At 32.5% G+C, this 71,809-nt stretch overlaps 6 protein-coding genes and 1 long non-coding RNA gene across 12 annotated transcripts in view; 5 read left to right on the plus strand and 2 right to left on the minus strand.

The window, feature by feature from the left end:
• LOC114721450 (uncharacterized) overlaps positions 1–2,719 on the plus strand; it is a 3,088-nt gene extending 369 nt beyond the window's left edge. The window contains exons 1-7 of the mRNA XM_028907267.1: positions 1–286; positions 510–659; positions 769–873; positions 1,043–1,099; positions 1,299–1,714; positions 2,108–2,159; positions 2,289–2,719. The exon at positions 1–286 is cut by the window's left edge and continues 369 nt beyond it. Of these exons, the coding sequence (XP_028763100.1) occupies positions 1–286; positions 510–659; positions 769–873; positions 1,043–1,099; positions 1,299–1,714; positions 2,108–2,159; positions 2,289–2,719 (1,497 nt within the window). The remainder of the gene's footprint in view (positions 287–509; positions 660–768; positions 874–1,042; positions 1,100–1,298; positions 1,715–2,107; positions 2,160–2,288) is intronic.
• Positions 2,720–10,747: 8,028 nt separating this feature from the next.
• Positions 10,748–13,896, plus strand: LOC114721461 (uncharacterized). Its single transcript, XM_028907276.1, has 7 exons — positions 10,748–11,402; positions 11,625–11,774; positions 11,887–11,991; positions 12,152–12,208; positions 12,434–12,849; positions 13,231–13,333; positions 13,625–13,896. Exons 1-7 carry the CDS (start codon positions 10,748–10,750, stop codon positions 13,894–13,896), a joined length of 1,758 nt encoding a protein of 585 aa, XP_028763109.1.
• A 6,110-nt stretch (positions 13,897–20,006) lies between these two features.
• Positions 20,007–24,002, plus strand: LOC114721471 (uncharacterized). Its single transcript, XM_028907285.1, has 6 exons — positions 20,007–20,118; positions 21,275–21,748; positions 21,888–22,040; positions 22,202–22,276; positions 22,551–22,993; positions 23,391–24,002. Exons 1-6 carry the CDS (start codon positions 20,007–20,009, stop codon positions 24,000–24,002), a joined length of 1,869 nt encoding a protein of 622 aa, XP_028763118.1.
• Positions 24,003–28,100: 4,098 nt separating this feature from the next.
• LOC114721481 (uncharacterized) lies at positions 28,101–29,086 on the plus strand. The gene is made up of 3 exons (XM_028907295.1): positions 28,101–28,313; positions 28,569–28,649; positions 28,737–29,086. Exons 1-3 carry the CDS (start codon positions 28,101–28,103, stop codon positions 28,872–28,874), a joined length of 432 nt encoding a protein of 143 aa, XP_028763128.1. The 3' UTR covers positions 28,875–29,086.
• Positions 29,087–30,871: 1,785 nt separating this feature from the next.
• Positions 30,872–56,762, minus strand: LOC114721655 (alcohol dehydrogenase class-3). 6 transcript variants are annotated; one of them, XM_028907536.1, is made up of 9 exons: positions 56,755–56,762; positions 43,729–43,737; positions 33,722–33,747; positions 32,516–32,658; positions 32,277–32,314; positions 31,770–32,172; positions 31,422–31,661; positions 31,095–31,253; positions 30,872–30,982 (listed from the first exon to the last, which is right to left on the minus strand). In XM_028907536.1, exons 4-9 carry the CDS (start codon positions 32,570–32,572, stop codon positions 30,872–30,874), a joined length of 1,008 nt encoding a protein of 335 aa, XP_028763369.1. In that variant the 5' UTR covers positions 32,573–32,658; positions 33,722–33,747; positions 43,729–43,737; positions 56,755–56,762. The 6 variants fall into 6 exon arrangements, with proteins under 6 accessions (XP_028763369.1, XP_028763344.1, XP_028763352.1 ...); XM_028907511.1 differs by lacking the exons at positions 43,729–43,737; positions 56,755–56,762 and having other exon boundaries at positions 33,722–33,804; XM_028907519.1 differs by lacking the exons at positions 43,729–43,737; positions 56,755–56,762 and having other exon boundaries at positions 32,849–33,782.
• LOC114721703 (uncharacterized) lies at positions 33,435–33,915 on the plus strand. Its single transcript, XR_003738111.1, has 2 exons — positions 33,435–33,511; positions 33,782–33,915. It is a non-coding gene; the product is annotated as an uncharacterized LOC114721703 (long non-coding RNA).
• LOC114721694 (alcohol dehydrogenase class-P-like) lies at positions 42,558–45,064 on the minus strand. The gene is made up of 7 exons (XM_028907547.1): positions 44,999–45,064; positions 44,648–44,790; positions 44,499–44,536; positions 43,995–44,397; positions 43,335–43,574; positions 42,819–42,977; positions 42,558–42,685 (listed from the first exon to the last, which is right to left on the minus strand). The coding sequence occupies exons 1-7, from the start codon at positions 45,030–45,032 to the stop codon at positions 42,575–42,577; spliced, it is 1,128 nt and encodes a 375-aa protein (XP_028763380.1). The 5' UTR covers positions 45,033–45,064; the 3' UTR covers positions 42,558–42,574.
• Positions 56,763–71,809: the final 15,047 nt, after the last annotated feature.

Here is a 71,809-nt window from a genome sequence, read left to right on the forward strand (position 1 = left end):
TTCCTAGAAACTATTGATCATTGTGGCTATACGCCACTCTTAGCTGCCACCGTCACTGGAAGCATTGAAGTTGCCAAATGTCTAGTGGACAAGAATTCCTACCCACCTTGCATTCCGTACTACCCAAGATCCGAACTTCCTGTTACGTCGGCTTTTGTCAGTGGTCATCATGAAATGGGACATTATCTTTATTCTCAAACTCGATTGGAATACCTCCAACCCCGCCATCTCGGTCATCCTCTTGGTCCTACTCTTCTTCGTTGTTGTTTGCAGACACAACGTTTCGGTACGTAATATCTATAATATAATAACTACCTATTAATAACTTTATATTAAATAAAAGGAATTTAGCTAAAACTAGTTAATACTTTTAAATTTTCTAAATTATCTCAATTAGAGTGGGTTGTTTAGTTGATCAAAACAAAAGGGTCTTACACTAATAGAAGGTTGTTATAATTATTGTTTCCGCATTCAGTATATATTATTTATTGTGTGAATGTTATACTCAGATATCGCTCACCACTTGCTTACTCAATGCCAAGAATTGCTTTTTGCTTCTGATGAGAAGGATTGGAAGCCAATTCACGGCATCATATCCATGACTTCTAAAATTCCTAGCCCAACTGAACTTGTCTTTTGGAAACGATGGATCTATGACGGTTAATATCTCTTCTTAAATATTTCTAATAACTTCATTTTCTTTCTTATCATACTATTATATTTACTCCTTTTTTTTATTGGTTTGTATTATATGCTCTCCTTTGTTAGATATGGATACAAATTCAACTCCAAGTTTCCAAAGTGCTTCTTTACCCACCCAAAATGAAGACGAAGACACAAGGGAAAGAAAACAGGGGAAACTAACAGGGCCAGGTAGCAAAATATGTCTTCTTTTTTTTTCCCCCTTCTTTGGATGATCAACTTCATCTTTAATTAAAATTCTTATAGAAAAAGACGTGAAACAAAACATTGTTTGAACCTTTCCTTTATATAAGCCGAGCTTTCCTTTAATTGCTTCCTTTTTCCGTTTTTCCTTTTGAAGTTGCAGCAGGACATCGTCTGCTTCGATGGCTCATCTTCTCTGCTTATAATTTTAGAGGTAGGCGTATCTTCTAACTAGCATATCATGCTTCCAAAATTACATACTATTCTTAAGTTTTTATTATTAGATAGTATAACTTGTTATAAATTTTATATTTGATATTGGCGATTATTATTGAATTTATTGATATATTGATGTACACTGATATCGATTCTCATCAACTCAGCTAACAAAAGAAGATTACGTACCATTGTAGGAATCAAGAAGATAAAAGAGATGAAGTTACAGCAAGCAAAAGCAAATAAACTTGTTGATCTAGTTTGTAGGAATGCAAGCAATAGATATGAAGTGCAAACTATTGCAGATGCGTTATTTCTGGCAGCGAAAGAAGGGAATGTTGAGTTTGTGGTTAAAATATCAAAGGCAAATCCTGGAATCTTGCTCAGAGGGGATGACTCATTTCGAAACATTTTCCACCATGCCATTCAGCATCGACAAGCTGGGGTTTTCAACCTTATCCATGGGCTTCGCTTCAAGGATGTCTTTGCTACAAGCAAAGATAAAGATGGAAATACTTTGCTGCATGCGGCAGCTGCAAAAGCTCCTGGCACCATTCTTAACCGCATCTATGGACCAGCGTTACAAATGCAAAGAGAGCTACAATGGTTCAAGGTTAGTTTTGAAATTCTCATGAGAGATAGCTTATTAGTCATATGAAATTCCACATCAGTGCTTTTTTAATATCGAACTGGTAATTAAATCAGTGACATTATTGATTAGTTTAAGGTTCACTGAAACAAAAACACATGCATTGATTTTCCTTTTTCTTTAATTTCTGTTGTCCTCTAAAACATTAAATTGATTATATATATACTCATCCAATTCTAAATGTAAGACCTATTTTGTAGTGCAAATTGCACTTCAAAATATGTCCTATATTAAGGACTGGAGGAAAATATATATATATATATATATATATATAGTGTCTGATTTTGTTTAGAATGTGAAATACAATGCCTTTGTTGGCATTTAAATATAAATTAACACCATTTGAAATAAATGCAGGAGGTTGAGGGGATAACGCCTCCAAACTTTAGGGTACTTCAAAACAGTAGAGGTATGACAGCTGAAGAAACATTTAGAGAACATCACGGAGGACTAATGAAGCAAGGAGAAAAATGGATAAAAGCTACAGCCTCTTCATGCTCAGTTGTCGGAGCTTTAATTGTTACAATTATGTTTGCAGGAGCTTTTACTGTGGCTGGAGGAAATGATGAAAATATTGGATACCCATTATTCATCAAACAACCATTTTTTAAGGTCTTCATCTTCTCAACCATATTATCACTTCTCTCCTCTTCAACTTCTGTTTTAATGTTTTCGGCAATCCTAACCTCTAAATACTCAGAGGAAAAGTTCCTCAAGTCCTTGCCTACAAAGTTGATTTTGGGTCTGTTTGTTCTTTTCATCTCCATTGTAAGCATGATAGTAGCCTTTCTGTCTACCATTCGTCTTATGCTAAAACACACAAACTACTCATGGGGTCTCCTTCCAATTATTATCTTTGCAAGTGTCCCCATCTTCCTCTTTGTGCTGTCACAATTCCCTCTTCTTCTTCACACTTTTGTTTCTACGTATGGGACTATCTTTGACAGGAAAGTCAAGCCTTGGCCTTGAGATGGATTTGTAATTGACGTACCGCTTTGTTCTTCTATTATTGGAATAATTACGATTTGATATTTCTTATCGATCAATTACGTTGACACGATCTTTAATAAGAAAAGAAGCTGTGGCTGTTGCAAATGTTATTATGACATGCAATATTATTGATACTCTTAGAACGGTTCAAAGCTTCATTTATCAAATAGTATGTGCCTAGAGAATTTCTTCTGATAAGAAGAAAATGGATGTACAGAGATTTCATTTCGGCTTTGCCGGAAGCCGAAGATAACCAACCCTTTAATGCTGTAACAGCATCAGTTCAACTTTCGATATTGATGGCCTAAACCTGTAGTTTCAATATAAGCCCGACGGCCTGAACAAAATGGAATATAATTAAGGACCAAGTTTTGCCAAATTGCTTGGGAGGGTAGAGGTGTAAAGTGTCTATTATATGACAACAACATAAAATTCATTAACTAACTTTCTCTTGTTTTATTTTTTATCATCCTTCACTTAACGAAAGAAAATCACACTCCAGCATAATTATGAAGAGTCCAACATAACATCAAATTTAAGTAAGCTTTAATAGGATATTTAGTGTTAATGCACCTATATATCTCTCTCTTGTTTAACCTATGCAAAGTGTCTTAAAGCAAGTGTTAATAAATAAGAAAGTTGAATCTTCTATAGTGATGTACTACGGGAGAAGGGAGTGAGAAATTAAAAAGAAATAATTTTTTAAAATTAATTAATATCTCAAATTTTCAATCTATATCTTTTTTTAGTACTCCCTAATTGTTGAGCTGATTTTGGTCTTAAATGTAAAACCTATTTTTGATATTTATCAATATTTATCATTTTTCTAAATTATTCCTACACATACTCCCTCAGCTATAATCAAGTACGAGAAGGAGGGAAGATGTCAAGAAAGATAATTATGGTACTATAGGAAAAACATGTTATATTTTTTATAATTAACTAACTTACCTGACTTTTTTAATCTAGTTAAATTAGTTAAATAAGTCTTATATTAATGACCAGATCATTATTATCGATCTTCTTCCCTAGGCTGAGGCTTAAGGGTAAAGCTATACTACTTCCGGTCCTAATTATAAGAGCCAGTTGACTAATTTGAGGAGATTAAGAAAGTAAGTTGAGTTAGTTATTTGTCCCAAAATAAATGTTGTCTTTCCTAAAATATCCTTACTAATCAAGTGTATTGACTAGAACTATCATTATTAGAAGGTTTATTTTGGAAAAAAATGTATAAATATGAGAGACAAAGTGGATTGAGATCTTATATTTAGGACCAAAATAAAGTTAAACAGGGTATTATATTAAAGACCGGAGGTAGTATATATTAGGTGCCGACTGAGCTTGAAGCCTTGAACCCCTGACTATTTCTCTTTGAGTTCTCTCTTTATCTATCATGACTTCTCTCTCTCTATTTCTCATTTGCCGTTCCCCTGCTTTGTGCATTTTTTGGACAATGAATCGACAAATTAAATTTAGGTCAAAGTTCAAATTTGTACGAATAAAAATTTTTTTGTATATGTCACAGAAACGTCAATGTTACGTCACATAATTGCTTAGAAAAACAAGTTATATTAAATGTCAAAATACAGATTCGTACCACTGAACACAAAATAAAAATTATGTCCCCAGAACACAAGATATCCACGGCCAAGCCAATTATTACTTTCTATGCTTAATATAAGATCCAATTGACTGATTTGAAGAGATTAAGAAAGTTACTAAATTACTTCATTATAGTATAGATCTTTCTAGAATATTTATATAGATCATTAGATTATATCAATTTATATGTGAGACAAACTAGTTTGGAGAAAAAGGATAAATATAAATAGTTTAAAGTAATTTAGCAATTTTCTTGATTTTCAAATTAATCAATTGAATCTTATATTAATGAACAGAGGTAGTATACGAAATTTGTTTTGTTAATGAAAGTACAGCATTTCGTTAGATCTCAGAGATAATATAAAGAGACAACAAGCGTCATCTTCCCTCTTCGAACTCCCACCTCTTGTCTAATAAGTAGAGGGTGACTCGAGATATGGAAATTAGTCTCCATGCTGTGGGATGACTTTTCTAGAAACTTAGCCAAAAGCACAAAAAAATCAAAGTTGTATATGAGTATGGTCAATGATCACAGCCTCTCAATCCTATAAATAAGAACCTAGTATTATGAATAACATAATATCCTTGTAAGCATGATTAAGTACTATCACACCCTCTAGTTATCAAATTAATGGCTTCTATATGATTTTTTTTTTTTAAAAAAAAAAGAGGCCTATATTTCTATACTCTCTAGACCAGCACAGGTTAAGCCCATGCATAATTTTGATCCTCTCTGAAATTGCTGGAAGAACTACTGTAAGTTTGCAACTGTAGCCACAAATTCATCTTCCCCCACTATGCCTGATACCAAGGACAGACTCAAAGTTATACTGGAGCAGAATGCATGACTCTCGATTAGGTCCTTGTCCAAACCAGCCCTTAGCGTTATGATAATCCTCGTTCAGGGTTGCGTCACAGAGCTAACCACACCTAGACACCCAAAAAGTATCACCGCCGAATCTTCTCAGTGTAACTCTGACCCACTTGATTTCCTGTAAAGATGACAACGAAGGCCACATAGCCGGAGATAATGGAGTTTTTTTTCAAAAAAGAAAATAATAGTTTCGGCCACAGGAGAAAAGTCGAATAAGATGCCTTTTTATTCGAATTTGAAAGTAGTTTAACGTTATAAAGTATATTCCGATTTTTAAATAATGTTTAATTAAAAAAAACAGCCCTTTACTTTTTAAAAAATGTTATGATAAATAATAATTAAGTATTAATTAAATTATTTTACTTGAATGCATTATAGTTATCGATTGATTATTTTAATCAATTAATGAGCTAAATAGTTTCTTTCACACTAGTTAAAAAAAGGGACAATGACCAAAAAAAGAAGCTGAAATTTTGTAAATACCAAATAAAGAATGTCAACAAAAATTTGTAGTCACTTGCAAATTCAGACTTGTTAATCAAAGAAATTTGTGTTACTAAACCTGATTTGGAATTTGTAATTTTCAGCTTCTTTTTCTGTTATTCTCCTTAAAAAAATCATGTGAATGAAGTCATCTTAAGAAGTTTTAAATATTCTTATTATGAGTACATTCACTAATTTTGTAGTTGACTTTATGACATAAACAGGTGAATAGCACTGGTTAATATTTTTTGGTTAAAATTTTTCTTCCTTATAAAAATAATCTTAGTATAAATATATGCACTGATTATTCAAAAAATGATTGATATTGTCCTAAATAATTAATTTTATTTTATGTGCATAACGGGTTCATATTTCATAATAACCAAATGAGACAGCTTGCTCCAATGACAATAACAAAATCCAAAGTGAAAGCTAGAACAACTTCAAGTGGAATATATATTTGGAATTTTGTCCTTTTTATCTCTTTTTTTTTAGTGTATTTTTTCTTTTTTTTTTTTTCTTTTTTTTTTTTTCCTTTTCTTCTTTCCTTTTCCTTTTTTAAGAAATGTTGGTGACGAGCCCTCCCTCGAATGATCGATACTGATATTCAGATATACTATGAAATCTATAATTAATTTACATTGTTTTAGGCAATGACAATGTGATTTCCAGCAACATATCGAAAAAGTTCCCATATAACACTCCCCCCCATACAGATGACATGATCCTGTAAACTATATTTCTCATCGTGAAATTTTCTGCCTGTTTCTTGTAAATTCTCTCTCTCTCTCTCTCACACACATTGGCACACGAAATTTTGTGTGGCATCTTCTGCTATTTTCTCTTATTTTACTTTTCTTTAATTTCTAATTATTTGATACTTTTTTAATTCCTCTTATCTTTCACGCAATTCCGAGAGAAAATAAAATGATAGATGATTCCTTGGAAACAAACGCCAGCAAGCTTATTTTGTGTGTGTGTTCCATCACTGCAATATTATATTGCTGGTGAGATGGGCTTTTGTGGAGGTCGAAGCAAGGAAAGCCTTGGTAAGTGCATCGTTTTTTCACACACACACACACAATAAAAGGAATTTATTTAAACTTAGTTGATACTTTTAAATTTTCTAAATTATCTCAATTAGAGTGGGTTGTTTAGTTGATCAAAACAAAAACGTCTTTCACTAATAAAAGAATGTTATAATTATTGTTCCCATTCAGTATATATTATTTATTGTATGAATATGATACTCATATATCGATCACTACTTGCTTTCTGAGGTTTGGTGGCTGGCTCACAGCCACCCAATCGTCATGAGGGTCTTTTCTCAATGCTACCATGAGTGGGGGATCTCTTGTGGTATGCATTTGGAGTATAGGTCTCTCCCTGTTTGTTTCTAGGATCAAGCACTGTGACTTGTTTTTGTACTTTTTCTTTTTGTGGTTGTCATGTTTGATCTGTCTTCACCTTTTCTTGTGGGTTATTTTTGTTTGTTCTGGATGCTGGTTTGCTTCTGCCATGATCACTCTTTCTTTGCTATTTGGTATCAAATTTCAAAGGTCTCTTCACCCCTCTGTCATAGAGGGGTTTGTTGAAGCTGCTTTCGTCTTTGCAGCACTGGCATCAAAGAAGGTGGGCCCGGGAGAGCATGTCTTTGGACTTTGGACAACCACTCTCTATTGTTGTTTCTTTTGATTATGGTGGAATAAAAACTGGCCTCCTCACTTTCAATCTGCAAGTTTAGGCTAGTTGTCATTATTCGGTTTGTCTCTGTAGCTCTGCGGTGTCGTTTGGCTGTTGGTCTTCGTTTCTTTTCTCTTTTCTGCATAAGTGTATCTGTTACGTTTTTCTTTTAATGATATTAAGCTTTTGCGGTGAAAAAGAAAAAAGGTTCATGCGCGGAACTTTTTATACATATATATATATATATATATTTTATCAAGTCATTTAAATTTATTCCGTTAATTAGCTAGTACCTAATGTTTAAAACCGTTTAACAAGGGCTAATGCCTAATGGTGTTATGAAATCTGTGAAACTATGCTGATGTGACGGACAAGACAAATATTTATAAATGAATATGATTGAGCATCCACAAGTCAGAAAGAATAACAGAGCAAGAAGATTCATTGACTAATTGTTAATTGCATAGAATGGCTTAGGGCAGAGACAGAGGCAAGGGAACAAATTCAAGACTGACTAAGGCATAAGAATTAATTGCTCTCCATTTGAATAATTTTACAATTTTTTTTTAGATTGCAATTTGTTTACTCTATTTTCAAGTCAATGTATCGGGCTAAAATGGATAAAAGCCCAAATTCAACAAACGGATTCGTGTACACTGCCCGTCTTCTTCCATCAACATGAATATGGTTATGTTTTTCAACGATTAAATGTTTGAGATAGTCAAGCTGAACAGAATAATATAAGAAACATGGTGCAAACTGATTTTCCCCCCTCAGATGAAATAAACACTAATCACTAATGAAATGGAGAGGGGGGAAAAAAAAGGGCTCTGTGCCATGCATCCTGTGTCGGTTTAGGCCCATATGAAGTTGAAGATTTGCGAGCATTGCGCTTAATTAGGGAGGTTTTTCTCAATCCATCTTCCTGCTTCAAAGTTTCATTGGATAAATAGATAGATAAGGTGCGTGTATTGTACAGGGTTTGAGTCCAGACATGCTGGTCATGTGTGTTATGGAAATGCAGCTAATATATATATTGTTCATTGTATATTGCGAATCTAGGCTGGTTTGAAATATAGTATTGGAGCGTGCTATACTTTGAATCTTACTTTATCAATGTTCTGATAATATTTTAAAGTTACTTAATAACTTTTTTTTTTTGGAAAAAAATTAAGTGATTGATGATTCCTTGGAAACTAACGCAAGCAAACATTTGTTCCATTCATGCAATATATATTTCTGGTGAGACGGACTCAATTCTTTTTTTTTTTTTTTGGTATACTAAAGTTTACTACAATTTAGGTTAGTTGGGTCCTAGGGACTCACCAGGGCTAGGGCATGCCTCCAGACTGAGAGAACGCTTACAGAGGTACTTACAGATCACCCACCAATATAATCCTCACATCAGCAGCGGGATTTAAACTCACGATCTTATGGGTTATGAGCCGACCTCTTACTAACTGGACGAACTCTTGTTGGTATATGGACTCAATTCTACGTGCAAATATTGCTTCTGTGGAGGCCGAATCAAAGAACGAGTGATAAGTGCATTTCATTCTTGTTACTGTTTTCATATATGTAAGGATGAATACAAACTAAATATTCAACTGACAATGTTTAAATTAAAAAATAAAAAGTTACTTTTTTGAAAAAATAACAGTACAAAAATCCCTAAAATTTGGCTATACCTCACCCTCTTACTATATGTCACTATGCAGTAATTCTATTTATTCCGCAGTTCATAGGTGTTTCATAAGTCATACATTATCCAACTCTCAACTTAGTGGAAAGAAGCAGCTATTGAGGAAATAATAACTCTTAGGTGAGGAGTAGCCGCTTTCGAGATCTGAAAGGTCTCTCCCTCTCAAATATATATATATATATATATATATATAAATTAGAAAGGAGGCCTGAGTAATTAGCAAACAAGAAAGATATATAATTTGGGTTTGTTTTTTTTTTTACTCAAATTGGCGTTAATAAAGCGATTGCTTGTAGTTGGAGGAAAGGATACAGTTAGAAGAATTTTACAGTTAACTCAGGCTTTTTTGCGGGCGCGCACACGCGTGTGTGTGTGTGTGTATATATGTTGGCGGTGTGGTGATGAACTCAGATGTACGCACGGTTTTTGTGAAGATTAATCGCTGAAGCAGACCAAAGGTCGAGTTGGTAAGTGCATTTGATTCTTAGTCATATCTTAATTAATGCAATATATATGGAGTAATCTTTTTTGGAGTATATATAGTGATATTTGTGCGACTCATTTAATTTTTTCCAATTTTGGTTTGATGGTTACAAAATAATAATGCAGCGATTGAGTTCACCATATATAGCCACTAGCCAAAATGCTTGCATTCGCTCCTCCTCGGTCGTCTCGTCAACTAAAAGGTAAGGTCACTCTATACGAAACCCAATCTTTATATTATTGAACCTTTCATTTTTCAGCAGCGAATGGCCTATACAAATAATTAATTAATTTGATCATAGTATATGTTTAGTCTTATCGCTGAGTCATGTCAAGAGATTACAACTAGCAATTTAGAAAATCTTTCTTCTTCTTATTTATTTATTTTATTTTTTCAACGGAGGGACACATAATATTCTTTTATCAAGTTATTTTAGAATATTCTAAATATAGAAAGATTGCTCGCTTGTTTTATTACTCAATTATATGTTTAGGGCTTGTTTGTTTAATCTCGCTTTTTAAAAAAAAACGTTTTTTTCCTCCCAAAAGGATGCTTTTGAAAAATATTATGATCTGATTTTCAAATTAATTAAAAGAGTAATGGGTGCTTAGCTCAACCATTTTCTTTTGAGTTATGGTTAATAAGAAAGCACTATTTTAAATAGAAAAAGAAAAAGAAAAAAATTTTTTTAAAAAAAATTTGGATAAACATATTCTAAACTCTCAAAAATAATTAAAACGTAAAAAAATTACTAATTATTTTAAGTAGTTTATGAAAATAGCCAAATATAATAGTTGTCATAAAAATAAAGAAATACCCAAATATATTATTAAATTTAAAAATAAATAAGTAATATATTATTTTTTTGACTTTAACCAAATGCAAAATTATTTCTACATTTTATAAAATCAGTAGAATAGTATATTATTTTCCATAAAATTTCTAAATTAGACAAAAACCACTTTTTTATTTTTATTTTTTTAAAAAACATAAACAAACCATCGCGTGTCTTCGGCTATACAATTAATAGATGGATCCTCTCGTATCACCCTAGAAACAGGGAAAGAGGACCAGGATACATCTAACACGTAAGCAGCCAATATCTCTGTGTTTCTTTTCCCCCTCACTAGACCCTCCATAAATATTGCAGAGATTCAAATTAACGTAGAAGCAGATAAGATGGCACGGTCACTCGGCATAAGGCGAGATAGAGAATACTGGCTAAATCAAATACAGAGGGAAATATTTTATAGAGGAGTGAGTGATTTGGGAGAGATAAGGGAAGATATACAAGGACGAATTGGGGATCAAAGAAGCACGGCGACCGAGGATGAAGAAAGAAACACAGAGGAGGTTGCAGAGGAGGATCGATTGTGTAAAGCTATATGTGATAACAAATGGGAAATTGCAAAAGCATTCTTAGAGGAAAAGCCATATGCCTTGACCTCAAAAATTACTGCTTCAGGCAAAACACCATTTCATGTGGCTGCCTTGTTTGGGCATGTCCACATAATGGAGGAGTTGCTGAAACTGTTAGAGAATCCAGAATTCCTAGAAACTGTTGATGATTTTGGCAATACGCCACTCTTAATTGCCACCGTCAATGGAAGCATTGAAGTTGCCAAATGTCTAGTGGACAAGAATTCCTACCTACTTTGCATTCCAAACTACTCAACATATGAACTTCCTGTTACATCGGCTTTTGTCAGTGGTCATCATGAAATGGGACGTTATCTTTATTCTCAAACTCCATTGGAATACCTCCAACCCCGCTATCTTGGTCGTCCTCTTGGTCCTACTCTGCTTCGTCGTTGTTTGCAAACACAATGTTTCGGTACGTACTATCATAATATAATAACTACCTATTAATAACTTCATATTAAATAAAAGGAATTTAGCTAAAACTAGTTAATACTTTTAAATTTTCTAAATTATCTCAATTAGAGTGCGTTGTTTAGTTGATCAAATCAAAAGGGTCTTACACTAATAAGAGGGTGTTATAATTATTGTTTCCGCATTCAGTGTATATTATTTATTGTGTGAATATGATACTCAGATATCGCTCACCACTTGCTTAGCCAATGCCAGGAATTGCTTTTTGCGTATGATAATGAGGGTCGGATGCCAATTCACAGCATCGCATCCATGACTTCTACAATTCCTAGCCCAACTGAACTTGTCTTCTGGAAACGATGGATCTATGACTGTCAGTATCTGTTCTTAAATATTTCTAGTAACTTCATTTTCTTTCTTATCATACTATTATATTTACTCTCTCTTTTTTTCATTGGTTTGTATTATATGCTCTACTTTGTTAGATATAGATACAAATTCAACCCCAAGTTTCGAAAGTGCTTCTTTACCCATCCAACATGAAGGCGAAGACACAGCGAAAAGAAAACAGGGGAAACTAATAGGGCCAGGTAGCAAAATATGTCTTTTTTTCTTCTTTGGATTCAACTTCATCTTTAATTACAATTTTTATAGAAAAAGACATGAAACAAAAGCATTTTATGAACCTTTTCCTTTATATAAGCCGAGCTTTCCTTTAATTTCTTCCTTTTTCCGTTTTTTCTTTTTAAGTTGCAGCAGGACATCGTTTGCTTCAATGGCTCATCTTCTCTACTTATAATTTTATAGGTAGGTGTATCTTCTAATTAACATATCATGTTTCCAGAAATGACATACTATTCTAAAGTTTTCTACTTATTAGATAGCCTCGTATATTGTATGGAGCTCATTATAAAGTTTATACTTGATATTGATGATGATTGAATTTATTGATATATGTGTGTGTGTATATACTGATATCGCTTTTCATCAACTCAGCTAACAAAGACAAAAACGTGTTACGTACCATTGTAGGAATCAAGAAAATAAAAGAGATGAAGTTACTGCAAGCACAAGCAAATAAACTTGTTGATCTAGTTTGTAGGAATGCAAGCAAAGAAGATGAAGTGCAAACTATAGCAAATGCGTTATTTTTGGCAGCGAAAGAAGGGAACGTTGAGTTTGTGGTTAAAATTTCAAAGGCAAATCCTGAAATCTTGCTCACTGGGGACGACTCATATCGAAACATTTTCTACCATGCCATTGAGCATCGACAAGCTAGGGTTTTCAACCTAATCAATGGGCTTCGCTTCAAGGATGCCTTTGCTTGTGGCAAAGATAAAGATGGAAATACTTTGCTGCATGCGGCAGCTGCAAAGGCTCCTGACATCATTCTTAACCGCATCTATGGACCAGCGTTACAAATGCAAAGAGAATTGCAATGGTTCAAGGTCAGTTTTGAAATTCTCATGAGGTAGCTTATTGGTCATATGAAATTTCACATCAGTGCTTTTTTAACATCGAATTGGTAATTAAATCAGTAAAATTATTGATTAGTTTAAGGCTCTTTGAAACAAAAACACATGCATTGATTTTCCTTTTTCTTGAATTTCTGTCGTCCTCTAAAACATTCAATTGATTGTATATGTACTCCTAAGATCATAATTGTAAGATTCATTTTATTCATAGTATAAATTGCACCACAAAATATGTTTTGTATTAAGGACTGGAGGGGTATATATGTATTTAGTGTCTGATTTTGCTTAGAATGTGAAATACAATGCCTTTGTTGGCATTTAAATATGAATTAACACCATTTGGAATAAATGCAGGAGGTCGAGGGGATAATGCCTCCAAGCTTTAGGGTACTTCAAAACAATGGGGGTGAAACTGCTGAAGAATCATTTAGAGAACAGGGACTTCAAAGCAATAAAGGTATGACAGCTGAAGAATCATTTAGACAGAATCACAGAGAATTAATGAAGCAGGGAGAAGAATGGATAAAAGCCACAGCATCTTCTTATTCTCTTGTTGGCATCTTAATTGTCACTATCACATTTGCTGAAGTTTTTACTCTTCCGGGAGGAAAGGATCAAAATTCTGGACTCCCATTATTAATAAAACAACCGAGTTTTAATGTTTTTATACTCTCAACCGTAGTATCCCTTGTCTCTTCCTCAACTTCAGTTCTAATGTTTCTGGCCATCCTTACGTCTCCCTTTTCAGAAGAAGCATTCCTCAATTTCTTGCCTTCAAAGTTTCTTTTCGGTGTTTCTACACTTCTTATCTCCATGGTGGCTATGATCATCACATTTCTCTCTGCCATTCGCCTCACGCTGAAGCACTCAAACTATCATGGGGCTATCCTTCCCATTATTTTATTCACAAGTGTTCCCATCTCTTATTCTCTGTTGTCCCTAATTCCTGTTGTTCGTAATACTGCCTCTTCTGCTTATGGGACTGTCTTTGATAGGAAAGTGAGACTATGGTATTTGTAACTGATGCCTCCCTCTGTGTTCTATTATTTGACTGCTTGCCATGTCTATTGTAAGCAAACGAACTACACATGGGGTGTCCTTCCATTATTATAATTGCATTGGTTCCAGTATCCCACTTTGTGCTGTCACAATTGCCTCTTCTTGCTGCGTTTTCAACTTATGGAAATATCTTTAGTAGGGAAGTAATAGAGATGTTGTAAATTAGCAGCTGACGGATGTATTTTTCTCCGATTTTGATACGATTCCGATAATAAAAATGATACATCTTCCATCTCAGTATTTTCCTTTTCCAAATTTACCAGTAGGAAAATTAGGATTTTAAAACATTTTAATAAATTAATATTTTAGAATGCATTCAAATTTAAATGACAATATCAGATGATTTTGGAATGAATGGGAAATATCAGATATAAACGGTGAAATATGACTTGAAATATTATTGACGCTCTTAGAACGACTCAAAGCTTTATTTATTAAATGATGGTTAGAGAATTTCCTTTCAAATTAGGCAGTGAGAATTTCTTTTGATAAGAAGAAAATGGGTGTACAGAAGCTTCATTTCATCGGCTTATAGGAAGCCCGATATAACCCCGTAAAGTCTGTAACGGCATCAGTTCAACTTTAATATTTGAGGCCTAAACCAGTAGTTTCAATGTAAGCCCGATGGGCTGCAACAGAATGGAATTAAGGCCCATGTCGAGACCCACTTGTTGGTGAATATTTCATTTGCCAATTTGATTAGGAGGGTAGAGGTGTAAAGCGCAATTGCATGTGTGTTCCAAATGATTATCTCTATTGTACAACAATAACATAAAATTCATCAACTAACTTTCTCTTGTTTTTTTCCCCCCCTCTCCTTCGTTCAACAAAAGATTTGGCTTGAACATATTCTATTCAATACGAGCAGGATAGAAACCTGACTTAGTATTCTTAGAAAAAGAGAAAAATCAGAACCAAGTCAAGATAATGCAGATCAGCCCCTTTTGCGCCAAAAATCTTGCCATTTTCAAAGTAATTAGAGGTACATCTATTTTTTCATTTCAATTCAAAAGTTTTTATGTTTTTCCATGCCCCTTAGAGACCCCGAAAAATGAAGAAATTTCTTTTCTTAGAAACACATAAGATTCGTCACGCACCCAATATGCTCGTGAAGAGTCAAACAGCCTCCAAGACCTATTTTTCTCTTATTATTTAACCTCTGGGAAGCATATCTTAGAGGAAAGGTTATGACAGAAGGAAGTTTAACCTTCTTGTTTTTATTTTTTTCCCCCAATTTTGATACAGTAATCCTCTATAGTGATATACTACAGGGTGATAAATTTCAACAATCAACATTTAACGGTTATGAGATAAGATCTGAATTATCTAAACACAATTTCAACAATCAAAATTTAAAATTTTTAAAGAATAATTTTTTAAATAAATATTTTTTTATATTTTTATTTTAGATTATGTATATTAAAATATTTTTAAAAAAATAAAATAAAATAAGATTTGGATGCTCATTTGTGTTGTAAATCTTTGAATTCTTGCTGTATATTGCCAAATTTGATTGTTGATTTATGCCAAAAAAATTGTGTTTGAGATTGTGAATTTTCTTATATTTATTGTAAATCACCAAATTTATATTGCAAATTGTCCAATTTTTCCTTTAAATTGCTGAATTTGACTTGTTTATTTACCTATAAAATTTATAAAGATTTACAACTCAAAATCAACTTTTTACAATAAGAAGTTAGTGATTTATAACACAAGTTCAGCAATTTATAACTCAAATAAAATAATAATTTTTTTTAGACATAAAATTGTGATCAAGGGAATGCAATTTCAGAATTTTTGGAGAGTTAACATAAAAAACTATATGACATAAAAAAAAATTTTTTTTAGAGTTGATTGATATTAATTGCAGGGAGTTCTCCCCTGAACTAATTTTAAAAAAAAGTGTGAATTGTTGAATTGTGTTTTGACTTCTCTTTAATTGATTTGACCCCGCACCAATCCCATTTTATAGCAGTCAGACAACATATTACCCTTCCAATCCTAAATATAAAACTCATTTTCTAATATAACCTCATTTTATAGTGTAATTTACACTATAAAATGAGTTTTATATCTAGGACTAGAGGAGTATTAAATTACTATAAACTGTTATTAAAATATTAATATTTTAAAGATTTTTAAATAGTCACAAGTTAACATCTTTATTGCTGACTTTAAAAAAAAATAAAAATGCTTAAATATTACTCCACAGTTTTTTAATATAGTACTTAATTATTGGGTTAATCTTAATATTAAATATAAGAGCTATTTTTTATATTTATCAGTTCTTTCTAAATTATTTCTATTGATACTCCCTCAACCATAATCAAGTAAGAGAGGGAGGAAGGATATTAAGAAAAATAATTATGATATTTTAGGAAAAACATGTCATATTTCTTATAGTTGACTAACTTATATAATTTTCTTAATTTAATTAAATTAGTTAACTATGTCTTATGTTAAAAATCAGTGGAATAATATTCAATAAAATATTATCAAAACATTTATATTAATTTAATAATACGCAGCTGGGCTCCTACTGCGGACTGCAGTCTGGCAATCGTTCGATGACTCACTAGTGATTGTTCTACGGTTATGCAGCGGCCGTTGCCGGCTGTCAAACGAGAAGTCAAGTTTGGATCAATGTGATTAAAGTTTGCTTGAGTAATTTTACACATATTTTTTAAAATTATTCCCAAATTCTTTGGGACTTATTAGTAATAACTCAAATTTTAGCAAACTAAAAATGATTAACTTAGTTATTTGAGACTTCTCTGTAATTTTCCATTTAAGTTTTTTGAGAACAAAATAAGACAGCTTGCTGCAAAGACAATAACAAAATCTGAAGTGACAACTATAACAACTTCAGGTGGAATACATATTTGGAACTTTTTTTTTCTTTTTTTTTCTCATCTGTTTCTGTCCTTTTTTTTATTTTTTATTTTGGAAAAACTCCAAAAAAAAATAATAGTTAAATTTCGAGAACCTCAAAGAGTCATCTGAATTTGAGAAACTTCAAATTACTCTTAATGAGTAAATTAGAATTTTCAAATATTGGTGAATTTATAATATTGTCTTTTATTTTTTTTTTTAAGAAAATCTCAAGTCAACCTTATTGGCTGGCCAAAACTCGGGTACTGGCAATTGGTACCAGAGCTCCAACAAACTGATAACTATTTTTTTGGAATTTTTTCAAAATGTATAAAGTGACTGTTAATTTTTATAATAGTATTCACAACTCCATTAGTGCCATTAACCACTTTATATGATAGGATCTTAAACTCGGAGAAATTAGTAAGTGTCTAATCTAATGGGATTTTTCTTATAGCTCTAATTACGAGATACAAGATTAAATGCCATTTACCAGTTATAAATAGGGTCAGAGGACTATAAGTTAAAATTTATTTTACATAATTATCGTATTAACTTATATCGTTTTTAATAATTTGTGCAAAAAAAATTACCATGTGTCTTCTAGGTTTTTAAACTGAGATTTTTTTTCAATACTTGTAACATGGTAGTAAACTCTTATAACAATATTCATCACTCTATTAACACCATTAATCATATTATATACTTAGTATGTATTTAATTAATTAAATTAAATATGCAGGAAATTAATAATATTGATTTAAATACATCTCATATGACTTGGTTAGTGACAACCATTTACAATTGTTGGAAAAAAAATCTCAATTTAAAAATCTAAAAAATACATGGTAAATGAAGTTAATAGAGTTGTGAATATTGTTATAAGAGTTGTTAATCATGTTACAAATGTTGTAAAAATTCCTAAAAAAAAATAGGTGCTTGGTTTCTAAGGCTCTAGCATCAGCAATCGGCTGACCAGTGTTGGTGACTTGAGTGTTTTTTAAAGGGGAAAAAAAAAAGGCAACATTATAAATTTACTAATATTTTAAAATTCTAATTTGGTTGTTATGACTGATCTGAAATTTTTCAAAATTCATCTCACCTTTTGGAATTTTTTGAAATTCCACTATTATTTTTCTTGAATTTTCCCTTTCCCTTTTTCTTTTCTTCTTTCCTTTTCCTTCTTTTAAGATATGTTGGTAATCTATTGTACCTTGTAACCTTTTATTAATTACATCATTTTGTCGTGTTCAAAAAAAGATGTTGGTAACTAGTCTTGTCTCCAAGTATCGATAAACGTATTCATATATACTGTGAAATCTATAAGTTACACTATTTTTTTAAGGAAGAATGCGATTCCGATACAATGTATCGGAAATATTCCCATAATATATGCTACCTCCGGTCCGGTCTTTAGCATAAGGATTAATTGACTAATTTGAGTAGATTAAAAAAATTAGTTAAATTATTTTTTTATAATAAATAAGTGTTATCTTTCCTAAAACATCTTTACTAATCAAATATATTAACTAAAACTACTATTATTAGTATTACAAAAACTATTTTGGGAAAAAATAAATAAATATGAGAGACAAAATGAATCGAATATCATATTTAGAATCAAAATAACAGTCAAACGAGTTCTTATATTAAAAACTGGAGGTAGTATATATATATAGAGAGAGAGAGAGAGGCTCTTTTCTTATATAGAGATGAGATGATCATGCAAAATCTATTTCTCAGTTAAAATTCCGCCTGTTGTCCGTAAGTTCTTTTTGTCTCTCACAAAGACATATTAAATTGTGCGTGACATCTTCCACTATTCTCTCTTATTTTACTTTCATTTCTTTTTTTTTTTGCCGGTACTTTTTAATTTCTAATTGTTTGTACTTTTTAATTCCGCTGATCTTTAACGCGCTTCGGAGAGAAAATAAAGTGATAGATGATTCCTTGGAAACTAAAGCAAGCAAGCTTATTATATATATAAATGTTCCATCACTTCAATATTATATTGCTGGTGAGAGATGGACTTTTGTGGAGGTCCAAACAAGGGAGAAGTGGCAAGTGCATTTCATTTTTTCATACACACAAATACATACATATACATATATATATAATGCAATAACATTTGCAGTTTCTTGGTTGATATAATAATGCTATTTTATCACTAATACGCTTAGGTTAAATATCGTATGGGAGTCTAACACCCATTAAATAAGACCCCATGAATCATAGCAAAACAAGATGATCGATGTGTATATAGCTAGTATTAGACTATTATCTTTCTCCCGACTAGAGAATGATCTTGCTTGAATTTGTAATAATTCTCTTTCTTTTTCCATTAAGCACAGGTATATATATCTATTTATTAGAGGAATGTTTGAAATATTGTTAGACACTAAATATAGATATTTTTTTAATAAAAGTTAAAATATTGATTCATTACGTCGTAAGAGACTAGCTCATCCCACTATATTCTAATTCCCACTGATTGAATTCGTATTACGTGGTAGCACCTAATACAGTTGGATGGTTTGTTATCAACACAACAAAAATAATTGATAGTAGGAGAAATATTGTATATGTTTGTACTTTATAGGAATAATTGGTTATATGCATTTGTAGCAACATGAGTATGGTTATGCTTTCTAACGAATAAATCTAGGCCTAGTGGCATTGTATTCCTTTTTGAGGAAGGTCGCGGATTCAATTTCTCTTTGCTTCTTGGCTATTGAGATTGCTCCTTTTTAACATAATCCAAAGGAAGGGGAAAAAATCAAAAGAAAGGTGAGCGATTCTTTTGAATACAAATTAATACAAACAAAATGAAGCTACGAGGCAAAGCATTGTTAATTTAGACTCTCTTTTGTTTCTTTTTTGAATTCCAAAGTAATGTACTGATTTACGGGTGCAAATATATTTTGAGTTGATTCGTTGGAAACGTTTGCAAGCAAGCATATATTCCAAATATGCAATGTGGCAAATTTATTGTTGCTACTCCTCTCAATTTCCAGTCACAGCTAGCTTGTTGGATCCATCCAAGGCTCGCAATCGACTGGTACTGCATTTCATTATTCTTGCTTTTCTTTTAATTCAATATCTATACTTCCATTTTTTTGTGCAATTAACTAATAAGAACCTTAACACGGATTAATCATACAGATCTCTCTCGTAGTCATTATATTACATAGATCCCCAATATGTCAACATTGCCAGGTGACTTCAAACAAAGCGCAGCACCAATCGACTTGGATCCTCTTGTGGGGCTGCAACGTCCTTCACCTGAGTCACCAAGGCCGAACGAGGAATCAGGTGAATGAGTACAAAAGCTCTTCTTTTTCTCTGTGTCATTGGGACCAAGAGCTGTTAAAAAAAAAAAATCGTAGCAATATGTTAACAAAGGTTCAGTCACACACAGAAAAAGGACTCAGTATTTTTTGTAAGTAAATTTTCGAGTTCAATTTAATGTTGTAAATGGAAAAATCAAAATTGTTCAGGAAATCACATTAGTGATGAAATTTTGTCAAGAAGTCTCAAATATAGGCATATTTACTTAATTAAATTTAAACAATTTACATAATCAAAATAAAACTTCCAAGATTCTTCAAATGGACCTTTGCCTCTTAATTAAAATTTCATGTGTAGGATTTGTTTCTTTCTTTACTAGTAGCTTAGTGCATCATAATGAAGTTTTCACTTTGGTTAGTTGCTTTTCATTATTTTAACCAATGCATTATAAACATGTAAATCTCCTCATCCTCAAGATGCATTTAACGATAATTGAGCATAACCTTTTTGAGAAGGTTATTTGATTCAAAAATCCTATCTCATATATATACGGGCACTAACAAACTAATAACCTATGCTAATCTCTTAAATACATACATATACATACATATATTTGCACGCGTAGTTATTTGCGCGTGCATGAGTATGTAATACCTTGGCCATGCCATTTTGGTAGATAAACTCAATTTGCTTTGACAATTTCATTCTTGTTTTTTCGGTGCAAAATAATTTAAGCAAGGGATTGGGCTCATCCACAAGCCAAGAAAACTAACTAGTCACACACAACCCAATCGCTTGTCAGTCACATACTATCTATTTGGGCTATCAGTGTGCCTAGGCTATTAGCTAGGGTAGAGCATTAACTTTATGGGAATTAGCTCCAAATTACATGCTTTACCTGGTTGTGAATATGCCTGCCCAAGAGCTGCGACAATCTCAAGAATCGAACCCCTCTTTTGATGAGAATGTTCAATCCTTTGACTATGAACCAACGGTACGATGTGTATTCTTTTTTATTTTAGCAACCCATATAATCACTTAAAAAATTCTTGTGTTTAATGAGACAAAACCCGTATGATATATTTACTTCGTATTGTACAAAATCATTTAAAATAACTTAATAATTATATGTGTATGTACTCATCTCGATGCTTGCATGATTACATGGTGTGGATTCCAGGAGAGGAAAGAGATACATGGAAGGATGATTTATGCCATGCTATTTGTGTTGACGGCTGGACTGATGTGAAATCAATTGTGGATCAAAACCCTAATGCCTTGACTGCGGAAATTGATGATAAAGGCAGAACAACACTTCATGTGGCTGCAATGTTTGGGCATGTCACCATAGTGGAGGAGTTGCTCAAATTACTGCCTCCACAATTCCTTCTAAGACCTGATTCGTTCGGCGATACAGCACTTGTATTGGCTAGTCGGTTTGCTGGAATCACCCAAGTTGCAAAATGCCTTGTAAACAAGAATAGCCGCATAGTTTGCATTCCAAACAAGTATGGTAATCTTCCTGTTACAGTGGCTTTTGCAGACGGTTACCAAGAAATGGGGCGTTATCTTTATTCTGTCACTCCATTAGAATGCCTCACAGGCCGTTGGGGTTCCCGGCTTCTTCGTTGTTGTTTCCATGCACAATGTTTCGGTATGTTATCTAGTATTATAGTACATTCCATCCTAAGTATAAGATCTAGTTTGTAGTGTATATTTTTTTCTTGTCATTTCTCTCCATGTTTTTGATGCTCTTGTCAATTCATGGCGTATGACTATATAAATATACGCAGAGATTGCTTTGAATTTGCTTCAGCAATGTGAAGAATTGCTTTTCATGCCTGCCAATGATGAAGGGTGGACGCCAATTCGTGAGATCGCAACCTTGAACACTACCATTATTCGCCCAAGTGAACTTATCTTCTGGAAACGATGGATTTATAGCTGTCAGTATCTTTGTGCTTAGCTGGCTATACAAGTTTCAAATGCTTTCCTTTCTCATTCGTTATCATATATATTTATTTATAATCGTTATTATTATTTATGAATTTTTTTAACGACATTGTTTCTTTGCCCATGTAAGATATAAATATACCTTCAACTACAGTTATCAATCATGTTTTTGTTGACATTCAACAACAAGACAGAAGTCAAGGAGATAAAGCAAAACTTACTGAGCTAGGTATGTTACAAAAATATTATTAGGAGAATACATTGGAACAATATATAAGTTTGTAGGCATTAAAACGTGTAACTTTTACATTGCTATTTAAAGTAATATTAATCAACAGGGATAAAAGATTTGGCCTTAATTTACAGGGCATGGCCTAGTACGAAGGCTCATCACCACCACCGGTAATTTTGTAGGTATGGATGCTAACTTCCACATATCTCTTCAAAGAATTGGTTACTTGTTCAAGCTTACTCTTAATTCTCATAAGTTAAACTAAACTAAGGAAAAGATCCATGTGTGATCAATGTAGAAGTTAAGAAAGTACAAGAGCTAAAGCTGCTGCATGCACAAGCAGATGACCTTCTTCATTTAGTCTGTAAGAATGCAAGGAAAGCATACCAAAAAAGGGTTATAGATGAGGCTTTAAGTCGTGCAGCTAAAGAAGGGAATGTTGAGTTTGTGCTTCAAGTATCAAATGCAATCCCAGAGATTTTCCTCCGTGAAACAATGGTTTCATGTTTCAATAAAGCTCTCGATTACCGGCAAGCTAAGGTTTTCAACCTTATCCATGGCCTTCGCTTCAAGCATGGCCTGGCAACAATGAGACCCGATAATGATCCCGGACATACCTTGATGCATAAGGTGGCTATAAAGGCTCCTGATCATGTTCTTAATCGCATCTATGCACCTTCATTGCAAATGCAGAGAGAATTGCAATGGTTTAAGGTTAGAGAAAGATGTTTATTAATCTTTGAGCCATATTCTCTTTATAAGATTGAATCTATTATAATCAAGTGTGTACAGTAACCAACTGAATACAGTTTATCTGAAAGTATATTTGAGAATGTTCCCCTGTGGGTTTGACTTTCTTTAGAGGCACGTTGAGTGTTATAGAATCATTCAAAGACATCACAAAGAAAGTAAATGTCATGAGGCCAGGCTTTGAGTCGAAGTTCCAGTTTCTCTGCTGATCATTTTCTCCTAAACTAGTTGCAATGTTAATCTGGTTTTGATAAGAATGTGAAAGAAAAAACTTAATTATTTTTCTCCCAAACTGGATATAGTAGTAGTTTGGTTTTGATAAGAATGTGAAATGCAATAATACTTTTTGAAACAAATGCAGGAGGTGGAGAGTTTAACACCTCCAAGCTTTAGGGTATTTCAAAACAAGGATGGCATGACAGCCGGAGAATTATTCAGAGAATCTCACAAAGAGTTAATGAAGCAAGGAGAGAAATGGATAAAAGATACAGCATCTTCATGCTCAGTTGTCGGCACCTTAATTGTGACAATTATGTTTGCAGGAGCTTTTACTGTTCCGGGAGGAAATGATGAAAATGTTGGATACCCATTATTCATCAAACAACCATTTTTTAAGGTTTTCATCTTCTCAACCATATTATCTCTTCTCTCTTCTTCAACTTCAGTTTTAATGTTTCTAGCGATCCTAACCTCTCAATATTCAGAGGAAAAGTTCCTCAAGTCCTTGCCTACAAAGTTAATTTTGGGTCTTTTCTTTCTTTTCATCTCTATTGTAAGCATGATAATAGCCTTTCTGTCTACCATTCGCCTCATGCTAAAACACACAAACTACTCGTGGGGTCTCCTTCCCATTATTATATTTGCAAGTGTTCCCATCTTCCTCTTTGTGCTGTCACAATTCCCTCTTCTTCTTCACACTTTTGTTTCTACGTATGGGAATATCTTTGACAGGAAAGTCAAGCCGTGGCCATGAGATGGATTTGTAGTTGATGTACCACTTTTTTTTTTTTTGGTATTAATGGAATAATTACGATTTGATGTTTCTTGTCAATTACATTGACACAATCTTTAATAAGAAAGAAGCTGTGGCTGTTGCAGATATTATCATGAATTGAAATATTATTGATGCTCTTAGAACGGTTCACAGGTTCATTTATTAAATATATATCTGGAGAATTTCTTCTGATAAGAAGAAAATGGTTGTATAGAGACTTCATTTCAGCTTGTTAGAAGGCCAAGATAACCCGGTGATGCTGTAACAGCATCATTTCAACTTTCTATTTATGTCCTAAACGCGTAGTTTCAATATAAGCCCGATGGGCTGAACAGAATGGAATTAAATGCCCAGTCGAGACCCATTTGTTTGTGATTATTTAATTTGCCAGATTGCTTGGGAGGGTGGGGACGTAAAGTGTAATTACATGTGTGCCAAAAATGATTATGTCTATTATATAACAACAACGTAAAATTCATTAACTAACTTTCTCTTGTTTTACTTTTTATCATCCTTCACTTAACGAAAGAAAGTCACACTCCCAGCATGCTAATGAAGGGTCGAGTACATAATATTAAGCTTCAGATTTAAGAAGATATTATATTTAGTGTTAATACACCCATATATCTTTCTCTGGTTTAACCTATGCAGACCATCTTAAAGGAAGGGTTGTGAGATAAGAAAGTTCAATCTTCTATAGCAATGGAGAAGGAAGTGAGAAATTAAAAAAGAAATAATAATTTATGAAGTTTTTTTTTAATTTATTAATATGTCGAATTTTCATTGCCATTGACCTTCTTCAGCCTGGGCTGGGCTCAAGGCTGAACCCCTGATGACTAATGTCTCTGAGTTCTCTCTGTATCCATTATGACTTCTCTTCTCGCTATTTCTCATTTGCCCTTCCCCCTGCTCTGTGCATTATTTGGACGAAGTTCATATATATATATATATATATACACGAATGAATAGACAAACTAAATTTAAGGTCAAAGTTCAAATTTTTGTGCGAATAAAAAAGGATAAAAATTTGTATATGTCACAAAAAGGTCAATGTTATTACGTCACACAATGGCTTAGAAGAAAAATCATATTTAAGGTCAAAATCGACGGGCAAGCCAATTTATATGACATTAATCCTATGAGCAAGCAGACTAACATAATCAATAATATCCTTCAAAGGATGATTAATTACTATCACACCCTCTAGTTATCAAATTAATGGCTTCTGGACTATTAAAAAGAAAACAGAGAGGTTTAAACTTCTATACTCTCGAGACCAACACAGGTTAAGTCCATGCACAATTCCGATCATCCCTGCAATAGCTGGAAGAACTATTGTAAGTCCATGCCTGTTATTAATTAAGGGCCGAACTATCCACTTCTAGTTTTGAAATGGTTGCACACACTCAGTGCCTATTTTGGATTTGCAGTGAATAAGTGCCTATAAGCACTTTTACGTAAATTGAAACAAAACTCTCCTTACATACCTACCTCAAAACTCTCCTGACATATTTATCTTGTATTCTGCAAATTATGATTAAAAATTTACTTATAGTCATTCCAAATAAGTCCTTAGTTGTTGAGTAGAAGGCACAACTCTCTATTAGGTCCTCATCCAAACAAGCCCCAAAAGACCCATCATGAGCATTATGATAATGCTGGTTCAAAGTTGCGTCTCAGAGCTTACAACGCGCCTAGACACCCAAATATTCCAATGAACATATACAAAAAGTATCACCCACTGAATCTTCTCAGTGTAACCCTGAGATGACAACCAAGGCCACATAGCCGGAGATAACGGAGTTTTTTATTTTTTGCCATAGGAGAAAAGTCGAATAAGATGCCTTTTTATTCGAATTTGAAAATATTTTAACGTTATAAAGTATATTCCAATTTTTAAATAATGTTTTAATAATTAAAAAAATCAGCCCTTTACATTTGAAAAATATTATGATAAATAACAATTAAGCAGTAATGAAATTATTTTACTTTTATGTATGACAGTGATCAAATATATGTGCTGACTATTCAAGTAATCATTGATATTGTACCAAATAATTAATTTCATTTTATATGCCTAACGGGTTCATATTTCATCATTACAAAATGAGACAGCTTGCTCCAAAGACAATAACAAAATCTAAAGTGAAAGCTAGAACAACTTCTAATTGTTCTCATAGTGGCATTTTCTGCCTGTTTCCTATAAGTTTTTTGCCTCTCACATCGGCACATTAAATTTTGCGTGACGTCTTCTGATAGTTTCTCTTAATTTACTTTTCTTTAATTTCTAATTGTTTGATACTACCTCCGGTCCTTAATATAAGAACTAGTTGACTAATTTGAATAGATTAAGAAAATGAGTTAAATTAGTTATTTGTAATAAATAAGTATTATATTTCCTAAAATATCTTTACTAATCAAGTGTATTGGCTAGAACTACTATTAATCTAAGGACTACCTTGAAACAATAATTAAATATGAAAGACAAAATGGATTAGGGTTTTATATAGGATCAAAACAAAAGTCAAACAAGTTTTTATATTAAAGGCAGGAGGAAGTACTTTTTAATTCCCCTTATGTTGCACGTGAATCGGAGAAAAATAAAGTGAAAGATGATTCCTTGGAAACAAACGCAAGCAAGGTTATTATATACTCCTCCGGTTCTTAATACAAGACTCATTTAACTAATTTGATTAGACTAAGGAAGTTAAGTAAATTAGTTAATTATAAGAAATGTGACACATTTTTCCTAAAACACTATAATTATCTTTCTTAATATCCCCTCTCCCTCTTCTACTTCATTATGGTTGAGGGAGTATCTATAAGGGTAATTTAGAGAAAATTAGTAAATATGAGAAATGGGTCTTATATTTAGAACCAAAACTAATTCAACAATTGGGTCATATATTAAGGATCGGAGGAGTATATGCATATTCCATCACCAAAATATTATATTGCTGGTCAGATGGGCTTTTGTGGAGGTCGAAGCAAGGAAAGGAATGGTAATTATGGGTTTGTTTCCATGTAAATGCGTGTGTGTGTAACAGTTACATTTTGATTCAGAATAATAATATTCAACTTTATTATTCTCACACGCAATTCTGGACTCCCGTTATTCATACAACAGCCCAATTTCTGTTTTCATACTCTCAACCATAGTATCCCTCGTCTCCCCCCCCCCTCCCAAAAAAAAGAAGAAAAAAACCCAACCCTTCTGCCAATTATTGAACATATTTTATCTTGATGACGTGATTCTCATCTTGACTATTACTAGTCAATATATAAATAAACAAGTCATTAAATTCCTAGTTAGATAAGTCTTTTTAATTTATAAAAACATTTTGGACCATCACTAATTTAATACCACCCTCTACCCTTATTTACTTTTGGCAATGACCCATCTATGTCACTCCGTCAATAATTATGACTGGACTACCCTGTCCATGTTGATATTCAGGATGCACTCGAGTTGGTAGGGCAAAGTTATGGTTATCTAGGTGCTGTGCACAATACTTAAAAAAGTATTTGCAGAGTGTAAATTTCCGGGATCATTTTAGTGAAAATATATTTGGATTTAGGAAGAGGAATTAAAGCTGTCTGGTGGAAACAAGCATAAACACCCTTAAAAATTGGATAAATTTCTCTAGAAGCTGGGAAGAAGAAGGACCGTGGCTTCTCAGTTATAGCTTTATAGTCATCACTCTGTGATTTAATTTCCCAACAAATAAGATAAAATGAACTCAAAAAGTGATCAATTTATCAGTATAGGGTATACAATAAAATTTATATTAAGCCACACTTTTCAAAAGACATAATAAATGCAATTTATTCTTTAGTATCCATGCAATGTGCAGAAAAGTCTGTTTAGTTATAAAGATAAAGCAGTACAGTGTATTCATACACATAGTTTTACAATAAAAATTGGACCATAGTCCTATGGTTATAGGGAATGAGGATTGTGACTTTATAGTAAGATTAAAATCTTTCACCATGACCTGAGCAACTCATTGGCATTGTAATAGTGCTTTCTGTGCTTCTTAATTTTTCATATTAATTGTTTGTATGTATATAATCCTGATGTTATACTGGTGCCTACCGCTTGATGCCAGTCTGCACAAAGGACTTGATCCTATGGGTTTCCTGTGTGGAAGATTATGTGTATTTATTCTTCTTTTTACATTTTTGTCATCTAATTGCAGTGACAGTGGAAGTGGAGGTGGGGATTTTGTTGCTGGTTTTCTTCTGGGAGGTGCGATTTTTGGAACACTAGCTTACATCTTTGCTCCCCAGGTGAATGCTTTCGTTTGTTTCTCAAACTGTTAATTTATTAGTACTTGATAGTTGATATACTGTGATAGTTTATGGGCTAATGGATCATCAGTGGATTTTATTGTTATTTTTAAGTAAAAGCTAATATTTTGATTAAAAATATTATAATCTGTCTGCAAGCTGATTTTGTTACTAATACTATTATGTAGATCCTTAATGTGCTTTGCATATTTTGGTTGTTCAATTCTTCTTCCTTTTTTTTTTTTTATGCTGCAGATTAGAAGATCTCTGTTGAATGAAGATGAATACGGGTTTCGTAAGGCCAAAAGACCGATATACTATGACGAAGGTTTAGAGGTAATTAGGCTTCCTTGACTTTATAATAAATATATTGGCGTGCTTGAACAGCATTAGTTATAATTGTGTTTTACTATTGGAAAACAGAGGACTAGGCAGACTCTGAACGAAAAGATAGGCCAACTAAATTCGGCCATTGATAACGTGTCTTCACGCTTGAGAGGTGGCAATAATGTGCCTGCAACACCAGTAGAAAGTGACCCTGAAGTGGAAGCTACCCTGTGAGGCGTTTCTTGTTTGGTTCCATTATTTTTTCAGTACTGCTTTCACTAACGCTTGAGTAGTGATTATAAATAATTGAAGACCGTATACCTGTTAAAATTGGTTCTGCTACCTTATTTTGCCATAGTTTTTTGGGTTGCATGTTCGATAGCAAAAGACTTCCTGCTGGATACGTGGAATCTCTTGAATGGAATTTATATCTCTTGTTTTCTATATATCTATATCTATGTATATAATTTAGAAAACAAGTTGACGCTGCGGTTTTTTTTTTTTTTTAATACTAGTGTCTTGTGTTTTTTTTTCTCTGTTGTTTTTTTTTGGGGCCTCATTGGTGCCTTATGGGTTAGATGATCTAATTTGTTGTCAGATGATGGCTGAGGGTAACATAATACTGTTAGACTGATGATGACGATTTCATAGGTTTGGTGAGCCACACTACTTTGTTGGTGGAGTGACCAGCGGTTACTAAAGGACTCAAGTTTTGGATGGTTATTGCTTTCTTTTCCAGTAGGATGTGGTCCATTTCTATTTTCTCCTATGGACCTCAAAAGCCTAAATTTTAGATCGAGATGGTCAATTTTGGAAAAATATGTAGAATTTGAATGTGGGTTTTTTCACAAATTTTTCGATTTTATAGTTTATATTGGGGAATGATTGATATATTGATGCGTTGATGCTTTTGAAAGAGAACCTTAATTATTTTTGAAGGTTAAGCATCACTTTTTCTTTTTACAGAATAAGTATCACTTATTATTTTATAACTGAGTAGAATCAGGATAAGATTTATTATATATTTACAAATTTAGCTATAAAAGGTAAAAACTACGAAATACTACCTTCGTTCCTTAATATAAGACCCCGTTTGACTTTTATTTTGGTCCTAAATATAAGACCCCAATCCACTTTATCTCTCATATTTATATATTTTTTCCGAAATAGTCCTTTAATAATGGTAGTTCTATATAACAAACTTGATTAATAAGGATATTTTAGGAAAAATAATATATTCATTACAAATAACTAACTTAACTGAGTTCTTTAATCTCTCCAAATTAGTCAACTGGGTTTTATAATTAGGACCAGAGGTAGTAATATGTAATGAAAGATTTGTCTTTAGAATAAAAAAAATGCTATATGTATTTAAAGAATAATTAGAATTCCCATTTAACTTAAGATATGAATTTTTTTCGGCCAAAAAAAAATATGAATCAAACAATTATTCATTTAACTTATCAAAAAGTTAATCTTCTGGAAGTGTACTCCTATGTGAGCTTTTGGGAGAAGTTCAATAAATTGAATCAAGTGACCTTTGGGTTGTTTTGCGGGTCTCCAATAATTTGTTTATGTTGATTTCTTTCTTTCTTTGTTTTTGACTTAACCTTCGGTTTGAGGGGCACCGATTTCAGAAAAATGTCTCTGTATGTTTAATATGGGCCACAGGCCCCAAAATGTTGACCATGGACCCGATTGGCATACCCCCACGCAGCGTATATCTTAATGGAACTTTTTTTTTTTTTCATAAGTTTATATTAAAAAAATATATGTATTTTTTCTAACATTTAAACCTTGTTAAAATATTTGACGAAACATTGTAAAAAGAAAAACAAAATATCATGAAGCTCAATGAAATTTATGGAAAAAAGGTGAAAAGAATGAAAAAGAGTTGCATGGTGTGTGATATGTATAAATCTTGCTATATATGACTTGTAGATAGTATGGCTCTCCATAGGATTTATATTTCTGGTGTGGACAGAAGCTTTAATACAAGTTGATAGGATAAATATTTTTAAAAGGATGAATATTTTGATACATTTAAGTTATTGATTTGTTCATTGTCATCATTAATCATTAGTTTTTAACATAGAAATCAAATATTTCCACCATCTTCTTCAAATTACCATCAATCACTATAAATTCAATGTCATTAACAAGTACTCCAATAAAATCACCCCACCATGCAAACTGGTGTTATTCCTTGATAATATGAACCATAATAGACATCATATCTTGATGATAACTTTGACGCATTCTGGCTGTTTTGATATCTCAAATGCTTTGCTTATCTCTGTTAAAGGGATTTCATGGGTCTGAAGTTCATCAAGAGAGATATCCTACAAAAATTAAAAAATACGCATTGTTATAATCTATAGAGTGAAATTAAATGTGATTAACATTACTAAGAGGTATCATACGCAATTCAGGTTTCTCTGCAGAGAATTTCACCTTGTTTAGGCATTTGGCAGCTAAAACAGGAAGGTCAGATTTTGGTTTTAAGCCTCCAAAAACAGAACCCTTTAAAGTTCTTCCAAGAAGAAGACCTAACCAGTTCACCTGCACAAATTCCTCGGTTCCTGCACCGATTACTATTGCCTTTCCTCCCCCCTGCTTGTGTATACACAGTAAATTACTGAGAGAACACACACACTTCCTCTATATTGAAGGTTCATTAGTGAACAATTTGTTGTACCATACAGAATGAGATAAAAGAATATGAAATATCTTAGAAGATTTATTTAATTAGTTTAAATGATCGGTGATATGGGAGTTTACCACTTTTGTGGATTCCAGGGCTTGAGTGAGCAGAGGGGCAACACCAGTGCACTCAATGGCATAATCCACACCTAATCCACCAGTAAGATCCTTCACCAACTGAGAAGAAGGCTTATCAGAGTGATCCTTAGGATTTATAAATTCTGTCATTCCAAAAGCTTTCCCCTTTTCTCTCTTCTTCTCATTGATGTCAACACCTATTATCTTAGTTGCTCCCATCATCTTGGCTCCACTTATCGCCTGCAATACAAGTAATTTACCCATTATACAATCTTTTTCTGGGTATGAAAACTGCAGTAAAACAGATGTTCCTTATAGAATAATAGTTGTTCTAGTCAATATACATACCCCTAACCCAACAGCTCCAAGGCCAAAAACAACCACAGATGATCCACTTTGAACTTGGGCTGTCTGCCAAGCAGCCCCAAAACCAGTAGAGAATCCACAAGAGATGAAGCTAGCATGAGCCAAATCAATACTTGGATCAACTTTCATAAGGTAGTTCTCATCACTAACCATATACTCACACCATGTTGAGCAGCTAAACACATGGTACACTTTCTGTCCTCTTATGGAAATCCTTGATGTATCATCGGGCATAAGGCCATTCACTCTTAGAGGATATCTCACGCATAAGTTTGATTTCCCTGAAACACAGACCTCACATTCTCCACTCTCCCCAATATATATTGGAATCACTATATCTCCAACTTTGAGATCTGTCACTTTCTCCCCTATGCTCTCCACAACCCTGCATTTTTATTCATCACAATGAAAGTTGTTTGTGGATTAGAATTGATTGAACGATTGGTGATTGCTTGACTGGGTTTTGAATTAATAATGCGATAAGCTTACCCTACGCCTTCATGCCCCAGTGCTTGAGGGAAAACTGGCTGCACATCAATTTCATTTAGTACATATATATTTGGTTATAAGAAGCCTTTTTGTGGGATAGAATGAAGCAGGGATGAAGATAAATTGGATATTTTGCATTTCTTATAGATTCAATTCCGATACAAATTTTCATTTCAAAGTTGAGAAGATAAAAATTGAATATTAACTAATATGCGTGTAAGAATATCAAAGAATCTTACATATGGGCATCCTCGACTCCTCAAGATGTCTGTGTGGCACAAACTGGCATAGAGCATTTTAACTCGGGCTTCAGAGGCTTTAGGAGGGTCTACTTGTATCTCTTCAACTTTCACTCCCTCTCCTTTTCCCCAACATATTGCCCCTGCAATTTTTTCTCCATTCAGGCTCAGAAGATCATGTATATTATTCTGAGAGATCGATTTGGCTCACTATGGTTAAATCACAAACAGCTCAATGATGATGTTAGAATCTTATGCCCCGTCTGGTAGCATGGAACTAGGGGGGTGAGAAGTGGAAATGGAAGTAGAACTCAAAATTCGAGTGTTTGGTACCCTTGAACTGGCTTCTATGGAAGTGCCAATTCCATCAAATCTGGGAACTGCCACTTCCATAGCCCCCCCATGAGAACTGAGTTCCAGTCCCATGGAACTGAAACTCTGACCGTTTTTGCCCCTCCCCCATCTTATCGTCTTCTTCCTCTATTCCTCCCACCCAACGTCCACTGGTCCTCTGCCGGTGACGAGCCTCCACGGCGACGGCAACATAGTCCTCCTTCATCGACGGCGGCATGGTCCTCCTCTTGCGACGGCCACGGTGGGCTTTCCATTCGCGATGGCAACAAACATGAACTCGCCTTCCAGCAGCGAACACGACCCCATATTCATCTCCCGCAAAGAGCTTGACGCCGTTATCGTCACCAGCAAACGCGATTCAGCCAGGTGGTTGAAAATGCTTTGATCTGAGTTTAGTTCTTCAGATCTGGTTCGATAAAACTAACATCTGGTTTGAAGTTGTGAATTTTCTTTTTCACGACTTTGTTTGCTTCGACCTCGCTCTTGCTTTGACTTGGAGATTATTGCATCCATGTATTGTTTCCAGTTCCTTCCATTTGTTCTTTTGGATCTTGCTCTGCCGGCGAGGATGGCGATCAGATGAAGGTGGGGTACAGAGGTTGACACTAGGTGGAGGTGGAGAGATTTTCTTTGCAAATTTCGGTATTTTCAAATTACAGATACATATTTTAATTAAAAATTATATATCACTTTCATCATCCTATCAAACATGTTTTAAATCTCACTTCTACCAGTTCTAATTCTACTTCCGCTTCTGCTTTCCAAAGCTCTTTCATGATACCAAACGGGGCATTAGAGTAATCAGGAAGAACGAAATTGAAACTGCCAGATTGGGATTATGGTATATGATACCTTTGCAAGTTATAACTTGTGAGCTGCTTGACATTATATTTATTCAACTTCACTCTGCAGATTCTAACAACGAGCTGGAAGCTTTGGCTCGCCAACGAAGAATAAAGCTGTGTACTTAGCCTTATATCCTTAGTGCTTGGATGAGAAGAGAAAATGGGAAGAAAGAAAAAACAGTGAAGTGAATTTTTATTTTTTTTGAGATGAAAAGTAAAGTGGATAGTGTGTTTTAATCCTTATGTTTGGATGAAGAGATCAAATACAAAGAAGAGACTGAGCTTGTTGGAATAAGTAAATAAGCATTAGAAAAATCTCCCTCAAATTCAAAGCCACTCTAGAGAATGTGAATAATTCTGTAGATATTTTCATATAACTAAGCTGTTCTAGAACAATTTCCTTTCACCCCTGTCCATATTTGGTGAATCCTCATAATAAAGAGTTGAACACTATATTGGTAGTGGGGCACCAACTAAATATATAAATGAATATTACGACAGTGTTGTGTTGAAATAGGCACTCCTCTTGAAGAAAATTGCATTGAAAGAACTTTGAAACAACAAAATAACGAAATTCTCATCTGAAAAAAAAGAATTACTTAAAAAGATTGAGTCTTAAATTGTAATTATCATACTAAGCTTAATGCTTTGCTTGGATGGGTAGAAAAGTTGAGAGGAAAGAAAATAGGAAGAAAGAAAATAGAGAGAAAGAAAAACTGGAGGAAAGTTGTGATCATCCCTCTTACTTGGATGGATAAGAGAAAATAAAGAGGAAAGAAAATTAGCATATATATAAATGACTAAAATGTCCTTATCAAAATATATCATATTTAAATTAAATTAAATTAAATATTACAATAGAAAAATTATACTAACATTAGCATCATCAAATAATTTAAAATCAAGTTATTTGGTTTGTATGTATTTTCAGATTATTATATTTTAAAACCAAATTATTTAATAAAAATATTGTTTTAAGATGAAAAAAAAAGTGAATAACTTTTTAAATATAATAAAACAAAATAAATATGGAAAGGAAGAGAGATAATGGGCAGTCATGGAAATCTTGTTTTCCTTCCTAAATCTCTCCATATATGGAGAGAAAATTTGAAGAGAAAATAAAGCATGGGGCCCATCTTATTTTCTTCTCAACTTTTCTTTCTTACTACGTTTTCTTTCCTATCCAAGCAAGAAAAAACTTATTTCTCCTCATGTTTTTCTCTATAGTTTTTTTCTCCTTCTTAATTTTCTCTCAATCCAAGCAAGGGGTAAGAGATCAAAAAGCCTTTCTTTTTTCTTTTTTTTTCCCTTTCCCTCTCTCTCTTCTTCCTTCTGATCTCTTTCCTCCTCCTCCCCCTCTTCCTTCCCCTTCTCCCTCAACCCCCTTCCTCTGCCTGCCCCATTTCCTCGTCCCCATTCCCACCTCATTACCTGTGCAGCACAGCCAACAACGAAGCGGGTAACACAATCAAAGAAGGCTTTAGCAAAAGAAGATGAATATGCAAGGAGCAACTGTAAATTCTAGAAGGATGGGTCTGGATTCTATCGCACAGATAGTTGGAATGGGAGATTTGCAACCTTCATAATTCGCACAGATGGTTTATATAAAGATTATTATGAATGAAGCGTTAGATTCTTGGACATCATGAATTGTTGTGGGAAAAGTCAGCGTCTCTCTCTCTCTCTAACCCATTTTTGCTTTCGGTAGTACTACCTCCCTTCTATCCTAATTATAAGAGTTAGTTAACTAATTTGAGGAGATTAAAAAAACAAGTTAAGTTAGTTATTTGTAATAAATAGATATTGTCTTTCCTAAAATATCCTTGTTAATCAAATTTATTGATTAGAACTACCATTGTTAAATAGACTATCTTGAGAAATAATATATAAATATGAGAGACAAAATAGACCGGATATAGAATAATTTCTATTCGAGTTCTCAATCCCCAGAAAGTCTTTTGCTTTTGCTTTTGCTCTTATTACAATCTTCCCACATACAAACAATACGAGATTATCCCAAGAACTGTATGTCTCTGATTAATCGTCTGCAAATTAATTATACGCCTCACCGCCTTCATCTTCCTCTTGAATCATAACTTTCCGCCAGGAAAATTTATTTAAAAACAAAATTATGTAAAGGGACCAATTATGGAGAATTATGAAGATGATTTAACTGACATTGTGTGTGTTGGGAAATGACAAGTCTTTACTTAAAAATAATACGTTAAATATGTGGAATTAACAAGTTTATAATTAAAAATAGTAAACTAAGTTTTTTTGATATTATAAAAGTAGTTGTTGTCATGACCATATTAGGTTTTTGTCATTGGTTAAAAGAATGTTGTTATTTCTAATATAAATATTGTTATTGATATACTAATAATAACGAATTTTTTGTTTGTATTGCAAAAAATTGCTACTACACTGATGTTAATTTTTTTTTTTCAAATATAAACTTGTTATTTTTAATTATGAACTCGTTATTTTCTCTATAAAACTTGTCAATTTGTTATACTCGTTATTCTCAATTACTTAACAAACTTATTATTTTCAATTATGAACTTGTTATTCCCAACAATTTACCAAACTTGTTATTTCCTGTACCAAATTTATCAATCTATCATACTGAACTTGTTATTCCCAAGTACTTAATCAAATTGTTATTTATAATTATAAACTTGTTATTTTCTACGTAAAACTTGTCAATTTATCATACTCAAATTGTTATTCCCATCTATTTAACAAATTTATTATTTCTAATTATAAATTTGTTGCTAACGATGAGTCTAGTATGGAAAATAACAAGTGTTAAAAAACTAATCATACTAGCTTAAGCTTGATAAAATTTAAACCATCAAATTATATTTAAACCAAGTCAAATATCAAGATGAAAATAGCACAAATACTTTCTAGTCCATCACGCTGCCCTTTTCATGTTGCCCTTGAGCTTGGTTTCAACCTAACTATTACAAAGTCCATGTTCTATTTTGTTATCTCTTCCTACTAACTTGTTATTTTAAATAGTTAACTTGTTATTTTCATGATTTAACTTGTATTTCTATCAGTAGACTTTTTATTCTTCACTTGTTATTTACAATAGTGAATTTGTTATTTTCATATTCAATCTTATTATTTGAAATATATGTTATTTGCATAGTTGTGATTTGTTATACTTCACTTATTCTTTGAAGAGTTGAGTGTTAAATTTGTTGTCTATGTTAAAGGATTAGCTTTTTGCAATAACCTTATATGGTGGTTGGTCAACTATAAGTTCAATGAATAGCGTGATGATGCTTTGCAGCTTCTTCCATGGCCACGCAATGTTGGTGCATTTAACTTAGGCTTTAATATATTTGACTTTGCACTAATAATTACTCACTAATTGACCCCACCTAGTAGGATAAGGCTTTGTTGTTGTTGTACTAATAATTACTCAATACATTTATGAATTCTTAATGACAATTATGTATGTAAATGGGGAATGATATATAGCTAATTGCGCACATAAATTTACATTATTTCCAGCAAAAAAATTATGCATAGAGTATAGTTCCAGTGGTCACAATTAATATGTCTAACTCAAATGACTATAGATCTAAAAATCGTATTTAACAAGCCTTGTTATACTCAGGGACGGTAATTTTATTAATTCAAGAACCCAAATCTCAATTTTGTATATTTTAGGGTCTTTTTTTATGATTTTCTCAAATATTAATGTGAATAGATTTTTTAACAGGGACTTGAATTTTGACATGTCCTGTTCTTTAATAACTCGTTTGCTACACTCACTCTCTTTTGGTTTTTCTCTTCCACTTTTATTTCCTTGTTTTCTCTTGCTATGCAACCACATTTTCCTCCTATTTTTTTCCCCTCAATTCTCTCTTCCTCTTGCTTTTCTCTTTTCTTAAACATTACATTCTATAATGTCCAACTTTCTGATTGAAATTTCCGTGGCTATACCAACCCTCAACATCGTTGCCGGCCAAAATTCAAACCCGTTCCTCCGCACAGAAAAATGTTTAATCGATTTTAAGTATTACTCCTCCGGTCCTAATTATAAGACCCAATTGACTTATTTGAGGAGATTAAGGAAGTAAGTTAAGTTGGTTATTTATAATAAATAAGTGTTGTCATTCCTAAAATATCCTTGCTAATTAAGTATATTGGCTAAAACTATCATTATTAGAAGGATTATCTTGGAAAAAATGCATAAATATAAGAGATAAAATGGATTGGGGTCTTATAATTAAGACCAAATAAAAAGTCAAATTGGGTCTTATAATAAGGACCGGAGGAGTATAAGTTTTTAATATAAAAGCTCATTTAATTTTTATTTTAGTTCTTAATGCAAGATCCCAATATATTTTATTTCTTATATTTATCTATTTTTTAAGGTAGTCTTTGTAATAAAAACAAATATTCTAGCTAATACACTTGATTAACAAGTATATTTTAGGAAAGACAATATTATTTATTATAACTAACTAACTTAATTAATTTTTTTAATCTACTCAAATTAGTTAACTAGCTTTTATATTAATAATAAAAAGTAATAGTTGAAAAAAAAAAAACAAAAGCTCAACCGTGCAAAGCAAAAACTATTGGTAAGTTAGTAGAAAATAGAAAAGATCCCGAGGACAATTATTTGATACTGGCAATCCATGAGCGTGCATGAAGACAAAAACCACGAACTTATCGTCACTAATGAAAAATGATTCCAAAAAGAAAAGCTTTTCACGGGCTCACTGTACACATTGTGATGAAAATTTTCAGCCGCATAAAGTAGGAAGAATTATTATAAAATTGTAAATAAAAAAAAATATAATCATTAAAAAGTCCCACTAATAATATAACAGCATCCAACGACAAATCTCAAGATAATAAACGATACTCCTTCCGGTTCAAAATATAAACTAAATTTTATTCATTATGTTTATCAAGAAATTAATTAAAATCAATTTAAAACAACAAATACGTAAAGCATATATTTATTTTTCTTAATATAGCTTTGTTAATAAAGAGAATAAATAAAAGATGTAATAAATGAATTAAAGAGAAAAATATAGAGGTAAAATTAAAAAAAACTCATTAAATATTCAGACAAAAATAAATATCATCTTATAAAAAACAATTTTTTTTGAGAAAATTTAGTTTTTATTTTGAACATGAGGGCGTAGTATTCTCTTGTTTGGATCTGATTATAAATTCCCCCCCGAAGTGCGTAAGAGATGTGACCCATCACCGAATACGTCTACGTGCGCCAGACATTTGGTCCCAAATAGATGGACAGTGCAACTGCAACTTGAGGTAGGATCCAAACATAATCAGCTGCTTTCTCCACCGGTTTCTATTTTCTAATATCACTTAAAATATTTTAATGATTTTTTTTAAAGCAAATAAATGAAAAATGCATAATTTTAAAGTATTTTTTTGCGAGGCAATCGATTTGTTACCTTTGACGTTATAACCTGGGAGCTGCTTGACGTTTTATTCAACTTTATTGCCTCTATAGGTTCAAAGAACTGAGAAATCAGGCATTTGTGAGATGTACTAGAGTAGGTCTTATATATATAGATTGAAATGAGTGGGTGTGTTTAAGATTTGTGGGACATTGTTTCTATGTGTATTTAATACAGGAATTTCTGACGGTGAATGATGTTTACATATTTTAATTTAGGTGTGCCTAATAAACAATAGTGCACTCTAGTCAAAAAAGAAAAAACAATAGTGCACAGACTCTGATGTGATGCATGTGAGGATAGAGACAAGATAATACCCTCTTAGTTATGCCTAATATTCTTCTGATTTTAAATATAAGATTTTTATACTAGTAAATAAAAGTTTTATATTTAAAATTAGAAGAATAAATAATTTAGTTGAATAATAACGTTGAACATTAAAAAAAAATAATTTAGTTGAATAATAACGTTAAACATTAAAAAAAAAAAAGCGAGTTGATGGGAAAAGATGCAAAGGACAGAGACAATTTCTTCTTTTTTTTGCCGGTGATAGAGACGTAAATGCAACAACGATACAATTAACCCAAAATGGTGATCTAGGCCAAACAATGATTTTGGGCTTAACCACAGTTTTCATCAATGAGTCCAAAAAAAACCAGACTAACCACTAGATCAGTTAAAATAATGATTTAAATATCAGTAAGTCAGATCATGATCAACTTAGATCAAATTCGTCATATTAATATAATATAATTTAATTGAAAATAGTAAAATACAATAATATTAATAATTACTAATAACAAAATACAAAGAAATACAACAATTATTTGATTGTAACAATAATAAAGTACAACATTATTGAGAATTTTCATCTTTACAACCCTTCAGTAACTAAAATTAATAATAATTGCTATCAAAATTATTATTAAAATTTATTCAAATCTATAGTCACTGAGACACTAAGAGTTAAATGAGCAAAATTATGATCCACAGTAACATAATCATCCAAATTGTCTTCCACCGATTCACCCCTGATTGATACTGGTTCAACTTCTAACTGATCCAATACTTAAACTCGACTGAATTACTAGCCTATTTGTTGATTTTTCGGTTGAGCTGGCTAGTTATCTCTGGTTCTGTTTTGTTTTGTTTTGTTTTTTTCCTGTGGTTTTCATAGCTTTTGTCATGCCTAGCATTATATACCTTTAAGGCCTTAACAAGTATTTTACCATGGCTTTCATATGGTTCAAGATGGCAAATGCGACCTATGTGCAGATGGCTTAGAAGACACTGACCACGTTGTGTCCATGCTTTAGAATGCTGGAATCTCATCATCCCCATGATCGCCTGTGGCAGTTTATAATAAGCCCTTTTACAGAGTGGCCTCAACATAATCTTGCTACTAAGAGTTCTGATGCTCCATGGAGCGTCACTTTCGCAATCGGAAGCTTTGGTCAATTCGCAATCGGGAGCTCTTTAATTACAAGATTTTCAAGCCCGTCGTGTTGTGAATGAAGTTATTGCGTTGGCTGACCCCATATGCAAGACTTCAGAAACGACAACGAATAGTAGCTTTTGGTGCTTGTTCTCTTCTGTGTCTTATCCACTTTTGCTTGCACTCTGTAAGATTTTGTAAATATTTTCGTTATTAATATATCTCTCCTTTATTAAAAAAAAAAGATAACAGATATATACATATATAAATTTTTTATATTTGATAACAAATTAAAAATCTATATTTGTGTGTGTATATATTATACACTCCTTCTAATTCTAAGTATATGAAATCTAATATCTCAATAATTTTGTCTTCTAAATTTATAATTTTGTTTTCTAAACTCTTCATATTAACCGCACATATTAAAAAAGTTGTTTATCGAATGAGTGGTTTTTAATGCAAGTAATTAAAATAGGCATTTTGAGAAAATCAACACAATAAGCTATCTTTTTAACCTCCATAAAGTAGTTATCTAACTCCTATATTTATACAATCAAATGGAGCATAAAATCTAAGAAAAAGATCCACTAGCTATAACCCTTGAATTGTTTAATGAAAAACACAAAATCTGGATGGTTAAAATGACTGTTCCATTTACTCATCCTTAAAATGAGCAAAGATTAAGAACTCAGCCTTGCAATTTAAAATGACCTTAAATTGTGTTAATGTTTGAATAATGGTGATGTTTTCCATATGTCACAATATTCCAGAGCAGAAACAGGATAAAAAGGACGGGATTGCTCTTCGGCTAAGAGGAAACAAATCCCTAAATATTATTTTATAGGTTAATTTTTAAGTCAAGAATATTTAGTGGGAATTAAATCCATATTCTATATGTACAACTTGCTTAATAAAGAATTATAAAAATCTTAGTTTTTTTAAAAATAAAATAATGTGATTTCACCATGTTCAGCGTATCAGAATCTCTGGCCCATGAAATACCTCCAACAATATTTAATACATTGGATAGCGTGGCAGCTAATGTTTTTATGACTTATTTCATTTGAAAAATGTTGATTAAATTTGACTTCTGAATTTATTTATAATATCTTCAATGTTCTATGCAGTGTTTCAAGAATTGGACTCATGAAGCAGCCGGTTCCACCAATAATTGAATTGGTGATTGGTCCAATATAAAAACTTCGATCATTATCGAACACAATCAAGGTAGCTTTTCCAAAAATTAATATAAGTGGCCAAAGTTTCTTTTTATTCATTCAAGTTCAACTTCGAAATCTTATATTTAAGTAGTCAAAGTCCCTTCTACTAAAATTAATGTCTGGCTGATAGTTCCGAATGAATAATTAATCACGAAAATTTTTTATAACAAATGAGCAGCATGCATGATAATGATAAGATGCAGTATAAAAAAAAAAAAGTACTAACTCAAAAATTTTAATGATTAGATTGTTTATATAAGTTATACAGTAATTTATTTATTTTTTGTATCAGACAATGACCCGTGAATTGCCTTTTTTTTTTACACCATCAAAATAAATTGAATAGGTCAGCGTTGGAAGTGGCAAGAAAGAAGAAACAAAAGCTTTTATTTTACGAAAGGGAAAATGACAATTTAGGACAATAAAAAATTTAAAATGTCAATTAACTATCTTTATTGATTAATTGACGAAGACGCTTATGGGGATCAGAAAGCACAACATCCCCACTTACTATTTTTGCAATATATATATAGAACAATACCTGCATCAATTTTTTTAATTATGTCAAGTTTTTTTAATTCCACATGATAATACATCTTATTTTTAAAATACTTTAATTTAATTATAAACTTAAATGAAAAAAAGATACATAGCTATGAGAGTAGAAAACTTAACATAGTTGATATAAAAAACTTAACTCAAATATATATATTTATATTTATATATGGGGAATCAAACATCAATCACATCTTGATAATAACTTTGACACAATCCGGCTGCTTCAAGAGCTCAAAAGCTTTGTTTATCTCTGTCAACGGGACTTCATGGGTCAAAAGCTTCTCAATTGGGAAATCCTGTGAATAAGACCCAAAAAAGTTTTATAATAGAGGTGGTTCAGAAAATTGAAAGTGATAATTTCAAATAGAATTATCATAAACAGTGTATATGATCATTTTTAAACTTTTTTTTTATTGAGAGAATTTATACCTTGTTCTTGCATTTGGCGGCTAAAATGGAAAGGTCAGATTGGGGTTTCAAGCCTCCAAAAATTGAACCCTTCAAAGTCCTCCCAAGAAGAAGACCTAACCAGTTGACTTGAACAAATTCTTCACTTCCCACCCCAATTGCTATTGCCTTTCCTCTCCCCTGCATATATGCACAAACAAACATAATATATATATATATATATATATAGAGAGAGAGAGAGAAGGGGGGAACTATTAATAGAATCAACACAATTTGGGGGAAAAATTGAAGATAATAACCCTACGTCCTAGTGGTATAAAATCTCTTATAAAAGTAAAAGGTTATGAGCTTGAGGTCATCTGTAACCTAAAGTTGTTAGTACATGTTTTCTTAATTTTAAAAAAATCAAAATAGAACTATAGAGTTTGTGAGAAACATTTGTAAAAAAATTAGTGGAACTAAATTTGCTATATTTTTATGCATTATATATATTCATATATATATATATATATTGATTATTGGGCATTATAAGATTACCACTTTAGTAGATTCTAGGGCTTGAGTGAGCAAAGAGGCAACACCAGTGCACTCAATGGCATAATCCACACCCAATCCACCAGTGAGGTCCTTCACCAGTTGAGAAGAAGGCTTATCAGAATGATCCTTAGGATTTATGAAATCTGTCATTCCAAAAGCTTCTCCTTTTTCTCTTTTCTTCTCATTTATGTCGATCCCAATTATCTTTGTCGCTCCCATCATCTTGGCTCCACTTATAGCCTGCAATTCATGTAGTTCGTTTGCCCATTAGACAAACTTCGTATCTTGCTAAATATACATATGAAAACCGTTATATTCTACTAATCTTCAATGTAAGAATCAAATAACTAATTTTTAGAGATATTAAGAAAATTAATTAAGTTAGTTATTTGTTAATAAATATCTGCTGGTTTTTTTTAAATAGCTTCTTTAATCATTTGCATTAGCACTATCCCTTAATGAAAATCCCTTTAATATGACAATCAATAAGGACAAAAGGAAAAAAATAATAAAGTTGTGAGACAAAATAATTTGACATCTTATATTTATGACCCTTAACTAGCTCTTGCATTTAGGACATAAGGGAATAAACTTGAAAAAGAAGTGTTATTATGTTTCCTTCTAAAGAATAAGTAATTTTGTCTGGGAAAAAGTACATACCCCTAATCCAACAGCTCCAAGGCCGAAAACAGCCACAGATGACCCACTTTGAACTTGGCCTGTCTTCCAAGAAGCTCCAAACCCAGTAGAGAATCCACAGGAGATGAAGCTAGCATGAGCCAAATCAATACTTGGATCAACTTTCATAAGATATTTTTCATCACTAACCATGTACTCGCACCATGTTGAGCAGCTAAACACATGGTAAGCCTTTTCCCCTCTAACAGAAATCCTTGATGTGTCATCAGGCATTAGCCCACTCACTCTTAAAGGATATCTCAGGCATAAGTTTGATTCCTCTGAAACACAATTCTCACATTCTCCACATTCCCCAATGTATATGGGAATCACCACATCTCCTTCTTTGAAATCTTTCACTTCTTCCCCCACGCTCTCCACAACACTGCGATTTCATATGCACCAAAGTGAAAGTTGTTTCTGGGTTAGATTACTTCATTATAAGGGATTAGTGATAGAATAATGGGATTGATAATAAAAGCTTACCCTACACCTTCATGGCCTAGTGCAAGAGGAAAAGAGGGCTGCAAGCACGTCAATTTCATAATCAGAATTGTTTGGTTACTTTTCTAATGTGTGAGGTTTGAAATAATTGAAGATATGGTAATAGGAGGATTAACTAAATAGGATCTCACATATGGGTGGCCTCGAGCTCTCAAGAAGTCTGTGTGGCAGATACTAGCAAAGAGCATCTTAACACGAACTTCGGTGGCTTTTGGAGGAGCTACTTGTATCTCTTCTACCTTCACTGCCTCTCCTATTTCCCAACATATTGCTCCTGCAATTATATTTCACCATTATTACTTAGAATATAAACTTACACAGATGCATCATTCGGAGAGATTTATGGCAAAATCATAAACTACAAGAAAATCATAAGCAATTCGAAAGAGCTTCCGTGCATTCATAGGATCTGATATCAGATAGTTTCGTCAAAGAGAAAAATCATAAGCGCTTCGATTATTGTAGTATGATTATGATAATACCTTTGCAAGTTATAGCTTGGGAGCTGCTTGCCATTGCAATTGTATTGCTTCTCTCTGTGCTGATCCAAGCAAAGAGCTATGGAGGAGCCTTTGGCTTGTGAAATTCGCCAACTTGAATAGGTCTTATATATAAATAATAATAATTAATTTTCCTCTCATTATTTAAGTAATCGAAAATATACTAAAGATTTCTAGTGAATTATGGATACTGCTTTCGGTCTCTAATATAAAAACTATAAAATTAATTTATGGATATTAAAAAAATTAGTCAGTTTAGTTATTTGTAATAAATAGATATTATTTTTTTCATAATGCCTCCATCAATCACGTGTATTAAAATTACCTTTTTATGAAAATTTCTTAACATGTGTAATTATCGTAGAGATTATTTAGAAACAAAATGAATAAATATTAAAAACATACAAAGCATGTTGATATTTTATATTTAAAATCAAATTGAATATTTAGTTAGCTCATATATAATACTCATCTGATCTTATTTATAGAGTAGAAAAAAGATATTTTTTAGTCTTATTTATAAGACATTGAAAGAAAGTTTTGTATAGATGTATAATTTTATCCTTTATTTATTATTATGTTAATTTTATTTATATGAGATATAATAATAAAAATAAGATTAAAAATTATCAAATTTTAAATAAGGGTTAATAAAATTTGAATTTCTTTTTAATATGTATGAAATATATTAAAAGTAACTTGCAGATGAGACAAAAAAAAGGTAAATAAAGATGGGAGGCGGTGTTTAATCCACGCAGGCTATTTTTCGTAAACGCTAGGCGGCTGTGCTTGCGTAACAATAATAATGATAATAATGTCTGGGAGCGGGGGCGGTTGTCTGTGGAATCCCTGACATTTGCAGGCTATGCATGTGAGCGCGCAAGTTTCGATGCCATTTCTATATATTCAAAAATTAATTTTACCTATAATTTTATTCGTTGACGTCTGATTTTTTTATACAATTTTACTTGTCACTGTTAAAATTGCATTCAAAATTCAAGAATAAATTTACACAAAAAAATTAAAAAAATCATACCTAAAAAATAAAATCAAGACTAAAATTATAAAACTATAAAAACTAGGAATAAAATTATATCTGAAAAATGAGATTAGAATTAAAATTGTACTATTAAAAAAATTAGGAATAAAATCTCACAACCGATGGAAAATTATATTTAAGGACCAAGTCCAAATTTGTACGAATAAAAAATAAAAAATTCTTCCCACAAGGGACAGAAAATCATACTCATTTGATTCTATTTATAAGTCACTTCTATTATATTTTACATAGACTAAAGAAAATCTTAAATTTTATTAATTTTCATTTAAAATTTAACAACTTTTTAATGTTATTCCTATTTAATATACATTATGTAAATAAAGTCAAAACAATAATAAATAATAAATAAAATTATATATTTATATAAAAAAATTTAATATATATAAATAGGATCAATAAATATTTTCTTTTTCTGTTCTATAAATAGAATCAAAGTTCATACCTGCACGAATGAATAAGAAAAAAAAATTGAATACTCAACATCAAATTTCAAATTTGTACAAGCGAAAAAAAAATAAAAACTTCGCTGTTTATGTCACACAAAATGTAGGGAAAAAAATTACGGTCAAAGTTCAGATTTGTACGAAGAATAGTACTCCTCCGGTCCTAATTATAAGACCCAATTGATTTATTTGAGGAGATTAAAGAAGTAAGTTAAGTTGGTTATTTATAATAAATAAGTATTGTCATTCCTAAAATATCTTTGCTAATTAAGTTATTGGCTAAAACTATCATTATTAGAAGGATTATCTTGAAAAAAAATACATAAATATAAGAGACAAAATAGATTAGAGTCTTATAATTAGGACCAAATAAAAAGTCAAATAGAATCTTATAATAAGTACCGAAGGAGTATTATATTGTGTCACAAGAACGCAAGAGATCGACGGGCAACGGGCAAGCCCAGTGAAATGACTTTTTGTTTCATTTGAGAAAAGCAGCACAAGATGCCTTTTTATCTGAATTGAAAATATTTTAACATTATAAAGCATAATCGATTTTTCAAATAAAATTTTTTAATTGAAAAAGAATCAACTCTTTACATTTGAACAACATGGTAGGTAATAGCCTTGTATAGAAAATAATATGATAAATAACAATGAAATTGTTTTTTTACGTATTAGTGATTGATCGTTTTAATCAATTAATAAGCCAGATATTTCCTGTCACACTAGTTAAAAGAATCATAATGTGAATGAAGTCATCTTGAGAATTTGATAAATATTCTTATTATGAATTTATGATATAAAACAGCTCACATTATATATAGCACTGCTTAATTTTTTTTTTCCGTTAGAAAATTCACCTACTATAGAAAAAGGGCTTGTAATTGCACTTTGGGCCTTCTAACCTGCAATCCGAGGCTATTTCAATTATAAGTCATGTTAAGTGTTAACAAACTTTAACCAAAACCACCAGTCGGATTAGGTCTAGTAGAAAAGACTAGTCTCTCACAACGTAGCGAACTAAGATTTGAATCCCAGCTGAGAGAGGTGTTCGTATTTAGTGCCCGACAACATCTCGAATATGATTGCCTTTAATAGAAAGATACCTATGCTTTGCGGAAAAAAAAAAACAAAAACTTTAACCAAAACCTAAAGGGACATGAGGAACCAATAGTTAAATTGCCTGACAGTATTTTCAACAAAATTATGTCCAATAGAAAGATGTCTATACGTAACCAAAAAACAAGTTTTGAAAAGTACAAGCATAAAAGTTATAGGTGAGGAACTGAACTCAACTTATGTCAGTGATAGTGGCTAAATGCTTGTGTGAGATCTATATTATTTAAATACAGGTTTAATATTTCAAATTTAAAATTTTCAACTCCTAATTTTTAAATAAAAATTATTTTTTTAAAAAAAGCCATTTATTTTAAATTTTATACACATTAAAATTATTTTTATACAAAATAAAAGTAAACAAAATTAATTTGAATGGTTCAAATTAGACCTAAACAATCTAAATTTCTATATTTCCCGTTCTTAATGAGTAACAATCCACTTTTAAGGAAGTGAATAACTTATAGGTAGAAATTATAGATTTCAAATTCAAATTTGTTAGTAAATTGGTACTTTAATCTTGTGATCAACTGACTAAAAACTAAAGTCAGTACAATAATTTTAAAATACTAACTCAGTTTTGCTTACTATACTTTAATAATAATTAATAATATTTAAAAAACAAATAACAATACATTTTTGCAGTCACGCCTGATTTGGAATTTTAAAATTTTAAAAGTAATTTTTTAAGATTTTTCCTAAACTAAAAGAAAATAAAACAAGAAAAAAAAAGTGTGGTGGAGAAAATTTATTAAAAAATAATTATCATGATTCGCTTCCTACCAATAATATTAGTTAGTCCCCCTTTGCCTCATATTTGGCCAATCACGATTATTCTTCTGAACTGTTAGGTTTGAATAATTAAGTTGTTTTTCCCTGTTACACGGATATTTTTGACAATAAATAAATAAATAAATAAAATATTATTATTGTTGTTGATGAATTGAAAATGGCCACCTGGCCGATACCTTAATCACTTCCTATATGGATATATGGTCATTACCATATATTACTCCCTCTTATAATTATTATAAAAACATGATAACAATTTTACATTTAGTTAAAGCCAATCATAATTTCTAGAGTATGAAAATCAGCCCCATAAAATTTATTAGTTAGAGGAGTTTAATTAATTAATTAGGAATATCAGTTATAAAAAATTAAAATTTTAAACAAAATTTGTTATGTTTTGAAAGATGCGGATAAATATATAATGTCTTAGACAGTGAGTAGCCTCTTTTGACATGCTGTTCATATATTTTGGGACATTTCATCAATATGTCATTTCTCGGGTTCGAGTTACTTTTATATAATAAATACAAAATATAAAAAAGAAGCAGTGAGAAATCAAATCTCTAATGTCAATGTTTATATTTCTTTAAGAAAACTAATAACTGTATAAGATACAAATAGTACAAAAGCGTAATTACATCTGTGTAGGTTATCATTGTAATAATGATTCAACATATTTTAAAGATACTATTTACTATTTGACAACATAGATATATACTAAGATTAAAGTATACTGTTAGCCTTTTAGCTTCATATAAAATTTTAATTTGATCCCTTGACTTTAAAAAATATATTTTTAGATCTTTAATTCTAAAACAGTTTATAACAAATAATGATATTGAGATCTTGAATGTTGATAAAATATTCTTAAATACTAACATATTAAGCTTAATTTTCAAAACAACCATAATTGATTCACAAAATCATTATTTAATACTAACAATTTTAAATTAAATGACTAAAAATATACTTTTTAAATTTAAAAAATTAAACTGAAATATTATATAAAATTAGAAGACTACATGCATATTTTGGCCAGTATATTAATTATATTCATATCTAGAATATGTGTCTCTCCCAATTTGGGCCTGCATTTGTTATGGGCTGCCTTTGCTCCTGCATAAAGAAAGCGACCAAACCTAGAGGATCCACGAGGCATTCAATCATTTCAGTTTACTTTTCAGTGGTAAATAATTTGAATTATTTTTATTTGAAATTATAATTTATAAACTTTTATGAATAAAAAAATTAATTACTCAACTGTCATTTAATTTGACTTGACTCCGCTCCTTTTCTTTTTTGTAGTTTTCTTTATATTTTGTCAACTACAAGTACCGGAAAGCGTAAATCAATATATATATGTACTACTTCTTACCATATATATGTATGTACGTACTAGTTTCGGTGTTTAATATAAGAACTAGAAATTTCTCTCCCGTACGATGCATGGATTATCATATTTAATTAGATTTAAAATTTTAATAAATTGCATTATCTAAAATAGCTGAATACTTACTTTTAATAAAAGTACATTTTTTTATTCATTTTAATGGAATTTGGATTAGAGATGCATAATTTATAGAGAAGAAATAAAAATTTGAAATTAATTATTTATTGCTCCATTTAAACTTTCAATTGACATAGTGTTTAATTATGACACTTCCCATTTAATTTACTATATTCAAATTCCAATTAAGATACCATTTAAATTCAAAATTAATTATGATTTCCATTTAATTCAATATATTCAAATATCAATCAAGATATTATTTAAATCTCATTAATTGAATATATTCGGATCTCATAATCTCATAACAGACCTATTTTCAAACGAACCGGATATTACAAGTTTTCAAGAATATAATTGATTGATTGATTGATTGATTGATTGATGATTGATGATTGATTGATTACTTTAAAAGTTGAGTTTAATTCTAAATATAAAATTCCAATCTATTTTGTTTTACAAATTTGTAATTTTTTTTAAATATTCCCATTAATTGTAATGGGTTCTTACCAAAAGGTAATACCAGTGCACATAATTAAATATGATTGTTTAGGAAAAGTAATACAAATTTGTTACAGATAACTAATTTAACTAATTGTTGTAATATCCTCAAATTAGTTATGTAACTTTTATGTTAAGAACAAGAGGTAGTATATATACAACTACAATTAAAATAATTATTGAATAATATATATTTTAAACGACCATTTATTATTTAATCGTATATTAGATTCATGTCTTGCATTAACATATTTTAAATAAAATGTGAGAGGAGTTTTGTGCCATAAAGAGTTTTGTCACTGAAAAATGTTTAATGTTTATGATCTATCATGAGTTATGAATATTATAACTTCATTATTATACATATAAAATTTGATATTACCAAATAATTCATTTTATTTTATATACCAAGGTGGTTCATAATAACAAAATGAGACAGCTTTTCCAAAGATGTAAAATTATACAATCCAAAGTGAGAGCTTTAATAAATCTGTGGTGGAATATATTTGGAATTTTTTTCATTTGCTCTTGTTGTTTCTGTCTTTTTCTTTTCTTTTTCTTTTTTTTCTTGTTTTTTCCTTTAGCTAGGAAAAGTTGGTAACTAGTCTTCTATCGAATAATCGATATTAGTATTCATGTATACTATAAAATATATGAGTCATATTATTGTTTTAAGCAATGACAAATGTGATTCCTATACAATATATCAAAAATGTTCCTAACCAAAATTCCTCTTTATTTTTTTTCCCGGTGAAAGGAGAACCAAAATTCCTTTAGTTGATGTATCAAGAGGTAAAGCATTATAATTTCATTAAATATTGTAATTTTCCCTAAATCCAAAATTAGTTTGGAAGATGTTATTACATGGATTAATGTAACCCTTGTAGGGGAAGGAAAAAAACTAAAGTGCTCTTAGTTATCTTTTCTCCTTCCTCCATTTTATTGTCATTCGCTGCCCCGAGGTCAAGCAACATATAATTGAAAAAGAGAGAAACGTACTGATTCTCCTAAAAAGGAATATCACAAAATTTTGAAAACAACATATACATGTAAATTGGAACTACACTTGGTGGAAATACCTTAACCTTATAATTAATAGGGGAATTTTTTAGAACATATTATAAATTTGAGAGACAAAATAAACTGACGTCTTATATTAAAAACTCCCAACTAGTTATTATATTTAAGTACGAGGAATAATATAACTTAATTTATATTTCATATTAGATATTGACGTACAATGATTGATATTATTGATACACACTGAAATTAATTCTCATCAACTCAGCTAACAAAAAAGAGGTGTCACGTATCATGCTAGTTTGTAAGAGCTCAAGAAGAAGCAAATGAAATTGTTCGGCTAGTTTGTAAGATTGCAAGCAAAAAAGATGAGGTGATTACTCTTGCGGATGCGTATTTTCATGCAGCAGAAGAAGGGAATGTTGGGTTTGTGGTTCAAATATCGAAAGCAAATCCTGAAATCTTGCTCATTGGAGATAACTCATATCGAGCTCCTGCTTCCCTTCTTAATCGCATCTATGGGCCAACATTGCAGATGCAAAGAGAACCGCAATGGTTCAAGGTTATGAGGAAAAACAAACATTTTTTTTGGTTAATTGGACTATTCATTTTGTTCTAGAAGCACATGTTTCTGTGTGAGAGAGAGCGTCCTGGCTAATCTGGGGTGGCACAACTATTTCTCTCTCTCTCTCTAAGGGACCTCAGCAGAGCAAGATGCTTAAATTAGTCAAATATATAGTGTGTTAGGAAATTACTCCTCCTATCCTTAATATATTATCTAATTGTTAAGTTGAATGTAGTCATAAATATTAGACTTATTTCTTATATTTATCAGTTTTTCTCAATTATTTCTATTGATATTTCATCAACCATAATCAAGTAGAAAGGAAAGGATATGAAGAAAGATGATTATAGTATTTTAGGAAAAATATGTCATATTTTTTATAATTAACTAACTTAACTAACATCTTTAATCTAATCAAATTAGTTAAATGGGTCTTAGATTAAGAACAAGAGGAGCATTGATTTAATAATATTGACATTTGATGAATTTCAATGAATTAGTTGCTGTGTCCATTTCAGTCTAGCTTTGCGGAAAAGCAAATGAAATTAATTGTTTATTGCAATGGATGCAGGAGGTGGATTAACTCTTTTGGCCAATGCCTCATTACCATTGTATTATTGGAGTGATGCTTTTTTATTTGCCGTTTTCCTATTGAATAGGCTGCAAACTGTCAATATAGGGGGTTTAACTCCCTTTGAGAAAATTTATGGTACAAAACCATATTATTCTATCCTACAAGTTTTTGGCAGTGAATGTTTTCCACTGTTGAGGCCATACAACAATCATAAACTTTGATCACAGATCTGCTCCGTGCTTTTTTCTTGGCTACTGTACTATGCATAAAGGCTACAAGTGCCTTGACAGGTCCACTGGTCATGTCTATGTTGCCGGACACGTTCAATTCCATGTGACTATCTTTCCCAGCAAAACCCAATTCAATGTTCGCTTCTCCACACCTGTACTTGATTTACCTTCAACCATTAGTTTCAAACCTCCTTTTTCTACCTCCTTTCCCTCACCCATACAGGCTCCACAACCTACACCATCTTCCACTACACCCTCTAAGCCAATATCATCCATACCATCACAACTTTCCACTGCACCCTTTGAACCAACATCTTCTACTATATCATCTGCACCTATAGGGTCAATTTCCCAACCTACTTCTCCTACACCCAAAAATCATCATCCTATGATTACTAGGAGCAAAGTTGGAGTTTTCAAGCCTAAAGTTTTCACTGTAGCTGAAGATGTCTCAATTCCTAAAAATGTTGAAGAGGTATTAGCAGATCCTAATTGGCGACAGGCTATTCAAGAAGAGTATGATGCACTTGTTCGATTTGGGACTCGGGATTTAGTTTCTATGCCCAGTGATAGAAAACTTGTTAGCTGCAAATGGTTATACAAGTTGAAGACTCATGCTGATGGTACTATTGCTAAGTACAAAGGGTATCTACTTGCAAAAGGTTATTTTTAAGTGGCTGGATTAGATTATCAAGATACTTTCAGCCTGTAGTCAAAGCAATAACAGTAAGGATTCTCTTAACCTTGGTTGTGTCAAATGGTTGGATGTTGCATCAAACTGATTTCAATAATGCCTTTTTAAATGGTGATTTAACTGAGGAGGTGTTTATAGAACAACCACCTGGTTTTGTGAAATATGATTCTCATGGCAACGTCTTGTTTGCAAGCTTAAGAAAGCAATATATGGCTTAAAGCAATCCCCTCATGCTTGGTTTACAAAGCTTAGTACTTATTTGAATTCACTTGGTTTTGTTGCATCCAAGGCTAATACATGTCTTTTTATTCAAGAGGACAAACTAGGTACTGTATATCTGGTTGTTTATGTTGATGATTTGATCCTAGTCGGCTCTAACAAAGTTGTTATTCAGCAACTTATTAAGACCATGGATAGTGTCTTTTCCTTGAAGGATCTTGGTGATTTATCAACCTTCTTAGGTATTGAATTTCACAGAACCTCTGCTGGTATTCATTTAACACGGATGAAACATATTCATGCTTTACTTGCAAAAGCTCAGATGTCGAACTCCCACTCTTTTGCCACTCCCATGGCCGTTAACATTGAGCTTCATGCTAATGATAGTGCTGCGTTCTCTGATCCAAAGCTGTATAGGAGTGTTGTTGGCTCGCTGCAGTATGTCTGGTATACTCGTCCAGACATGACGTTCACTGTCAACAAACTAAGTCAATTTATGCATGCACCAACAGAGAAAACAGTGGCGATGTGTCAAGAAGTTGTTGCGGTATTTGAATGGCACAAGTACGTATGGTCTTCCGGTTAAACCTTCATCGAAGTTTACTCTACAAGCTTATGCTGACCCGGACTGGGGAGGTACCGCAGAAAAGAAATCTCCTAAGGAAACGGAACATGTGTTGCCAGAAAATAGAAGATCAACAGGTGGTTACTGTGTTTTTCTGGGTTCTACACCCATATCATGGATATCAAGGAAACAACAGGTTGTGTCTCGATCATCTACAGAGGCAGGGTATCGCAGTGTGGCAGATTGTATCACTGAACTTCTCTGGACTCCGTCACTTTTTAAGCAGATGCGTGTAACCATTGTAAATACTCCAACTATTTGGTGTGATAACTCAGGCATTGTTGCGTTGGCGGAAAATCCGGTACTGCATTTAAAAACAAAGCATGTGGAGCTTGATGGGCATTTTATCAGAGAGAAGGTAGCAGCAGGGCTTATCAATGTGAGTTATGTTCCTGCAACTCATCAGGTGGCAGATGTACTAACTAAACCTCTGTCTTACGCCATGTTTGTTGTCTGTAGACACAAGTTAAATGTTATGGCTAGAGAAGAAGGTTTCGGTGTTGATCTGACTGAACCAGAATCAAAGCTCCAGATAGCCTTTTGTCTCAGAAGGGGGAATATTGGTAATCTTGGGTTATATTTTGGGTGAGTTGTTATGAGTTGTTAATCTTTGCTTTACGGCTGTCATCATTATGTACACGTGCTACGATATTGAACTATTATGTATAGTGTACAACCCTGCAATAGTAAGATGACTTTTCTGGCATATTATATTATTTCTCTCTCTGTACACATTTGCAGCCTCGTAAGAAATCTGAGTTCTTTATACCCCTTTTGTTTCGTGTGCGTTGTTTGGCCGAGGCATGGCATTACTCGACCCATCCATCTTCTGGCGTGCGGGTCGCTCTGTGTCCTCACTTATCTCATTCATATCAACGTCTTCAAACATTTTCTAAGTATTCCTCTCGCGTAAATCTTCTTCTGCCTTTGAATGATCAGGATCCAGTGAACATGTAACCTTCCTGTTGATCGCAGGACTAGTTTGCTTACCTACTCTTTAACACTCCCTTATCACTCTTGTGAGTCACTCTTCATCCTTCAACCATGGCCGTTTTGTAACTATTTTATTTAGTCATTTTCGCATGGCCCACCATTCCTTCAAATGGTCATGCCTTTTAGAATTTGGGCACTAGCGAAAGATACGCATTCCAGGAAGGGCACAAATGGTCGTGCCACAGTTGTGAAAGAGGCACCTTCCCGGAAGTGCACAAATGGTCATGCCTTTTAGAATTTGGACAGTAGCGATGTTCCTTTCGAATACTAAAAGAAGTCCGTTCGCATAATTTAATTCATTAAGGAAAAGATCAAAGCACATGAATTATTTGAAAAAGTGTGCAGCATAGTTCGATGTTTTTCTCTCTTTTCTTTTTGTCATTGAACTAGCATTTTGCGCGGGATGCATACATATAGTGACTTGGATTAAAGCATCAAATATCAATCAACAACGATCTTATAATAATTTGAGAGAATTACCAAGAACCCAAGAAAAAAAATAACTACAAAAAGGTTTTAAAACAAATAAGAAAATGTTATGCACTGTTCTAAAATTTGTTATTATAAGATATTCTATTGTTATTAAAACTTCTTAATAATTATGTTAATTAAAACTTTATAGAAATTCTTCCTTACAATTTTTCAATTTTCACTAGCAAGAAATGATTCAATTCAATGAAACATAAAAGAAAAGAAAAGATTATAAAAAGTAGTACATATAAGAATCACACAGACTAAACAAAAGAACAAACTCATGTATGCAAATTTCGAAAGACCTTTTTATACAGAATATTAGTTGTTCTAAATACAGCGACTTGTGTTTTAAATGCAGTATTTTCAGTTAACTTGATGTGTGCCAATTGTGAAACACATCTCCATAAATAAAATTGTAGTTTTTCTTACATATATCCATTCTCATTATCATGAAAAAAAAGATCTTCAATCCTTCAATACTTTTCATCCTTAAAATAGAAATATATAATTAGTCATTTGCAAAAACATATTTTAATAGATATAAACTCACATGAAGTAATAATTACTCTTGACATTTTTTTATTTGTTAGTAATCATTGCAAATAAGAGTGATCTTCTACAAAAAGAAAAACATAACTCCTAGTAACTCGTACAGTTTCTTTTAAAAGGTTTTCTGAGATGACGTCCTATTAAAATATAAGATTATTGATAAATGGAATTAAAACATATTTATTTTTTAAATAGACATTCCACCAAATGATAACTCCGGTTAATATGATATAGAATTCCCGCATTCATTATTCTTTGCTGCTAACTTCACAATTTTCTCTTCATTGGAATAATAATTTTGTGCAAGTACACGTTTTACTAACTGTATTCGTAGGGTAAAAGAGTTAGATTAATATTTGATATATTTTTAAACAATGTCAGGCAGCATATTCATGAAATTCTGAGTTGGTTGCTGCGCATAAAGTGCCTCTTGTGCATATTTCGGACAATAAAAACAACATGCAGAAACTAAGAACGGGATATGTGGAAGCTTGATAACCGACTGAAATTTGTGACCTCCTTATGACTTGTGACCAGTAATAGACAAAAATCATTTTACTGTTCACCCAGGGGACTCCTGATAAACATTTCATCTTAAAAGAAGGCATGATTACAGATTAGCTGAACCTTAAAGAAACTGAAACCGAAAACGTATGTGTGAATAACATGCAATCATGGAATTGGTCTGTTGTAACAGTTGAATTCCCAACCAATAATAAGGATGTTCTGCGAAAAATCTACTATCTGATAGATATCTCTATACTTAAAAAGTTAGGAACTGGAAAATGTTAGTTTTAGAAATCAATATAACAAATAATCCAACAATTTTAGCAAGAAAAAATGGACTGCAAAAACGGCCAATCTGCAAACCATATCACAGTACAAGTTTACAATACTTCAAGATGCTGGAAAACAGGATAGATGTTTAGCTACCATCCTGGGTGATAAGAGTTATGTGGGTTCTTTTCGCTTATGAATGACAGGTTACATTTTTTTAAAAGCTGCTCCTGCCTCCGCTTTTATGCAAATCATACACTTAACATGTTGAGTGAAATTTCTTTCTGTGAACCAACTGTATGATAACAAGTGCACCAACAGTGTGAAAAGCTGCAGATTACATGCATGGCAGCTCATATTTTCTTAAAGTGGGGTTATGGGCTGGTTCTTTTCGCTTATGAATGACAGGTTACATTTTTTTAAAAGCTGCTCCTGCCTCCGCTTTTATGCAAATCATATCACTTAACATTTTGAGTGAAATTTCTTTCTGTGAGCTGCATTTTGGGCCAAAAAAAAAAAGTGTGAAAGCTGCAGAATACATGCATGGTAGCTAATATTTTCTCAAAGTGGGGTTAGAAAGCTGAAAATTACCAACTACCGCACACGTTACCAAGAATAAATCACCAAAAAATATAATCTTGATTTCATAATATACAAACATGAATCTGAAAGAAACAGAAAAATAATCACCAACTAACAGAATCCAAAAAGTAACCATATATACGGTCATTTAAACAAAACTTTGAGCACATCATGCAAATGGTAAAAGGTGATCTGCATATACAAGCATGAAAGTGCAAGCACTATTATCAAGGTTAAACTATTATGAAGGAGCAAAAATCGAAGTTGAAACTTTGACGGAATCTTTCAGTTCCCATATTCAAAACCAAACCATTGCTCAAAGTACACTTTGGTAGCAACAACAACCACAGTCAGCATTCTTTCGCCTAATCCAATGACCATAGCTGATCACCCTATTGCTCTTGCAGAGCGAAGAGTGACTTTCACATCCAGAACAAAGAAAAAATTTCACAACATTAGAAAGAACAACAAAAAAACGTACGCATCCAGAGCAATATGCGCCTTTAAGTTAAAAAAGAAATTAAATAACATGTAAAGAGAAGGTACTCGCGCATACTCCTACTCAAATTCTTCTCTCAGACTTTGGACGACAAACTCTATCATTTTACCTGTAAATGAAAAACCAAGCGATTGTGGAAGAAAAATTAAAAAAAAACAGATAAATAAGAATCTTAAATCATAGTTAATAGGACTCCCTGAATGAGTTGACTACACACTATCTTGCTTCGAAGAAGAGGACCTGCTGAACCTATCGATGAATAAAGAGTAAATATATTAGTGAGAAGAACTCTTGAGAAAATAAATTAGCATTTCACGACAATATAAATAGAACACTTACAAAATATGAACTGATAATGGATTAGCATTTGTCCTCAAGAATCAAATGTTGTGTGTCTGACAGCTCTGCAAGAGATTGATTGACCAGAAATTTAAGAAACCATTCCATTAAATACAGCCAAACCTCTGATACTCATGCCTTTGGAAGAGAAAGAAAGAGAAAGAGCAGAGAACAAAGAATGATCGAGGATACTTTTAGCCGACGACCTCTCCTGTGACTCGCTGTTTGTATTTGATCTGTTCAAATGGATGACTTGAATGTCCCAGAAGTCAAAAAAAAAAAAAAAAGAGAATAATGAAGTATAAAATAGATTAAGTGATGGAAAATAATTAGATGAAGAAGAATAGAGTAGAAAAAGGATGAATGAATTGGGGAAAAAAAGCATGAGAAAAACGAAGAGGAACACGGAGAAATCTTACCTTTAAACCACCAGTAGTGATATTGGAGGTGAGATTGATCAGAAAAAATGGAAAACTCATGACCGACAGTCAACTTAATAGAGATGCAGAAACAGAAAAACAGAGAGAAATAGGAGGGATGCTTGGGGCAAGGAAAAACAAAAATGGTAGATAGGAAAGGAAGGAGGGAAGGGATGGTGAAAAAATGAGGATGGAAGGAATTCCAAAAGTTGAAATTTGAATCTTCCCGTACCATTCTCCCTGATTTCCAGCCGAGGGTGTAAGTAACATGCACAAAGCCCAACATGCAATCCCTCATTTTGTGATGGGAACCGTACTGTTCATATGAACACTACTTGTGAGAGGAGCCGGTTAGGAAATGAGATCAGCTCAGCTCCTTTTATACTACAGGTATTAAAGTTACGTAGATTGAATAAGGCCGCTTGGCCTATACCTACCCTCCTTCTATATGTTTAAGACAACATAGTTGTCTGGGTGACTCTGCCTCTATATATGCACAGTGCTCCCTGCTCTCTCCCTGCGCCTCTGCCTCTCGTCTTCGTCTGCGTCACCGACTTGATCTCTTCCCGTTGTTCTTCACGCTTCATTAGCCATCGGCGTCTGCATCTCTCGTGTCCGCCTCTCTTGTTCACAGTCCTTCTTCTGGGGCTCCAAGTTCGCCGTCCTTTCCGATTGCGGCGTTAGATGCTGAGGAAACTGGTAATGATTATTCTGCGGAAGATTAGGCTTTTACAGACGATAAAGATTAACTTGTACCTTTTTCAATTATTTGGTGATTCTGTGTTCCCAACTTGTCTCTCTGTGTTTCTCTGATTCATTATTAATTCAAACTTTTATAAGATCACAATGACAAAATTATATTTTGTATCCAACTTTTTTGCATATTGGTCTTGCCATGGGGTTAGTTGTATCCATAGGCTTTGTGGGGACTGACCACTGAAGCAGATCAAGGGTCGAGTTGGCAAGTGCATTTGATTCTTATTTTTATTTTACTTAATGCAATATATATATCTATAATATTTCTTCAACACCTATTTTTGTAGACCGGAGAAGCATTTTTTATGGTGTATTCCAAATTTTGTTTCATGGTTACGATATAATAATTTAGGGATTGAGAGTTCACCCTAGCCACAAGCCTCCATGCCCAACAGGACAGGTCAATCGTATATTATTATTGGGCCGTCCATTATTTTCTGCATCGAATGGCCTATACAAATCATTGATTTCATCATGCCGTAGGTTTAGTTTTGAAGCTGAGTCGTGCGATGAAGTTTCAACTAGGAAAAGATTTCTTCTTCTTCTTTTCTTTTTATTTATTTATTTGTTTTGTTCTTCCACGGGGAGACGCATTATATTCTTTTGTCAAATTATTTTATAATATTCTAAATATAGTTAGAAAGATTGCTCGCTAGTTTTATTAGTCAATTATATGTTTAGAGCTCCTTAGTTTAAACTTCTTTTTTTAAAAAAAAAATTCACTTTTTTTTTCAAAAAAAGATACTTTTGAATCCAGTCCTAATTATGAGATTTTGTTTGTAGTATACAAATGAGGTCTTATAATTAGAACCGGAGTTAGTATGAACTTTGATTATGGGCCTGTTTGTTGATGTCACTTTTTTAATCAAATGATTTTCAGATTATTTAGAAGAGTAATGATTGCTTGGCTCAACCGTATCATTTTCTTTTGAGCTATGGTTCACAAGAAAGCACTATTTTTTTAATAATTTGAGCAAGCATATCCTAAACTTTTAAAAATAACTAAAATCTAAGAAAAACATATTACTAATTATTTTAAGTAGCTTATGAAAATAATCAAATATAATTGTCTATGAAATCTAATTATTACGCGAATATATCATTATATTTTAAGATAAATAAGTAATATATTAATTTTATGATTTCAACCAGATCAAAATTATTTCTTCTTTTAATCAAAATAGGTAGGGAGTAGTCTCTGTTCAGATACGAAAGGTATTTCTGTCTGTGTGTGTGTGTGTGTTAGACAGGAGGTCTGCGTAATTAGCAAACAAGAAGGATATGTAATTTGGGTATTTTGCTCAAATGGGCATTAATAAAGCGATTGCTTGTAGATGAAGGAAAGGATGAAGCTTGAAGAACTTTACAGTTAACTCGGACTTTTTTGCGCGCGTACACACGTGTATATATATATATGTTGAACTCAGATGTACGCGTAGCTTTTGTGAAGATTAATCACTGAAGCAGACCAAAGGTCGAGTTGGTAAGTGCATTTGATTCTTAGTTATATCTTAATCAATGCAATATATATCGAGTCTTTTTTTTTATTTGGGAGTATATATCGTGATATTTGTGCGACTCATTTAATTTGTTCCAATTTTGGTTTGATGGTTACAAAACAATAATGCAGGGATTGAGGTCACCATATATAGCCATTAGCCAAAATGCTTGCATTCGGTCCTCCTCCTGATCCGTTTTCTTGTACACCACAAGGTCAGGTCACTCTACACAAAACTCAATCTTTATATTATTGAACCTTTCATTTTTCAGCGGCGCATGGCCTATAGAAATAATTAATTAATTTGATCATAATATATGTTTAGTCTTATAGCTGAGTCATCTCAAGAGATTACAACTAGCAATTTAGAAAATCTTTCTTCTCATTTATTTATTTTATTTTTTCAAGGGGGGATACATAAATATTCTTTTGTCAAATTATCTTACAATATTCTAAATATAGAAAATTTGCTGGCTAGTTTTATTAGTCAATTATATGTTTAGGACTCGTTTGTTTAATCTCTCTTTTTTTAAAAAAAACTTTATTTCCCAAAAAGATACTTCTGAAAAATATTATGATCTGATTTTCAAATTATCTAAAAAAGCAATGGTTGCTTAGCTCAACCATTTTCTTTTGAGTTATGGTTCATAAGAAAGCACTATTTTAAATAGGAAAAAATAAAAAAAAATAAAAAAAAAACAAACATATTCTAAACTTTTAAGAATAATTAAAACCTAAAAAAGTTAATAATTATTTTAAGTAGTTTATGAAAATGATCAAATATAACAGTTGTCATAAAAATAAAGAAATACTCGAATATATTATTAAATTTAAAATAAATAAGTAATATATTAATTTTATGACTTTAACCAAATGCAAAATTATTTTTACATTTTCTAAAAATCACTAGAATAATATATTACTTTCCATAAAATTTCTAAATCAGACAAAAGCCACCTTTTTTTTTTTTTTTAAATATGAACAAACTATCGCCTGTCTTCGATTATACAACTAATAGATGGATCCCCTCGTATCACCCTAGAAACAGGGAAAGAGGACTAGGATACGTCTAACACACGAGCCGCCAATATCTCTCTTTGTTTCTTTTCCCCCTCACTAGACCCTCCATAAATATTGCAGCGTGCGAAATGAACAAAGAAGCAGATAAGATGGCATGGTCACTCGGTATAAGGCGAAATAGAGAATATTGGCTAAATCGAATATTGGACCAAATAGCGGGTAAAGGACTGAGTAAATTGAGAGAGATAAGGGAAGATATACAAGGACGAATTGGGGAACAAAGAAGCATGGCGACCGAGGATGAAGAAAGACACACAAAGCAGGTTGCAAAGGAGGATGGATTGTATAAAGCTATATGTGATAACAAATGGGAAATTGCAAAATTATTGTTGCAGGAAAACCCAGATGCCTTGACCTCAACAATTACTGCTTCGAACAAAACGCCATTTCATGTGGCTGCCTTGTTTGGGCATGTCCACATAATGGAAGAGTTGCTGAAACTGTTAGAGGATCCAGAATTCCTAGAAACTGTTGATGATTTTGGCAATACGCCACTCTTAATTGCCACCGTCACTGGAAGCATTGAAGTTGCCAATTGTCTAGTGGATAAGAATTCCTACCTACTTTGCATTCCAAACTACTCAACATCTGAACTTCCTGTTACATCGGCTTTTTTCAGTGGTCATCATGAAATGGGACGTTATCTTTATTCTCGAACTCCATTGGAATACCACCAACCCCGCTATGTTGGTTATGATCTTGGTCCTACTCTGCTTCGTTGTTGTTTGCAAACACAATGTTTCGGTACGTAAAATCTATGATATAATAACTACCTATTAATAACTAAATTAAATAAAAGGAATTTAGCTTAAACTAGTTAATACTTTTAAATTTTCTAAATCATCTCAATTAGAATGGGTTGTTTAGGTGATCAAAACAAAAGGGTCTGACACTAATAAAACGGTGTTATAATCATTGTTTCCGCATTTAGTATATATTATTTATTGTGTGAATATGATACTCAGATATCGCTGGCCACTTGCTTAGTCAATGCCAAGAATTGCTTTTTGCATCTGCTTTCAAAGCTTGGGAACCAATTCACAGCATCGCATCCATGACTTGTACAATTCCGAGCCCAACTAAACTTGTCTTCTGGAAACGATGGATCTATGACTGTCAGTATCTCTTCTTAAATATTTCTAATAACTTCATTTTCTTTCTTATCATACTGTTATATTTACTCTCTATTTTTCATTAGTTTGTATTATATGCTCTCCTTTGTTAGATATACATACAAATTCAACCCCAAGTTTCGAAAGTGCTTCTTTACCCATCCAAAATGAAGGCGAAGACACAAGGGAAAGAAAACAGGGGAAACTAACAGGGCCAAGTAGCAAAATGTCTTTTTCTTCTTCTTTGGATGATCAACTTCATCTTTAATTAAAATTCTTATAGAAAAAGACATGAAACAAAAAAACATTGTTTGAACCTTTTCCTTTATATGAGCTGAGCTTTCCTTTAATTTCTTCCTTTTTCCGTTTTTTCTTTTTAAGTTGCAGCAGGACATCGTTTGCTTCGATGGCTCATCTTCTCTGCTTATACTTTTACAGGTAGGCGTATCTTCTAACTAACATATCATGCTTCCAAAAATTACATACTTTTCTAAAGTTTTCTACTTATTAGATAGCCTCGTATATTGTATGGAGCTTATTATAAATTTTATACTTGATATTGATGATGATTGAATTTACTGATATATTGATACACACACACACACTGATATCGCTTTTCATGAACTCAGCTAACATGGAAAAAAACGTGTTACGTACCATTGTAGGAATCAAGAAAATAAAAGAGATGAAGTTACAGCAAGCACAAGCAAATAAACTTGTTGATCTAGTTTGTAGGAATGCAAGCAAAAAAGATGAAGTGAGAACTATTGCGGATGCGTTATTCCTGGCAGCGAAAGAAGGGAATGTTGAGTTTGTGGTTAAAATATCAAAAGCATATCCTGAAATCTTGCTCACTGGGGACAACTCATATCGAAACATTTTCTACCATGCCATTGAGCATCGACAAGCTAGGGTTTTCAACCTTATCCATGGGCTTCGCTTCAAGGATGCCTTTGTTTGTAGCAAAGATAAAGATGGAAATACTTTGCTGCATGCGGCAGCTACATAGGCTCCTGACATCATTCTTAACCGCATCTACGGACCAGCGTTACAAATGCAAAGAGAGCTGCAATGGTTCAAGGTTAGTTTTGAAATTCTCATGAGAGGTAGCTTATTGGTCATATGAAATTCCACACCAGTGCTTTTTTTAATATCAAATTGGTAATTAAATCAGTGAAAATATTGATTAGTTTAAAGTTCACTGAAAGGTAGAGGATTATGAAAGGTAGAGGAGTTGATTTAAAATTTATTATTGAGATTGCTTGAGGTTACCAACCGATGAATAGAAATTTTAAATGATTAGAGGATATGCTAGCATAGATTAAGATTGCTTGAGGTTACCAACCGATGAATAGAAATTTTAAATGATTAGAGGATATGCTAGCATAGATTAAGGTCTGTATAAGAGGATTGTGAGGCTATGGGAGAATATATGCATGTGGGAGGTTGAGTATTAATGGAATTGAAAGTCTGGAAGTTTTTATATGGAAGTAAATCTGAAAGCTATTTTGAAACTTACAAGAAGGATAGTTTGAATTAATGTGAAAGATTAAAAGTGTGTTGAGGATTCGAAGTTGATAGATAGATTAATAGTGATGGAGTTGGAGAAAAGATGAGCTTCAAATTTAATATACTTTGGGCCTTGTCCGATTTTGAGTGCTAAGCTTGTATATATCGAGTGAGATAATGGATTTGAAAGTTATTGATTAAGTTTTAAGTGTTGTCCTTCAATCTGGAAAATTAATCCAGATTTATTTAAAAGATTGTATGGAGTTAAAGAGATTAATAATCGTCAAGTAGTTATGAATTATGAATGAGTATTTTTCCGGACTAAAATAAGTTATGAGTTAATGTAATATATAAAAGTAATACTCTTGATCAAGATGACCAGTTACTAAGTAGAGTAACTGTATAAAAAGGAACCCTCCGAAGAGAATAGGTTGAGTAAGAAATATTGTCCAAGATGACCAACTATTAAATACAAAAAATAGAGTTCATTAATAGGTCAAAGAGAAGTTATATTTTGAGAATAAAAGTTTAATAGACTATGCATTGACCCATTTATCTATGAAACTATATTATAGGATTTAGTGTTTGCCCAAACTCGTCAAGAAAGCCAGTAAAGAAGAAATCTGGATAAGGTAAACTGAAAAAAGAGACTCCAGGCAGCGATTCAGAAGGTTGGCGGGGATCTTAACGTTTATCAGCTTGGAGGCTTTGAGAGGGTGGGGATCAAGACTTACAAGGTAGTCGAGGAGTCGATAATGCTGAGTGAAGCTTCATTCAAGGTTGGAATCAAGACTCTGAAGAATCTGAAGTTTAACACACTGAAGCCGTGGGACGGTCTGAAGTTGGGAGCGATGGAAACTCATCTTGCTGATACTTGCTTTCTGAGGTTTGGTGGCTGGCTCACAGCCACCCAATCACCATGAGGTTTTTTCTCAATGCGACGAAGGGTGGGGGGATCTCTGGGTGTGCATTTGGAGTATAGGTCTCCCCTGTTTGTTTTTAGGATTAAGCACTGTGACTTGTTTTTGTTTTTCTTTTTGTCGTTGTCTTGTTTGATCTGTCTTCACCTTTTCTTGTGGGTTATTTTTGTCTGTTCTGGATGCTGGTTTACTTCTGCCATGATCGCTGTTTCTTTGCTATTTGTTATCAAATTTCAAAGGTCTCTTCACCCTTCTGTCATAGGGGGTTTGTTGAAGCTGCTTTCGTCTTTGCAGCACTGGCATCAAAGAAGGTGGGCCCGGGAGAGCTTGTCTTGGGACTTTGGACAACCACTCTCTATTGTTCTTTCTTTTGATTATGGTGGAATAAAAACTGGCCTCCTCACTTTCAACCTGCAAGTTTAGGCTAGTTGTCTTTATTCGGTTTGTCTCTGCAGCTCTGCGGTATCGTTTGGCTGTTGTCTTCGTTTCTTTTCTCTTTTCTGCATAAGTGTATCTGTTACCTTTTTCTTTTAATGATATTAAGCTTTTCCGGTTAAAAAAAAAAAAAGGTTCATGCGCGGAACTTTATATATATATATATATATATATATATTCCTTTTTTATCAAGTCATTTAAATTTAGGAAAAATTCCAAAAAAAGTCTTTGGAATATAAGAAATTCCAGATTGGGTCCTAAAATTTCGAAAATGACAGAAAGGGTCAGTGACCCAATCTGTCATTTGTGAAATTAAGACAAATTGACAATTTTGCCTCTGACTAAGTAAAAGTGAGTAGTTATTCTCTAAATAAATCTAGGTAACGCTTACACTATTCTAGTTATTATAAGATTAGTTGTGGTTAATAATAAGGTACCTGAAATGAAAAAGTGAGTAGTTATTCTCTACACGAATCTAGGTAATGTTTAAATTGTTTTAGTGATTACAAAATTTAGTTGTAGTTAATAACAAAACACCTGACTATGAAAAAGTGAGTAGTTATTCGCTACACGAATTTAGCTAACGCCTAAACCTTTATAGTGATTCCTTAAATCATTATACTGAATAACAAATGAGGGCAAAGTTGTCAATTCCTCTTGATTTTATAAATGACAAATTGGGTCACTGACCCTTTCTGTCATTTTCGAAATTCCAGGACCCAATCTGGAATTTCTTATATTTCAAGGATTTTTTTTAGAATTTTCCTTAAATTTATTCCGTTAATTAGCTATGTTAGTACCTAATGTTTTAAAACCGTTTAACAAGGGCTAATGCCTAATGGTGTTATGAAATCTGTGAAACTACTGATGTGACGGACAAGACAAATATTTATAAATGAATATGATTGAGCAGAGCATCCACAAGTCAGAAAGAAAAACAGAGCAGGAAGATTCATTGACTACTTGTTAATTGCAGAGAATGGCTTAGGGCAGAGACAGAGGCAAGGGAACAAATTAAAGACTGACTAAGGCAAAAGAATTAATTGCTCTCCATTTGAAATATTTTACATTTTTTTTTTTAGATTGCGATTTGTTTACTCTATATTCAAGTCAATGTATCAGGCTAAAATGGATAAAAACCCAAATTCAACAAACGGATTCGTGTACACTGCCCGTCTTCTTCCATAAACATGAATATGGTTATGTTTTTCAACGATTAAATCTTTGAGATAGGCAAGCTGAGCGGAATAATATAAGAAACATGGTGCAAAATGACTTTCCCCCCTGAGATGAAATAAACACTAATCACTAATGAAATGGAGAGGGGGGAAAAAGGCTCTGTGGGATGCATCCTGTGTCGGTTCATGCGTTAATAAAGCGATTGCTTGTAGATGGAGGAAAGGATAAAGTTAGAAGAATTTTACAGTTAACTCAGGCTTTTTTGCTCGCGCGAACACGTGTATGTGTGTATATATATTGGCGGTGTGACAATGAACTCAGATGTACGCATAGTTTTTGTGAAGAGTAATCGCTGAAGCAGACCAGAGGTTGAGTTGGTAAGTGCATTTGATTCTTAGTTATATCTTAATTAATGCAATATATATCAAGTCTTTTTTTTTTTTTTTTTTGGGAGTACATATAGTGATATTTGTGCGACTCATTTAATTTGTTCCAATTTTGGTTTGATGGTTACAAAACAATAATGTAGGGATTGAGTTCACCATATATAGCCACTAGCCAAAATGCTTGCATTCGCCCCTCCTCGTCAGTTTTATACACCTGAAGGTCAGTTCACTTTACCAAACTCAATCTTTATATTATTGAACCTTTCATTTTTCAGCAATGAATGGCCCATACATAATATACGTTTAGTCTTATAGCTGAGTCTTGTCAAGAAATTACAGCTAGCAATTTAGAAAATCTTTCTTCTCATTTATTTATTTATTTTTCAACGGGGGGACACATAAATATTCTTTTATCAAATTATTTTACAATATTCTAAATATAGAAAGATTGCTCGCTGGTTTTATTAGTCAATTTTATGTTTAGGGCTCGTTTGTTTAATCTGTCTTTTTTAAAAAACCGTTTTTTTCCCCCAAAAAGATACTTTTGAAAAATATTATGATCTGATTTTCAAATTATTTAAAAGGGTAATGGTTGCTTAACTTAACCATTTTCTTTTGAGTTATGGTTCATAAGAAAGCACTATTTTAAATAGCAAAAAATTAAAAAAAACTTTTTTTAAAAAATTTGAACAAACATATTCTGAACTTTTAAAAATAATTAAAGACTAAAAAATTACTAATTATTTTAAGTTGTTTATGAAAATAATCAAATATTACAGTTATCATTAAAAATAAAGAAATACCCGAATATATTATTAAATTTAAAATCAATAAGTAATATATTAATTTTATGACTTTAACCAAATACAAAATTATTTCGACATTTTATAAAATCTGCAGAATAATATATTACTTTCCATAAAATTTCTAAATCAGACAAAAACACCTTTTTTTAAAAAAAAAACATGAACAAACCATCGCATGTCTTCAGTTATACAATTAATAGATGGATCCCCTCATATCACCCTAGAAACAGGGAAAGAGGACCAGGATACATCTAACACACAAGCAGCCAATATCTCTGTCTTTCTTTTCCCCCTCACTAGACCCTCCATAAATATTGCAGATATTCAAATTAACATAGAAGCAGATAAGATCGCACGGTCACTCGGTATATGGCGAGATAGAGAATCTTGGCTACGGGAAATACAGCGGGAAATACGAAGAAGAGGAGTGAGTAAATTGGGAGAGATAAGGGAAGATATACAAGGACGAATTGGGGAACAAAGAAGCACGGCGACCGAGGATGAAGAAAGACACACAGAGGAGGTTGCAGTGGAGGATAGATTGTATAAAGCTATATGTGAAAACAGATGGGAAAGAGCAAAAGCATTGTTAGAGAATAAGCCAAGTGCCTTAACCTCGAAAATTACTGCTTCTGGCAAAACACCTTTTCATGTGGCTGCCTTGTAGAGCCGGGAATCAGGGCCGGCCCGGCCCTCTAGGGCCGGCCCTTCAGGGCTAGCGGGCTTAAAAGGGCTGACCCTCTAGGGCTGAAATTTTAAAAATACCCCAATTTGTCAAGCCCGGCCCTTAAATTACAGGGCCAGGGCCGGCCCGCGGGCTTTTGGCCCGTTTAAGAAAAAATACTATTTTTTATATTTATCATATTTTTTATAAAAATATAAAAATAAACCAATGAAATTATTAATAAAAGACATAAATATGAATAAAATTAAGTCACAAATATAAAATATTATCATATATAAATATTCATCAACATCTAATAACATCTAAAACATTCATTAACAAGATAACAACATCTAAAAGTTTTATCTATAATACAATTGTGCAATAAATAAACACTATCATTAATCTTTTAAAACTTCATCATCACTATAATTAATTATTTTTCTTCATAAGTATGCTTTTCTTTCGTAACAAAAATATCAAGTTTTTCTTCTTTATAAGAATTTTATTTTTAAATTTTGCAATCTAACTATTATTTTACTTTAATGTGAGAAACATTGTTGTTGAAACTCATGAATTTCTAATTCAAATTATAGAATCACAAGTTATATAAGTATAAAAATATTCTATTATCAAATATATATATAGTTTAAAAATATTAACGCATATAATATAAATCAAATCATTATTAAAGTCCAAATTAACCCATTTTTTAAAAATTTAATTGGATAAATTATTGTCTAAAACTAAATTTAATTTTAAAATGATAATAATATCTAAATATTTGAAATATTATTAACAATGTAAAAAATTAATAACATTAATATTATATAAAAAAATTTAAAAAATAAAAAAATTATAAAAGGGCTTAAAAGGGCCGGCCCGCGGCCCTCCAGGGCTAGCCCTTTTAAGCCCTCGGCCCTCCAGGGCCAGCCCTCCAGGGCTTATTTCTCATTTTAAGAGAAAAATATCAAGCCCGGCCCTCATAATTTCAGGGCCTAAAAGGGCTGGCCCGACGGGCTCGACCCGTTTTCCCGGCTCTACTGCCTTGTTTGGGCATGTCCACATAATGGAAGAGTTGCTGAAACTGTTAGAGAATCCAGAATTCCTAGAAACTGTTGATGCTTTTGGCAATACGCCACTCTTAATTGCCACTAGGGCTGTGCAAAAACCCGGTGGTCCGGTATGGTCCGGTTCAACCCGAACAAACCCAGTCCAGTCCAGTCCAGAAAAAATTGACCCGAAACAAGACTGGACCAGACTGGACCGGACTGGTCTCATCGGGCTGGACTGGACTAGGGACTGACCCCTTAGACCAGTTGGTCCAGTCCAGTCTAGCCCGATTTTTTTAAATTATTATTTATATAATTTTAATTTGATTTAATTTTTCTATATAAAGTTTTTATCTATTCAAATAATTAAGATTTATCTATTAACTTTCCAAGTAATGAGCATGCATATATATTTTCTACAATTTAAGATCTATATTGATGAGAATTAATTAATAAAACATGACTTCATTGGGAAATTGAAAAGGAATGATCAAATTTGATAAATTTTGAATTAAAATATGTGCAAAATTTTATATAGTAAGTTACAATCTTACCTCCTATTGAAGAAAATTTTTTTAAAAAGAAATTAAAATTAGCTTTGGACTGCCTGGACTGGTCCAGGCAATCTAGAGGACCAAGTCCAGTCCAACCCGACCTCGGGTTGGCACTGGACTGGACCAGACCTCGGGCTGTTTTTTTCAGCCCGAAGTCTTTACCGGACCAGACTTCGGGTTGATAACAAACCCGGTCCAGTCTAGTCCATGCACACCCCTAATTGCCACCGTCACTGGAAGCATTGAAGTTGCCAAATGTCTAGTGGACAAGAATTCCTACCTACTTCACATTCCAAACTACTCAACATGTGAGCTTCCTGTTACATCAGCTTTTTTCAGTGGTCATCATGAAATGGGGCGTTATCTTTATTCTCAAACTCCATTGGAATACCTCCAACCCCTCTATTCGTTTGATCCTCTTGGTCCTGCTTTTGTTTGTTGTTGTTTGGACACACAATGTTTCGGTACGTAATATCTATATAATAACTACCTATTGATAACTTTATATTAAATAAAAGGAATTTAGCTAAAACTAGTTAAAACTTCTAAATTTTCTAAATTATCTCAATTAGAGTGGGTTGTTTAGTTGATCAAAACAAAAGGGTCTTACACTAATAAAAGGTTGATATAATTATTGTTTCCGCATTCAGTATATATTATTTATTGTGTGAATATGATACCTAGATATCGCGCACCACTTGCTTAGTCAACGCCAAGAATTGCTTTTTGCGTCTGATAATGAGGATTGGAAGCCAATTTATGGCATTGCAACTATGAATTCTACAATTTCTAGCCCAACTGAACTTGTCTTCTGGAAACGATGGATCTATGACAGTCAGTATCTCTTCTTAAATATTTCTA

Source organism: Neltuma alba, unplaced genomic scaffold (assembly GCF_004799145.2).
Source record: "Neltuma alba isolate B1F8T4 unplaced genomic scaffold, ASM479914v2 tig00002292_pilon, whole genome shotgun sequence".
Lineage (NCBI taxonomy): Eukaryota > Viridiplantae > Streptophyta > Magnoliopsida > Fabales > Fabaceae > Neltuma > Neltuma alba.

What these genes read in the sequence shown, in the direction of transcription:
- LOC114721461 (XM_028907276.1), top strand. Translation starts at nt 10,748, where the DNA reads ATGGCACGGTCACTCGGCATAAGGCGAGATAGAGAATACTGGCTAAAT. An exon ending in TTTGCAAACACAATGTTTCG is followed by an intron (nt 11,403 to 11,624) that starts GTACGTACTATC and finishes TATGATACTCAG; the next exon opens with ATATCGCTCACCACTTGCTT. An exon ending in GGGACTTCAAAGCAATAAAG is followed by an intron (nt 13,334 to 13,624) that starts GTATGACAGCTG and finishes CTCCCTTTTCAG; the next exon opens with AAGAAGCATTCCTCAATTTC.
- LOC114721471 (XM_028907285.1), top strand. Translation starts at nt 20,007, where the DNA reads ATGTCAACATTGCCAGGTGACTTCAAACAAAGCGCAGCACCAATCGAC. An exon ending in AAGGCCGAACGAGGAATCAG is followed by an intron (nt 20,119 to 21,274) that starts GTGAATGAGTAC and finishes TGTGGATTCCAG; the next exon opens with GAGAGGAAAGAGATACATGG. An exon ending in TTTCCATGCACAATGTTTCG is followed by an intron (nt 21,749 to 21,887) that starts GTATGTTATCTA and finishes AAATATACGCAG; the next exon opens with AGATTGCTTTGAATTTGCTT.
- LOC114721481 (XM_028907295.1), top strand. Translation starts at nt 28,101, where the DNA reads ATGTTATACTGGTGCCTACCGCTTGATGCCAGTCTGCACAAAGGACTT. An exon ending in CTTACATCTTTGCTCCCCAG is followed by an intron (nt 28,314 to 28,568) that starts GTGAATGCTTTC and finishes TTTATGCTGCAG; the next exon opens with ATTAGAAGATCTCTGTTGAA. An exon ending in ACTATGACGAAGGTTTAGAG is followed by an intron (nt 28,650 to 28,736) that starts GTAATTAGGCTT and finishes ATTGGAAAACAG; the next exon opens with AGGACTAGGCAGACTCTGAA.
- LOC114721655 (XM_028907511.1), bottom strand. Translation starts at nt 33,755, where the DNA reads ATGTCAAGCAGCTCACAAGTTATAACTTGCAAAG. An exon ending in GGAGTCGAGGATGCCCATAT is followed by an intron (nt 32,315 to 32,515) that starts GTAAGATTCTTT and finishes ATTGATGTGCAG; the next exon opens with CCAGTTTTCCCTCAAGCACT. An exon ending in CCCTGGAATCCACAAAAGTG is followed by an intron (nt 31,254 to 31,421) that starts GTAAACTCCCAT and finishes ATACACAAGCAG; the next exon opens with GGGGGAGGAAAGGCAATAGT.
- LOC114721694 (XM_028907547.1), bottom strand. Translation starts at nt 45,032, where the DNA reads ATGGCAAGCAGCTCCCAAGCTATAACTTGCAAAG. An exon ending in CTAGGCCATGAAGGTGTAGG is followed by an intron (nt 44,398 to 44,498) that starts GTAAGCTTTTAT and finishes ATGAAATCGCAG; the next exon opens with TGTTGTGGAGAGCGTGGGGG. An exon ending in TTGGAGCTGTTGGATTAGGG is followed by an intron (nt 43,575 to 43,994) that starts GTATGTACTTTT and finishes CATGAATTGCAG; the next exon opens with GCTATAAGTGGAGCCAAGAT.